Consider the following 70,942-nt stretch of genomic DNA (forward strand, 5'->3'; position numbering starts at 1 on the left):
GCTCAACATCAAGTCCATGTCATCATTAGATTCCTTCTTTACTCAGTGTAGCATAGCGATCAAGCAGTCTCAAACTGTGAGAGGCAAACGAATCGATTCGAGTTCCTTAACCATGCATGGCGAACCTAACCTCACGACATCCGCGCACCACCAAGGGTCGCTTCCTGTGTCGGCCGTCCCCATTAATTCCCTGACCCGTGTCGGGCCCACTTCCCTTGGTGCAAGGTTCCACAGACCCGGCCTCTACCGTTCCGTGATCACACTTGCCACCACATGCGGCCGCAGGGGAACTCCGTTTCAGAGACAGTGGATCGAACCGCTCACGTCCAGGTTCAATCAGGTACTAGGCTTCCCCATCCCATAATGGGTATGAGATTAGTACTTTCAAGTAAACAGACGGGGCGATCAGCTGACCACCAAAAGAGTTCGCCAAACCCTGCCCCATCCATCGTCCTTATAGTTGTAACCAGAAGGAGAACAACCAACTCCTATAACTCGCGTGTGACAGGAAATCACTCGACTTTTACCGAGTCCTATTAAGCATTGCAACTACTCGGACTCAACAAACTAGTGTTCAGATCAAGGGAACTAGTTCATGCATCTATGGTTTCAAACAACTCCTATAACGTAAATGCACATTCATAAGAAGGAAGGCATTGTGGCGGAACCGCCCAAATTAACCTGACTAAAATGCATTGAAGTCGCCTGACACGCGATTATGCACTTTAAGCAAGTCAACCTGGTCGACCGTCGAATTTCATCCGATTAACCACATAAACAGGATCGAGAAGCATCACTCACACGAAGGTGAGTAGCACAGAGATTACAACATTCCATCACATTAACTTAGTCTCACAAATTATTACATCAGAGTTTCTAAAATTCAAACAAGTTGCAAGGTTCGAAAAGTCAGATAAAACAAGCGGAAGCTAAACGTCGATTCATGACATCACGACGGAGCCGATCATGACATCAAAAATCCCTTCCCTCGCCGTCCGAGGAGGGATCCCACTCGACTGTCCAGCCCGGAGGGAGCTGGGTAGGCCAAGTGGTACCAGCAACCAAACTATTGACATCACCTGAAAAGATTAAGCCACAACAAGGCTGAGCAACTAATACTCAGCAAGACTGACCCGTTGAGTGAAAAGCTTTACCAAGACCTAGACATGCAAGGCTTTCTGGCTCTGGGATTTCTTTGCCAAAAGCATCTAAAGTCGGTCCTTACTTTCAATATTTTAGCTCAAGTTCTATGTTCTTTATCCAGTCTAGATTAGCAACGTATACTAAACAAGCATGATTTCCCAAGCAGTTAAAAACAAGCATCAACTTAATCTCGTAATCCTATTTCATCGTTACTCAGTGCAGAATAGCGATCAAGTAGTCCCAAACTGTGAGAGGCAGACGAATCAATTCGAATTTATTAACCATGCATGGCGAACCTAATCTCACGACATCCGCGCACCACGAAGGGTCGCCTCATTTGTCAGCCGTCCCCATCGATCCCTTAGGCATGTGTCAGGGCCAACTGCCTTTGGCATGCAATGCTCCATAATCCCGGCCTCTGCCGTACTATGACCGCACTTGCACCCACATGATGCACCATGGGAACGACATTCCAAGGATAGCCGGAGGGTATGCCACGCCCCATTTCAATCAGGTACTAGGCTTCCCATCCAATACTAGGTATGAGATTAGTACTTTCAAACACTTGATCACGAACGCCGACACGTTTCGACCTTAGATCAATTTCATTTAGACAGACGGGGAAAACCACCAAGTATCGAGCATAAGCCCGACCCCGTCCGTCGTCCTTATAGTTGCAACATAAATAAACATTCAACTGCTATAACTCGCGAGTGACAGGAAATCACTCGAATTTTACCGAAGCCTATTAAGCATTGCAACTACTCGACTTTAGCAACTAGTATTCAAATAAGGCACTAAGTTCATGCATCTAAGGTTTCATTACAACTCCTAGAAACGTAAATGCGCAATCAAAGTATTCAATAGCTTTGCAAGTATTCAAGATAGGAATTTATGCTCCGGGGCTTGCCTTCAGGAAAAGTTAGCGGGTCCTCGGGGTCTTGCTCCGGTTCGGGCTCGCCTTCCAAGGGGTGAAGCTCCGCAGCGGGGTATTCCTTCGGTGCCGGGTGGAGCTCGTAGGTTCCGTCGGCGAGATTTGCTTCTATATGACATGCACATGCAAAAGTTTAGTTGGACTCGCGCGTTTATTCAACGACACAAGGCACAGCTTAAGACAAGGAATTACACTAGCCACATTCACTTCGACGAGGTTAAACTTTCATGCAATTTCAACGAATGCGGTTGGTTTAAACTTGAGTTCGAGTTGGATGGCGATTGTGTACATATATAGTTTTCTTGCACTTAGAGTTGCATAAAGAGAGTGAAAGGTCGTGTTTGGGTGGTTTGGGTGCATTAGAATAATTACTTACTTCTGAATGTTTTTATGTACCTCTTTCAATTTCCACTTATTTATCGAATTAGAATTTGTGCTTTCCTTTTATTCCTTTAGGTAGATTAATTAACCAAAATGACTTCATATCCAAACAGTGGCTAAAGGTACTGATAAAATCACAGCACCTCACTTAAGCCATCACTAAGTTACTGCAAAAGTTTGGGGGCCAAAGGATGACTTAAAAAAAAGGAGTCACATGCATTTTATTATTAAAGGTAAAATGAACTTAACTTTTTCTATCTTCAAAGTTATTGTGCAACAGGGGGTGAAACTTAACCAGTGTATTAAGGGTAGGTTACAGGAGCTTTGGTGAATTTTTCATAATTTTTGGAGAAGGTTAACTATTTACTCTATTTCCGTTTTTAATTAAACATACTTAGCAAGGAAGGTGTTTTTGTTTCTGATTTGCACACCAATTTATATTTTTCCTGCAAACTTCACAGCAAAACAAAATTAACCCAGCTAGTTTCACATTTTTCTAAGCTCTGAAACAAAACTTATGCAAAAAGGAAGATTTATGTATAGATTACCAAATTTAAAGTCAAAACAGTGACTTAAAGTGTTAGACCAGAGCCCTAACCATTTTTCTGAGCTTCTATACATAGAAACAAGCATCACAGAGTTGGTCTCACATTTTTCCCACCTTTCTTCTATTTATTAGGATTTAAAAGGCCTAAACCAAGATTAAAAGCATAGGATATTATTTACAATAGTAACATGAGCAAACTTATTTTTCATAGGAACCAGACAGAGCAAGGATTCTAACAATAGTGGTTTGGTATTTTTATGATTTTTCTACAATTTACTGGGCATTTCCAAATTTCAACCATATTTCTGCCTATTATTAAAAGAAAAGTCGTGGCAAACTTGCAAGCTAGCCCCTGGGTTTAAGGTTTAACTACGCAGGGGTCCCTAAGTTTTGCGCCCAGGCCCCTGGAAAGAACGGCGACGATGCAATGTAGTCCCCGGGGGCGCGCGGCGGCGGCGAGGAAATCCCCGGCGGTTCGCCGGCGGGGATGGGGCAACAAGTTGCCGGAGGGGTGCGGGGGCTCACCTAAGCTTGGTTTGGCGTGGTTGGGGCGACGGAGATGGCCGGTGGGGATCGGAACGCGGCGGCGGTGGCAGAGCTTGGCTGGCGGCGGTGCAGGCAGCATTCCGGCGCACCGGCGGCGTCGGGGAGGCCACGGGCTGCTCAGAGACGTGCGTGGAGGGGTGGCGAAGCGAGCGGCGAAGTCGCCGGAGTGCGGGGTGGCGCGGAGGGGTGAGCTCCATAGAAGCTTAGCGGTGGCGCAGAGGAGGAAGCGATGGCGCGACTGTGGGCGGTGGCAAAAGGGTGGTGTTGCCCACGAGGGGGACCTTTTTATAGGGCAGCGGTGGAGCGAAGGGTCGAGGCGGGTCTCCGGTGGGGGAAGGATAAGGCCGAGAGCGGTGGGTGCGCGGGTGAGGCGGCCATTGGCCAGCAGCGCCATTGGGCAGAGGAAGTGGAGCTCCGGGTGGTCTCCGGCATCGATTGGCCTTGGGCGGTGCGCGTCTGGGGCTTCCGGTCTGTCGGGCGGGCGAAGCAGAGGCCTACCGTGGGGGTTGGGCGAGCGGGCGGAGGCGCGGGACGTCGTCGGCATGGCGGCTTCTCCGGCAGACGGGTGGAGCGCGGTTGGCGGAGCAGAGCCGCGGCAGGGGGGAAAAGGACACGCGCGCGGCCGGCGGTTGGCCAGCCCGGCGTTCGCCCCGTCCTGTCGAAGGCGCGGGTTGGGCGCTGTGGCCCTTGCCCTATTGCTGTCTCGCCGGGGATAGGGTGCCGGCGAGCTGCCGGTGGCCGGCGGCCATGTGGCGCGCGGCGCGCGGGCGAATGTGCTCTGGCACGCGGGCGTCGAGGCCCCCTTCGGGCAGCAAGCCCGACCAGCTTTGGGAGATCCTCTCTCAAGATTTGCAACACAACTTCCAAAACTCTCTTAAACAAACTTGTTCAACTCTGGACGTATTTCAAACTTGGTTTAAGGCACTGGTTTAGATTGTGAAAGGATTTGGAGATATCTCTTGCCAAAGTTTGCCAAAAATCTGGAAATCCAGACTTAGCCAAATTAGGCTGGAGAGGTGGAATTCAGAGGTTTAGCCATCTTTGGCTCGATTTATGGGTAGCTTCCGAGTTGAATTAGACTAAGGTGTTATTTGAGGAGTTGCTCTCCAACCTGAGGACTTCAACTTCTGTTTAGGGTATTTCTTGAGTTTAGTTCAAAAATTTGGAGGAACGCCCTCGCCAAGAGGTGCACTCTGAGCAGTTTTTTAGACTTAGCGTTGTGGGGCTCAGGAGCTGAGTTGACTGTTTTACCTTACTTTGACCAAGATTTTGAACAGTTTGTGGCCCGATTTGGACCTGGGTTAGTGTAACAAAGTTGGAACACACTCGAGGGATGACAACTTTTATTAAGAGCCTGACTTGAGTTTAGATAGGAAATCGTGAGATAACAGCTTGCAAAGTTGGAGGAAAACTTGAATTCCAGGACTTTGGAGGTTTATAGGGTTCTTTAGTACTCCGGTTTTGATTGCTGTTTTTGACTTCCTTCCACTCTGAATTAGTCAAAGTGCCTTTAACAAAAGTTGTTTGAAATTAAAAGTGTTACAACTCTTATTTGGGCAGAATTTTATGTTTGCATATAAAATTCCAAGTTTTATTTCAAACTCCAAAAAGAGCTTCTTAGGGTTAAAATGGTCATTTCACCTCTTTAATTAGGGATTAACCACTGGTTTACTTTTAAAAGTACTTAATTTAGGTAGAGTCGTTATAGCCTACCCCCCTTAAAGGAATCTCGCCCCGAGATTCAAGTGCAGAAAGAACTAGTGTGGCCGGTGCAACGTACGTCCCTGGTCGAAAAGAAAACCGCGAAAGTTAGCGTTGAGATACTCTTCCGTCTCCCATGTCGCTTCATCTTCCGTATGGTTACTCACTGAATTTTGTACATTTTTACTATTTGCCTACGAGTATGTCTTTCTTTCCGATCGAGGATCTTAACAGGATACTCTTTGTATGATAAATCGGGTTCGATCTCCAATTCTTCTGGGGCAACGATTTTAGTTGGAACCCGAATGCACTTCTTGAGTTGTGAGACATGGAAAACATTGTGTATCGCTGCAATCTTCTCTGGAAGTTTAACTCGATACGCTACGGGTCCACAAACTTCTAAAATCTCATAGGGACCAATATAGCGCGGAGCCAACTTTCCTTTTACTCCAAAACGTTGTACGCCCTTGGTCGGTGAAACCCGCAGGTATACAAAATCCCCAACCTCAAATTGGATAGGTCTTCTTCTTTGATCAGAATAGCTCTTTTGTCGAGATTGGGCGGCCTTGAGATTTTCGTGGATAACTCTCACTTTTTCTTCGGCCTCCATGACTAGGTCAGGTCCATACACTGTTCGCTCTCCGGGTTGCGACTAGCTTAGCGGGGTTCGGCATTTACAACCATACAAGGCTTCAAAAGGTGCCATTTTCAGGCTAGCTTGGTAACTATTGTTGTATGAGAATTCCGCTAATGGCAAACATTTATCCCAGTTTGTCCATCGGTTTGAGGATTATATGTGGAACTATGAATCAATTTAGTGCCAAGTGAAAACTGCAACTGCTCCCAAAAGCGTGCTACAAACTGACTACCTCGATCAGAGATGATCGTTTTAGGTACCCCATGCAAGGAAACAATCCGGTCAAGGTACAGTTCTGCATATTTCTGTATGGCGTGGGTGGTGTGTACTAGAAGAAAATGCGCTGTTTTGGTAAGTCAGTCTACTATAACCCATATGGAATCATGCTTGCGGGAGGTATTGGGTAGTCCGACTATAAAGTCCATGCTTATGTCCTCCCACTTCCACGAGGGAATAGGCAGCGGCTGCAAGGGGCCAGCTACCCTCAAGTGGCTTGCTTTGACTCGCTGACAGGTATCACACTCTGAAACATATCGTGCAATGTCGGGTTTCATCCCACTCCACCAGAAATTTTGTCGGAGGTCGTGGTACATCTTGGTACTACCAAGGTGGATCGAGAACTTGGAAATGTGTGCTTCGTCCAGAATTTGTTTCTTAAAATCGGGATCATTTGGAACTACAAGTTGAGATTCATAATGTACCACTCCCTTCCAATCCTGTCGGAAATGCTTATATTCCTCATCCTCCTGTGCGAGTTTCTCTTTGATAAGGTTTATCTCTTCATCCTCTAGTTGTGCTAGAATTATTTGGTCAAGCAGGGTAGGTTCCAGAGAAATATGACTTAAGGTACCGTGGGGAACAATTTCCAAGTTGAGTTTAGCCATTTCATGACATAGGGTCTCGGCATAATTAATCGCCGATAAGCAGTTACAATGGACCTTGCGACTGAGAGCATCTGCAACTACGTTGGCCTTGCCTGGGTGATAATGTACTTCTAGGTCATAATCTTTGATTAATTCTAACCATCTTCTCTGGCGCATGTTGAGGTCTGCTTGAGTGAAGATATACTTAAGGCTCTTGTGATCTATATAGATGTTGCATCGAGTTCCCATAAGATAATGCCTCCAGATTTTCAGTGCATGAACAACTGCTGCTAACTCGAGATCATGGGTAGGGTAATTCAACTCATGTGGCCGTAGCGCTCGTGAGGCATAGGCAAGGACTTGGTTGTCTTGCATAAGAACACAACCAAGTCCAGTGCCAAAGGCATCGCAATATACGTCAAACGGCCTAGTGGTGTTGGGCTGAGCTAAAACTGGCGTAGAGGTCAGCAATTGTCTCAGGGTGTGGAAGGCTTCTTCACATTTGTCGCTCCACACAAACTTAATTCCCTTCTTTAGCAGTTCCGTCATTGTCTTAGCTATTTTGAGAAGTCAGGAATGAAGCGATGGTAGTAACCTGCTAAACTGAGAAAACTTTGAATCTGATGACCTGAAGTGGGTGGCTTCCAGTCCATTACTTCTTGCACTTTGCTTGGGTCTACTGCTATACCGTCTCTAGATATGGTGTGCCCCAAGAATTTAACACTGTCCAGCCAGAAGTCACACTTAGCGAATTTGGCATAGAGTTGGTGATCTCTTAAGCATTGGAGTATAGTATGAAGGTGCTCTGCATGTTCTTCCTCATTCTTCGAGTACACCAAGATATCATCAATGAATACCACCACGAATTTGTCGAGTTCGGGCATAAACATCGAATTCATGAGGTACATGAAATAAGCCGGTGCATTAGTAAGCCCAAATGACATGACTAAGTACTTATAGAGTCCATACCGTGTAGAGAAGGCAGTCTTAGGAATGTCACACGGGTGAATCTTGATTTGATGGTAGCTATAACGGAGGTCAATTTTGGAAAACACTCTAGCTCCAGCTAACTGATCGAACAGAACATCAATGCGGGGTAGTGGGTACTTGTTCTTTATCGTCACCGCATTGAGAGGTCGGTAGTCCACACACATACGCAGACTATCATCCTTCTTTTTCACAAACAAGGCGGAGCAACCCCAAGGTGATGTACTTGGACGAATAAAACCCTTTTCCAACAAATCATGCAACTGAGTTTTCATTTCTGCCAGCTCGGCTGGTGGCATCCGGTACAGAGTTGTAGCCTTGTAGCACCCTTGGATGGTCTCTTTGAAATTGGGGTAGTACCTGGTTGCAATTTAATAGCAAACTCGATATCTCTATCAGGCGGCATACCCGGCAAATGATCTGGAAACACATTGGGATACTCGCACACCACTGAGATGTCTTCCAAACGGGCTTCAGTCACGGGATAGGCACAACAAGTTTGGTACTCTCGGTGAGGTAAGTGTATAGTTGAGCTACATACTTGGGTGAATTTATATGGATTGCTCTGGCAGGGATATCTAGGGTCACTCGATGTCGGGTCATCCAATCCATACCCAAGATAATATCTATTCCTTCTATCCCAAGGATAAGCAGGTCTTCCTTAAGAGTGGTTCTCCCCAACTGGATAGGCACTCTGCGGCTCAGTTGGTGTGAAGCTACTTTCCCACCCGGGGTAGAGATTATGTATGTACCTTTTGTGTGACAGAAATCTAACCCACACTTAGCACTGGTTCTAGTCCTAATGAAACTATGAGATGCTCCCGAATCAAACAGAATAAGGACGGGTTGGTTATAGATAGAAAAGGTACCCGTCATCACTGGTGCGCCCTCTGGAAGTTCAGCAAGGGTGGTGAAGTTCAGTCGGCCTTGTCGGACCTGAACCCTCGGCTTCTTCCCCTTGTTGCCCAGTGCATTGCTCCGACCGAGTCGTTGATTCTTGTTGCAGGGGCAGTCCTTGGCAAAGTGTCCTGGGTTCCCACAGGTGAAGCAGCGGTTTCCAGTGACTGGGCGCGGCGGCATAGGGAGAGCAGGTCGGGGCCCTTGCGGCTGGAATCCAGGGAAACGAGGTGCTGCCTGCGGTGGAGGTCGAGCAACCCATCTCCCAGGATGTGCGGGCCTGCGACACGCCTGTGGGGGAACCATTCTGTATTTCTGGGCAGGTGGGCCGGGTGCCAGCATTGGAGCCTTCTGCTTCAGGTCGGCCTTGAGAGCCCTTATGCAATCTTCTTGGGAAATTGCTAGGTTCACCAGTTCATTGTAGGAATCCACCTTGATGGGATTCAGCCTTTCCTTGAGCTCCAAACTCAAGCCTCTGCGGAAGCGGTCCCTCTTCTTCTCATTGGAGTCCGCATGATAGCTTGCATAGCGACACAGGTCATTGAAAGCCTGCGCACAGTGCAGGACATCGCGGCCTCCCTGGGTGAGAGCCAGGAACTCATTGAGCTTGTGCTCCGGAAGACCCTCAGGGATGTGATGGCCCCTGAACGCTGTCTTGAATTCCTTCCAGCCGACAACGTGGTCGGCCGGCTGCATGGCGTGGTAGTGATCCCACCACAGGAGAGCAGAACCATGCAACTACTACACGGCGAACCGAACCTTGTTCTCCTTCGGGCAATGGGTGGTGAGGAGGGAAAACTTGGACTCAATAGCATGAATCCAGGCATCGGCGTCAAGCGGGTCCTCCGTCTTGTGGAACAGAGGAGGCTGGGTCCCCAGAAAGTCTTCATAACGAGCAACATGAGGTTGCTGATGGGCTCTTCCTCCCTGGGGCTACTGTTGTTGCCCCTGAGCGATGTGCCTCAGCAGCTCGGTTTGAGCCGCCAAGATCGCCTCGAGGGTGGTTGGAGGCGGAGGTGGGGGAGGCACCTCGCTGCCACTGGGAACAGAGCCGGAGCATGTGCGATGCACCATCTGCAAGATTCACCTTTCCGTTAGTCACATAACCCCAAGAACTTGTTTAACCATAAAGAAACCTCATGTGCGGAAATGATAAACGCTAGTCTTGCCGATGGTGCAAAAGCAACAATCAAAACTTTTATTGACTAGGTGCATATCTCCTCTTCGAAGTGCCTAAGGTTCTCATCCTTAAGAGAGGGTTAGAATATTTCGTACACAACCACTTTCATGTTACGCTTGATGACCGAAAAGGAAGGGAGAGGGGTCGTTTAGACGTTCTACCAAGTTGCTGTCCGGCTGATTTTGTCAGCAAGCTGAGCAGTGGGGTTTTGGCTCTAGCGGGCGTTTGACAGATCTGAAGGAGCTGAAAATTTATGAGTAGTTAGAACATAAGTTTTCGCACAACTTTGGTATTCAAACTTTGGCTCAAAAATGAGTGGAGACAGGGGTAAAACAGAGGAGAAACAGTCACTGTAGTTCTGCCATAATTTTCAAACATTACACTAAAGATAGCAACGGCAACCCTACATAGAATCAGTTTTTCAATACCCAAATACTCAACTCAAGCTAACCTATTACATCACTGGCCAAAATATAGGTCGCCGAGGAGCAAAAACAAAAGAGAACCGCTCAACAACAAGTCCACACAACTAGAAATCGTCAAGGTTGCCCACGGAGGCAAAGCTAAGGACAGGAGAGTGAGCATCGCCAACTGGAGGCTGCGGAGAGGCCTCCTCATAGTCCATGCTCGAAAAGCCCTTGATCTCCTGGGCTCTTCCTCCTGGGCCATCGGCTCATCCGGCTGCATCTCTAAAGCGTGAATGGCATTAAGCTCATCGTGATGCTCCTGCAGGTGCTCATTGGCGTTCGCCAGATCCATGTTCACATCATAGAACTGGTCAGCCAAGATCTCCATATCGTGCTCCATATCCACGATCTCCTCCTCCAAACGAGTGATCTTATCCTGCATCTCAGAAATTTGGACATCCTTCTGTACTAGCTCAAGCGACTGGTCCACCATGCCACTCTGCACGGCAGATAAAGCGACCTGGTTGGCCACTGCCATCCCGATCACTGTAGCCATCGCTCGGCTCTGCATCTCGACCATCTTGTAGAACACGTTCAGGCAATGAGCCGAAACAAAAATCGTGCGCTGTGGATCCATAACCCCGAGCAAGTCCATATGCTCCATACGATCCAACCAGTCCGGGTCCTTCGTATCCCGAGCAGGGAACAACCCAATCGGGTCCAGCACAATCTCAAGAGGGTGTGCCCGGCAGAACTGTGTCAGGGTCTGCAAGGCTGTGAACTCGCAGGTGTCCTGTAGCATGTGTCCCTCGGCCACCACCTCCAACAGCGGCCACTGTGGCTGGTCCGGAGGCAGGGGCACCCGCACGTGCACGCGACTCCGCAGAATCCCGTGGTCCTGGTACGCACGTCCCGCGTAAACTGGCGGTGACGGGTACCCAAAATAGCGCAGGGTGTCCCACAGTACGGCTGGGAAACCCTCATAGTGAAGGCACCGTGAGTAGGTTGTGCCATCCGTACCGACTGCAATGTGCATGGGCTGAGCCATCTGTAACCAAGGACAAGTGAGAAACGGAGTTAACACTCGGAAATCAAAACAGATTTCTGGCAGTTAGAGAAAAGCTCATAACTCAGCAAGTATTCATCCAAAATTTCTCAAATTTTACCATCACGTTATTTAGATTATGTGTAAAAATTTTTGTACTCAAAGGTAGGGCTAGAACAGGACCTAACAAGGTGATAATCTCAGATTCCCATTAAGTGTTTATGCTGGAATTTTTCAGACTTGAGCCAAAGTAAACTGAACATAACTTCAAATCCAGAGACCTAATGAAGCTGAAATTTTACCAGTAAGTCCTTTATTAAATTCTGAGAAACTTTTCGTAAGGGACTCCTAGCAGAAAAAGTCCTTAAGGTGGTCGAAACAGTAGAATTCCAACTGGTGTGCATTCAGGGCTAACAGCCAACAGGGGGTCACAAAACTGATCACAACTCTCAACCCAAGTGGTAGTACTTTGTGAAAAAATTTCAGCAGTTTACTTGGGAGATTTAACACAAATTTCTTATATACAGTTTCTGGAGTTATCATGTGGAACAACCCGAAAGATTTTATTAAACGTGCGTGGCGGAAAAAGACAGCCAGACAATCCTTATCGCGGTGCATTTCTTTTTACGGCGCACTCGAGCTTGGTTTTTATTTCCTTAGGTTGCGATTTTTATTTCTTAATGCATACACATCCTAGTCGTCCTCTCAACCAAAAATAATCGCCAAAAATCTTTGGACTTACGTGCTTAGTGCCGGTGGTAAGGCAACAATACGACTCTCACTATAATAACTAGTCAATTTACTAGGCATCGTTTCGTATGCAACGTTGTTAGTGTACCTGCAGAAAAACACATCACAGCTTGAACCTTCCGTGCCAGCACTCACAAAAGCGTCCACAATCATTACCATTCACTATAGAAACGGCACCCATGCGTTTAACGCTACATGGACAGCGCAACAACCGTGGAAATAGGTTCCTTTGAATAGAACCATATAACCCTTCGCATTCTCGTGATGCGGAATCATGCACATGTATAATAGACATGGGTGAACAATCGTGATGGTAGGCTTGTTGGAATCGAACCATACCATCCTTTGCATGCATTAACATACGAAACCTGCGCACGTATAATAGACGTGGGTGAAACAACCGTGATGATAGGCTCATTGGAATCGAATTCCTATCACCCTTCGCATACTCGCGATGCGGATCTCGGCACACGTATGATAGATGTGGCAACAAGTGCTGGAAGTCAGAAGATAACCAATAATTATTAGCCACCTTAAAAGACCTAAAATTCCCCTAGGGCTCCTCGTACTAAACTCATCCTTAACGAACTTACGAATTTCTTGACTCGTTTCTTGCAAATTTTAGTTAGAAAAAGTGTTTTAAGGTTTGTTGTTCTCCGTACCGTGCTTCGAGCTCTAATACCACCTGTGGCGGAACCGCCCAAATTAACCTGACTAAAATGCATTGAAGTCGCTTGACACGCGATTATGCACTTTAAGCAAGTCAACCTGGTCGACCGTCGGATTTCATCCGATTAACCACATAAGCAGGATCGAGAAGCATCGCTCACACGAAGGTGAGTAGCACAGAGATTACAACATTCCATCACATTAACTTAGTCTCACAAATTATTACATCAGAGTTTCTAAAATTCAAACAAGTTGCAAGGTTCGAAAAGTCGGATAAAACAAGTGGAAGCTAAACGTGGATTCATGACATCACGACGGAGCCGATCATGACATCAAAAATCCCTTCCCTCGCCGTCCGAGGAGGGATCCCACTCGACTGTCCAGCCCGGAGGGAGCTGGGTAGGCCAAGTGGTACCAGCAACCAAACTATTGACATCACCTGAAAAGATTAAGCCACAACAAGGCTGAGCAACTAATACTCAGCAAGACTGACCCGTCGAGTGAAAAGCTTTACCAAGACCTAGACATGCAAGGCTTTCTGGCTCTGGGATTTCTTTGCTAAAAGCGTCTAAAGTCGGTCCTTACTTTCAATATTTTAGCTCAAGTTCTACGTTCTTTATCCAGTCTAGATTAGCAACTTATACTAAACAAGCATGATTTCCAAGCAGTTAAAAACAAGCATCAACTTAATCTCGTAATCCTGTTTCATCGTTACTCAGTGCAGAATAGCGATCAAGTAGTCCCAAACTGTGAGAGGCAGACGAATCAATTCGAATTTATTAACCATGCATGGCGAACCTAATCTCACGACATCCGCGCACCACGAAGGGTCGCTTCATTTGTCAGCCGTCCCCAAAGATCCCTTAGGCACGTGTCAGGGCCAACTGCCTTTGGCATGCAATGCTCCATAATCCTGGCCTCTGCCGTACTATGACCGCACTTGCACCCACATGATGCACCATGGGAACGACATTCCAAGGATAGCCGGAGGGTACGCCACGCCCCAGTTCAATCAGGTACTAGGCTTCCCCATCCCATACTAGGTATGAGATTAGTACTTTCAAACACTTGATCACGAACGCCGACACGTTTCAACCTTAGATCAATTTCATTTAGACAGACGGGGAAAACCACCAAGTATCGAGCATAAGCCCGACCCCGTCCGTCGTCCTTATAGTTGCAACATAAATAAACATTCAACTCCTATAACTCGCGAGTGACAGGAAATCACTCGACTTTTACCAAAGCCTATTAAGCATTGCAACTACTCAACTTTTGCAACTAGTATTCAAACAAGGCACTAAGTTCATGCATCTAAGGTTTCATTACAACTCCTAGAAACGTAAATGCGCAATCAAAGTGTTCAATAGCATTGCAAGTATTCAAGATAGGAATTTATGCTCCGGGGCTTGCCTTCAGGAAAAGTTAGCGGGTCCTCGGGGTCTTGCTCCGGTTCGGGCTCGCCTTCCAAGGGGTGAAGCTCCGCAGCGGGGTCTTCCTCCGGTGCCGGGTGGAACTCGTAGGTTCCGTCGGCGAGATTTGCTTCTATACGACATGCACATGCAAAAGTTTAGTTGGACTCACGCGTTTATTCAACGACACAAGGCACGGCTTAAGACAAGGAATTACACCAGCCACATTCACTTCGACGAGGTTAAACTTTCATGCAATTTCAACGAATGCGGTTGGTTTAAACTTGAGTTCGAGTTGGATGGCGATTGCGTACATATATAGTTTTATTGCACTTAGAGTTGCATAAAGAGAGTGAAAGGTCGTGTTTGGGTGGTTTGGGTGCATTAGAATAATTACTTACTTCTGAATGTTTTTATGTACCTCTTTCAATTTCCACTTATTTATCGAATTAGAATTTGTGATTTCCTTTTATTCCTTTAGGTTGATTAACTAACCAAAATGACTTCATATCCAAATAGTGGCTAAAGGTACTGATAAAATCACAGCACCTCACTTAAGCCATCACTAAGTTACTGCAAAAGTTTGGGGGCCAAAGGATGACTTAAAAAACAGGAGTCACATGCATTTTATTATTAAAGGTAAACTGAACTTAACTTTTTCTATCTTCAAAGTTATTATGCAACAGGGGGTGAAACTTAACCAGTGTATTAAGGGTAGGTTACAGGATATTTGGTGAATTTTTCATAATTTTTGGAGAAGGTTAACTATTTACTCTATTTCCCTTTTTAATTAAATATACTTAGCAAGGAAGGTGTTTTTCTTTCTGATTTGCACAGCAATTTATATTTTTCCTGCAAACTTCACAGCAAAACAAAATTAACCCAACTAGTTTCATATTTTTCTGAGCTCTGAAACAAAACTTATGCAAAAAGGAAGATTTATGTATAGATTACCAAATTTAAAGTCAAAACAGTGACTTAAAGTGTTAGACCAGAGCCCTAACTATTTTTCTGAGCTTCTATACATAGAAACAAGCATCACAGAGGTAGTCTCACATTTTTCCCACCTTTCGTCTATTTATTAGGATTTAAAAGGCCTAAACCAAGATTAAAAGCATAGGATATTATTTACAACAGTAACATGAGTAAACTTATTTTTCATAGGAACTAGATAGAGCAAGGATTCAAACGAAAGTGGTTTGGCATTTTTATGATTTTTCTACGATTTACTAGGCATTTCCAAAGTTCAACTATATTTCTTCCTATTATTAAAAGAAAAGCCGTGGCAAACTTGCAATCTAGCCCCTGGGTTTAAGGTTTAACTATGCAGAGGTCCCTGAGTTTTGCGCCCAGGCCCCTGGAAAGAACGGGGACGATGCAATGTAGTCCCCGGGGCACGCGCGGCGGCGGCGAGGAAATCCCCGGCGGTTCGCCGGCGGGGATGGGGCAACAAGTTGTCGGAGGGGTGCGGGGGCTCACCTGAGCTCGGTTTGGCGTGGTTGGGGCGACGAAGATGGCCGGCGGGGATCGGAACGCGGCGGCGGCGACAGAGCTTGGCTAGCGGCGGTGCAAGCGGCGTTCCGGCGCACCGGCGGCGTCGGGGAGGCCACGGGCTGCTTGGAGACGTGCGCGGAGGGGTAGCGAAGCGGGCGGCGAAGTCACCGGAGTGCGGGGTGGCGCGGAGGGGTGAGCTCCACGGAAGCTTAGCGACTATGGGCGGTGGCAAAAGGGTGGTGTTGCCGGCGAGGGGGACCTTTTTATAGGGCAGCGGTGGAGCGAAGGGTCGAGGCGGGGCTTCGATGGGGGAAGGATAAGGCCGGGAGTGGCGGGTGCGCACGCAAGGTAGCCATTGGCCAGTGGCGCCATTGGGCAGAGGAGGCGCGGGTTAGGCGCCGTGGCCCTTGCCCTATCGCTGTCTCACCGGGGATAGGGCGCCGGCGAGCTGCCGGTGGCTGGCGGCCACGCGGCATGCATCGTCCGGGTGAACGTGCTCTAGCGCGCGGATGTCGAGGCCCCCTTCGTGCAGCAAGCCCGACCAGCTTTGGGAGATCCTCTCTCAAGATTTGCAATACAACTTCCAAAACTCTCTTAAACAAACTTGTTCAACTCTGGACGTATTTCAAACTTGGTTTAAGGCGTTGGTTTAGATTGTGAAAGGATTTGGAGATATCTCTTGCCAAAGTTTGCCAAAAATCGGGAAATCCAGACTTAGCCAAATTTGGCCGGAGAGGTGGAATTCAGAGTTTAGCCATCTTTGGCTCGATTTTTGGGTAGCTTCCGTGTTGAATTAGACTAAGGTGTTATTTGAGGAGTTGCTCTCCAACCTGAGGACTTCAACTTCTGTTTAGGGTATTTCTTGAGTTTAGTTCAAAAATTTGGAGGAACGCCCTCGCCAAGAGGTGCACTCTGAGCAGTTTTTTAGACTTAGCGTTGTGGGGCTCAGGAGCTGAGTTGACTGTTTTACCTCACTTTGACCAAGACTTTGGAGGTTTATAGGGTTCTTTAGTACTCCGGTTTTGATTGCTGTTTTTGACTTCCTTCCACTCCGAATTAGTCAAAGTGCCTTTAACAAAAGTTGTTTGAAATTAAAAGTGTTACAACTCTTATTTGGGCAGAATTTTATGTTTGCATATCAAATTCCAAGTTTTATTTCAAACTCCAAAAAAGAGCTTTCTTTGGGTTAAAATGGTCATTTCACCTCTTTAATTAGGGATTAACCACTGGTTTACTTTTAAAAGCACTTAATTTAGATAGAGTTGTTACAGGCATGTGCAAGTTTAGAAAGTTGGGTTCATGCTCCGGGGCTTGCCTTCAAGCGGGGTGGAGGCAAACTGGTCCTCGGTGGGTTCTGCTTCAGCTCCTGCGATCAGCGGCTCAGCTACTGCTCCGTCTTCTAGCGCGGATGCAATTCGTAGGTGCCGTCGGCGAGATGTAGCTCTACACGAATGCAAATGCAGGAGTTAGCACTCAGACGGTTATTTCAACAACACTTGCAAGCTTTAGCCCAAGACTTGTAGCAGAGCTACAGGAATGGTGGGGGAGTCCAACTTCAGTTGGTGGAGAACAGGATAAAAGGGTCGGATGGGGGGAAAAACTTATGATCTGACCCTTAAACTTAAGGAATAACTGTACCGGGATCCTCAGACTTAATACAGAGAAGTCCCCAAAATTTTACACAGATACCCTCGAGTCAAAGAATAGATACAGCCGAGCCCTCGGGCGAGGCGGATAAGGGTCGTCGAAATAGACAGGGTCGGGCGAGATGGAAAAAGAGGTCAGGCGAACCGGAAAAAGGGTCAGCAGCTTACCTTCTGGTCTACTGGTGAAGTTTTGGGGTCGGGAAGGAACAAACTTGGGCGGAAGGACTAAGGCGCTAAGGCTTGGGTGGCGGCGAGGTTCAACGGTGCTCCGGCGGCGGCGGTGCTTCTTGTCGACAACAAGCAAGCTCTAGCACCGTGTGGAGGAACAGGCGGCTGGTGGGTTGGGGAGAAGCGGGTTTGAGCGGAGAGGGGAACTTCTCAAAAGCTCAAGCGGCAGTGCTCAAGTGCGAGCAGAGTATGGTGCGGCAAAACAGCGATGGTGAAGGAAACTCCGGTAGGGGCTCTGGTACTCCTTTTTATAGCTGCGCGGAAGAGAGAGAGAGAGAGAGAGAGAGAGAGAGAGAGAGAGAGAGTTTGAGCAGCGTGAAGATCGGGAAGAAAATGATGGAGTGCTCTGCCTTGGCGGCGATTAAGCGGCGATGGGCGGCGGAGCAGAGCTTTAGGGATAGGGTCTTTGGTCATTGGGCACTGGAGACAAAGCCGGCGCAGGTGCGGTTTTGCCGGGATTTAGAGTTGGCAGAGGCGAGCAGGGTCTGGTCGCGTCAAGCAGCGGATCGTGGGCGGCGACTTGACTGGCGTGTGACAGGAAGGAAGGCACTGCAAGCGAGGTCGCAACAGGCGAGGTGACAGGGCGAGCGGCGGCACGAGCGAGCGCAAAACAGCGGCTTGCCGGGGCACATCACTAGCGAGGCGGACAAAGGAGCTGTCTCTGCCGGAGTCGTGGTTGGCGAGGGCGGCATCGTCGTGGAGCGCGCTCGTGGGCGGCGCGACTTTGGAGAGGCGGGAAAGCCGGAAGACAACGGGGCGCGCGGCCGGGGATCCGGGCGAGGTGATGGGTGCAGGATGCGAGGCGGTCTGGCGCGGCAGCGGCAAAACCTCTGCCATGGTGGTGACAGGGCGCCTTGGCGCGGCCAGCGAGGGTGCGAGTGAGACAAGGCAAGACAGAAAGGGTTGCAGGGGCTTCCGCGCGCGATTGGGAGGGAGGCGCGCTGATCTATCCTGTCGCGGCCGGCGACTGGGCGAGGCGGCACGCGTCGGAGAAATTGAGCCATGTGGCGGGGAAGCTCTGAAGCGGGGCGCACGCTACTCTGGCGCGTTTGACTCGAGAGAATCGGGGGATCTGGTTGTGGGTCCACCACTCAGTCTCTAGTTCTCCCACAGCTCCAAGATTTGGAGGAACACCGGTTTTTGAGACTTAGAGGGGAACCGGCGGTTAAGCTGGGTGTCAGGGTCGGCTGATGGAGACGGCAGATTAGGAAACTTGTCTTAGGATTATCTCGGCTGATGAACCTGAGTCGTTACAGCCTACCCCCCTTAAAAAGAATCTCGTCCCGAGATTCGGGTGTAAGGGCAACTAGTGGGGGTGTGCGGTCCTTACCTTCTTGGTTGAAAAGAAAACCTCAGAAGTGCTTGTTCGGATACTCCTCTGTTTCCCAGGTTGCTTCTTCCTCCATGTGGTTGCTCCATTGTATCTTGTACATTTTCACAACTTGCCGTCGAGTGTGTCTTTCTTTACGGTCGAGGACCTTGGCCGGGTACTCGGTGTAAGTCAGGTTGGGCTCGATTTGAAGTTGCTCCTGTTCCAAGACCTCAGTTGGGACTTGGACACATTTCTTCAGTTGGGATACATGGAAAACATCATGAATGGCCAAAAGTTGTTCTGGTAGTTGGATCCAGTAAGCAACGGGTCCACAAATTTCCACAATCTCATAAGGACCAACGTATCGGGGAGCCAATTTCCCCTTTACTCCAAACCGTTGCACTCCTTTGGTCGGGGAGACGCGAAGATACACGTAATCACCAATGTCAAACTGCAGGGGTCTCCTCCTCTTGTCGGAGTAACTCTTCTATCGAGATTATGCGGCCTTGAGATTTGCTTTAATTATCTTAACTTGCTCTTCTGCTTCTACTACTAAATCAGGACCATAGGTCTGTCTCTCTCCAACTTGTGACCAACTCAACAGCGTCCGACATCTCCGACCATATAGGGCTTCAAACGGTGCCATCTTCAAGCTAGTCTGGTAGCTATTGTTATAGGAAAACTCTGCCAAGGGTAAGCACTTATCCCAATTCTTGTCATAATGGATGACACAAGCTCGTAGCATGTCTTCAAGGATCTGATTTACTTTTTCAGTCTGACCATCGGTTTGAGGGTGATAGGTAGAGCTACGAATCACTGCTACCAACTCAAGATCATAGGTCGGATAGTTCAGATAGTGTCTCCATATCTTTAAGGCATGAATCAGATAGTGTCTCCATATCTTTAAGGCATGAATCACTGCTGCCAACTCAAGATCATAGGTCGGATAGTTCAGCTCATGCGGTCGCAACGCCCGCGAGGCATAGGCAATGACTCGGTTGTCTTGCATAAGAACACACCCAAGTCCAGTGCCAGAGGCATCGCAGTATACGTCAAACGGCCTGGAAGGGTTGGGTTGAGATAAAACTGGGGTTGAAGTCAGCAGGTGTTTCAAGGTGTGGAAAGCTTCTTCGCACTTGTGGCTCCACACAAACTTGACTTCCTTTCTCAGTAGCTCAGTCATCGGCTTAGCTATCTTTGAGAAATCCGGAATAAAATGCCGATAATAGTCTGCTAGTCCAAGAAAACTACGGATTTGCTGAACCGAAGTGGGTGGCTTCCAGTCCATGACCTCCTATTCCTTGCTGGGGTCCACCGCTATGCCGTTCCGAGAGATGGTGTGTCCCAAGAACTTGACACTCTCCAACCAGAATTCACACTTGGAGAACTTGGCATAAAGCTGATGATCTCTCAACCGTTGAAGAACCACATGAAGATGCTCGGCATGTTCTTCTTTGCTCTTCGAGTATACCAGAATATCATCAATGAACACCACCACGAACTTGTCCAGCTCGAGCATGAACACTGAATTCATGAGGTACATGAAATAAGCGGGTGCATTAATGAGTCCAAAGGACATAACCAGGTACTCGTAGAGTCCATATCTTGTGGAGAAAGTAGTTTTGGGAATGTCACAGGGTCTGATCTTGATTTGGTGATAACTGGAACGAAGATCGATCTTGGAGAACACTCTAGCTCCAGCTAATTGGTCAAACAGAACATCAATGTGGGGAAGTAAATACTTGTTCTTGATAGTCACCGCATTGAGGGGTCGGTAGTCCACACACATGCGTAGACTTTCATCCTTCTTCTTCACAAACAGGGCTAGGCAACCCCAGCGTGAAGTACTGGGTCGGATAAAGCCTTTCTCCAACAGATCATGCAATTGGGTTTTCAACTCGGCCAGCTCGGCGGGTGGCATCCGATAGGGTCTCTTCGATATCAGGGCGGTGCCTAGCTGTAGTTCAATGGCGAACTCGATATCTCTATCTGGCGGCATGCCGGGCAAGTCATCTGGAAACACATCGGGGTACTCGTGGACAACAGGAAAGTCTTCTATCCGGGCTTCTGTTACAGGGTACGCACAAGGATTTGCGTACTCAGGGTAGGTCAAGTGTAGGGTAGAGTTGCCATGCAAGGGTGAGTTAATGTGGAGAGCTCGGGCAGCTACGACCAGAACCACCTGGTGTCGGGTCATCCAATCCATCCCCAAGATGATATCTATTCCTTCTAGGTCAAGGATGATGAGATTCTCCCTAAAAAGAGTCTAGCCTAACTGGATAGGCACAAGGTTAACTATCTTGTCTGAGGCTATTTTCCCTCCCGGGGTGGAGATCACATACGACCCTTTTGTGTGACCAACGATCAGCTTACATATCTCACCAGTCTTATTCCCGAAGAAGCTATGGGATGCTCCCGAGTCAAACAAAACAACAACAGTTTGATTATGGAATAGGAAGGTACCCGTCATTACTAGCGCACCTTCGGGGAGCTCGGTTAGGCTGGTGTAGTTGAGCCGACCCTGGCGAACCTGCACCTTGGGCCTTCTTCCCCTGTTGGCTATGGGGTTTTGGCCGGGCCGCTGATTCTTGTTTCTGGGGCAATCCTTGGCAAAGTGCCCTTCATTGCCGCAGGTGAAACAGCAGTTACCATTCACAGGGCACAGCGGCGGCGATAAGGTCGGCCGGGGCGCCTGCGGGTGGAAACCGGGGAAACGAGGTGCCGCTGGTGGTGGAGGGCGAGCAATCCATCGCCCTGATTGTGGTGGCCTGTGGGGCACCTGAGAGGGAACCATTCTGAATCTTCGAGCGGGCAGGCTCGGCAATGCCACTGAGGCCTTCCGCTTCTGGTCGGCTTTGAGGGCCTGCATGCAGTCTTCTTGGGAGATGGCCAGATTCACCAACTCATTATAGGTATCCACCTTGATAGGGTTCAACCTCTCCTTGAGCTCCAGGCTTAAACCTCTGCAGAACCTATCCCTCTTCTTCTCGTCGGTATCCGCGTGGTAGCCTGCGTAGCGGCACAGGTTGTTGAAAGCTTGCGTGTAGTGTAGAACGTCGCGGCTTCCCTGGGTAAGAGCCAGGAACTCGTTGAGTTTACGCTCTAGGAGGACTTCTAGAATGTGGTGCCCTCTGAAAGTGGTCTTGAACTCATTCCAGCTGACAACATGGTCGGCCAGCAACATGGCGTGGTAGGGGTCCCACCAAAGCCGGGCGGAACCACGCAGTTGTTGAGCTGCGAACCGGGCCTTGTTCTGGTCGGGGCACGGGGCGGTGAGGGGTTTGAATTTTGATTCGATCATGCGAACCCATGCATCGGCGTCAAGAGGATCCTCTATCTTGTGGAAGGTCGGGGGCTGCGTGCCCAAAAAGTCTTCATAGCGAGCAACTTGAGGTTGTTGATGAGCCCTCCCTCCATGGGGCTGTTGCTGTTGCCCGTGGGCAATGTGCCTCAGCAGCTCAGTTTGAGCCGCCAAGATGGCTTCTAGCGAAGGTGGGGGCGGAGGCGGGGGAAGGTCCTGCCTTTGCTCACTACCACTGGGCACAGAGCCAGATCACGTGCGATGTGCCATCTGCAAGAGTCAACGTTCCATTAATTCCATAATCTCGGAAGTATTCCAAGCATGCGGGAACGTATATGTTAAATCCTTAAATGCGACTCTTGCCGATAGTGCAACACAACAACATTTCTCATTAAGGAGGTGTACACCTCTTCTTGCCATCCTAGTTAGCAACTAGCTCGGTTCTGCACACAACCTCGGGTGAGCCAAAACTGTATCATGGGCTCCACTATGTCCGACCTTAAGTGCTCGGGTCGGCGAAATGAAACCGTGCAACAAGAGGTCGGGCGAGGTGGAGACCTGCCGCGAGGGGTCGGGCGCATCCGACCTTGCGACCCGGGGTCGGCCACACTTTGGATAGACCCAAAGGAACGGAAACCTACGTGCGGTCACAGCACAAAAACTCACACAACTTTGGCATCCAAAGCGAGTCCCAAAAGGAACAGATTTTACCAAGATCATTATATGGCTGGTTCTTTAACACAGAAGGAACACTCAACTCAAGGCTAACCTATTACATCGCTATCCAAAATTCAGGTTGCCGAGGAGTACAACAAAAGATTAGCTCCCTACAGTCTTCAACCTAAAATTTATCTAGGTTGCCCACTGAGGGAACACTATGCGTCAGAGAAGGGGTGTCGCCATCTTCAATGTCCATACTGGAGACTCCCACTACCTCCGCAAGGTCTTCTTGCTTGTCCAGCTGCATTTCCAAGGCATGGATAGCATCGAGCTCGGCATGGTGCTCGTCCAAGTGTGCATTAGCAACCGCGAGCTCCATCTCAGCCTCCATCTTTTCTTCGGCAAGCTGAATCATGTCATGCTCCATATCTGTCACTTGTTCTCCAAGCTTGGAAATCCTGGCCTGCATGTCATTGACCTGTATGCTCCTCTGGATAAGCTGATACGACCGTTCCACCAAGTCTCTCTTGGCGGCGTTGAAATGCTCCTAGGTGTCTACGGCTATCCGAGCCAAGACAGCCATAGCCCGTCCTTGAAGCTCAATCAGCCGGTACAAAGCTGACATGCACCTAGTTGTGGTAGAGAGGGTGACCAACGAGTGGGAGGCTGCTAGCACCTCCATGTTGTTGACGCGGTCAAGCCAAGCCGAGTCCAGCCGATCCCTGGCGGAAACAAACCGATCGGGTCCAAAAGAACCTCAAGCGGGTGTAGTTGGCAAAACTGGGTGAGAGCCTGCAGGGCAGCTGACTCCCAGGTGTCCTCAAGGGTGTGACCGCAGGTCGAGACCTCGAGCTGGGGCCACTCGGGCTGTATAGGGGGTGGAGGTACAACCACTTGCACATTGCACCGCTGCACTCCGTGCTCCTAGTACTCCCGTCCCGCGTAAAGAGGCGGTGACTGGTACCCAAACCACCTCAAGGTATCCCACAAAATAGCAGGAAAGCCCTCGAAGTGTAGGCATGTGGAGTCGGAAGTGCCATCAGCACCGCGAAACACATGTCTGGGAGTAGCCATCTGGAACCAAGAACCGAAACAAGCGTGAGATAGATACCCCAAGAAGAACAGATCGGGCAGAGTGCGATACTCGGATTTCTGACCAGAGCGCAAGCTGAGAGGGTAGCTAGAAATCCTTAAGGCGAAGAAAGCTTTTACCAAGGCAAGGTTGTTGTAGGGAGGTGGTTTCACATATTTTAGTTCATGACGCATGCACAACCTACCTCGTCCTCTCAACCAAAACAACTGCAAAAAGCTTTGGTCTTACGCGGTCAATGCCGGTGGCAAGGCAACTAGTACGTCGCTCCCTATAGTAGCTAGTCGGTTTCTAGCATTGTTTCCCTAGCAAACGCAGTTAGTGTACCTGCAGAAAACACGACCACATAAACCTTTCGTGCCAGCACTCACGAAAGCGTCCCCAAGCATTACCGTTCACTATAGAAACGGTACCCATGCGTTTAACGCTGCATGGACAGCACAACAACCGTGGAAATAGGTCCCCTTTGAATGGAACCATATAACCCTTCGCATACTCGAGATGCGGAATCTGCGCACGTATAATAGACGTGGGCGAACAACCGTGATGATAGGCTCATTGGAATTGAACCATACCACCCTTCGCACGAATTAACATACGGAACCTGCGCACGTATGATAAACATGGGCGAAACAACCGCGATGATAGGGTCCTTTGAATAGAACTCCCTATCAACCCTCGCATACCCGTGATGCGGAACTTGGCACACGTATGATACACGTGGCGAAGTGCTGGAGGTTAGCAAAATAACCAATAAGTAATAGCCACCTAAAATAACCCCAAAATCCCCTAGGGCCTCTCATACTAAGGTCATCCCTAACGATCGTACGAAATTTTTCAACATATTTCTTGCAAATTGTATTCAAAAGTAAGTGTTTTAAGACCCGTTGTGTTCTCTGTCCTGCTAAACCAGCTCTGGTACCAGCTGTGGCGGAACACCTCGGATTAACTTAGCTAAAGCACGGTTAAGTCGCCAAACACACGAATCCCATGCTTTAACCAAGTTAACTCGACGATCCGTCGAATTTCATCCGATTTAACCACTTAAACAGGACCGAGTTAGCATAACTCACACAAAGGTGAGCGGTTCCAGAGAATACAACAGATCAATAATTAGTTCAACAATTCATTACACACTGGTTTGAAATCAGAGTTTTACAAGGTTCAAGAACAAGGAAGACAAAAACATAGCGGAAGCTAGCGCCGGGGTCGGATGTCCCTAGTGAGGCCAAACAGGACATCAGTGATCCCACTCCCCGCCGTCCGAGGAAGGATCCCACTCGACCGTCCACCCAGGAGGAAGCTGGGGTGGCCAAGTGCCAACAGCAGCAAGCACGGAAGTTTCAACTTCACCTGAAAAGAGATGCCACAAACAAGGCTGAGCTTCTAAGCTCAACAAGACTTAACCGATCAGTGGGAAAAACTACTCCACCACTTCTAGACATGCGAGGCTCTTTGGCTGAGGGGTTTTGTTTGCTAAAAGCAACTATGTTAGGTCCTTACTTTCAAGGTTTTAGTTCAGATTCTAAGTTCATTAACCAGTCTACATTGGCAACTTATACTAAACAAGCATAGATCCAAAACATTATGTGTATAAGCTCAACATCAAGTCCATGTCATCATCAGATTCCTTCTTTACTCAGTGTAGCATAGCGATCAAGCAGTCTCAAATTGTGAGAGGCAGATGAATCGATTCGAGTTCCTTAACCATGCATGGCGAACCTAACCTCACGACATCCGCACACCACCGAGGGTCGCTTCCTGTGTCGGTCGTCCCCATTAATTCCCTGACCCATGTCAGGCCCACTTCCCTTGGTGCAAGGTTCCACAGACCCGGCCTCTGCCGTTCCGTGATCACACTTGCCACCACATGCGGCCGCAGGGGAACTCCATTCCAGAGACAGTGGATCGAACCGCTCACGTCCAGGTTCAATCAGGTACTAGGCTTCCCCATCCCATAATGGGTATGAGATTAGTACTTTCAAACACTTGATCACAAACACCACCACTGTCGGACCTTAAACAGATTCAAGTAAACAGACGGGGCGATCAGCCGACCACCAAAAGAGTTCACCAAACCCTGCCCCGTCCATCGTCCTTATAGTTGTAACCAGAAGGAGAACAACCAACTCCTATAACTCGCGAGTGACAGGAAATCACTCAAGTTTTACCGAGTCCTATTAAGCATTGCAACTACTCGGACTCAACAAACTAGTGTTCAGATCAAGGGAACTAGTTCATGCATCTATGGTTTCAAACAACTCCTATAACGTAAATGCACATTCATAAGAAGGAAGGCATGTGCAAGTTTAGAAAGTTGGGTTCATGCTCCGGGGCTTGCCTTCAAGCGAGGTGGAGGCAAACTGTTCCTCGGCAGGTTCTGCTTCATCTCCTGCGATCGGCGGCTCAGCTACTGCTCCGTCTTCTGACGCTGGATGCAATTCGTAGGTGCCGTCGGCGAGACGTAGCTCTACACGAATACAAATGCAGGAGTTAGCACTCAGACGGTTATTTCAACAACACTTGCAAGCTTTAGCCCAGGACTTGTAGCAGAGCTACAGGAAGGGTGAGGGAGTCCAACTTCAGTTGGTGGAGAACAGGATAAAAGGGTCGGATGGGGGCAAAAACTTATGATCTGACCCTTATACTTAAGGAATAACTGTACCGGGGTCCTCAGACTTAACACAGAGAAGTCCTCGAAATTTTACACAGATACCCTCAGGTCAAAGAATAGATACAGCCGAGCCTTCATGCAAGGCGGATAAGGGTCGGCGAAACAGACAGGATCGGGTGAGACGGAAAAAGGGGTCGGGCGAACCGGAAAAAGGGTCAGCAGCTTACCTTCAGGTCTACTGGTGAAGTTTTAGGGTCGGGAAGGAACAAACTTGGGCGAAAGGACTAAGGCGCTAAGGCTTGGGCGGTGGCGAGGTTCGACGGTGCTCCGGCGGTGGCGGTGCTTCTTGTGGACAACAAGCAAGCTCTAGCACCGTGCGGAGGAACAGGCGGCTGGTGGGTTGGGGAGAAGCGGGTTTGAGCGGAGAGGGGAACTTCTCAAGAGCTCAAGCGGCAGTGCTCAAGTGCAAGTAGAGTATGGTGCGGCGAAGCAGCGATGGCGAAGGAAACTCCAGTAGGGGCTCCGGTACTCCTTTTTATAGTTGCACGGCAGAGAGAGAGAGAGAGAGAGAGAGAGAGAGAGAGTTTGAGCAGCGCAAAGATCGGGAAGAAAAGGATGGAGTGCTCTGCCTTAGCGGCAATTGAGCGGCGATGGGCAGTGGAGCAGAGCTTCGGGGACAGGGTCTTTGGTCATTGGGCACTGGAGACAAAGCCGGCGCAGGCGCGGTTTTGCCGGGATTTAGAGTTGGCGGAGGCAAGCAGGTTCTGGTCGCATCAAGCGGCGGATTGTGGGCGGCGACTTGACTAGCGTGTGATAGGAAGGAAGGCACTGCAAGCGAGGTCGCAATAGGCGAGGTGACAGGGCGAGCGGCGGCATCAGCGAGCGCTAAACAACGGCTTGCCGGGGCACATCACTGGTGAGGCGGAAAAGGGAACTGTCTCTGCCGGAGTCGTGGTTGGCGAGAGCGGCATCGTCGTGGAGCGCGCTCGTGGGCGGCGCGACTGTGGAGAGGCGGGAAAGCTGGAAGATATCGGGGCGCGCGGCCGGGGATCCGGGCGAGGTGATGGGTGTGGGATGCGAGGCGGTCTGGCGCGGCAGTGGCAAAACCTCTGCCACGGCGGTGACAGGGCGCCTTGGTGCGGCCAGCGAGGGTGCGAGCGAGACAGAAAGGTTTGCAGGGGCTTCCGCATGCGATTGGGAGGGAGGCGCGCTGATCTATCCTGTCGCGTCCGGCGACTGGGCGAGGCGACGCGCGTCGGAGAAATTGAGCCACGCGGCGGGGAAGCTCTGAAGCGTGGCGCACGCTGCTCTAGCGCGTTTGACTCGAGAGAACCGGGGGATCTGGTTGTGGGTCCACCACTCAGTTTCTGGTTCTCCCACAGCTCTAAGATTTGGAGGAACACCAGTTTTTGAGACTTAGAGGGGAACCGGCGGTTAAGCTGGGTGTCAGGGGTCGGCTGATGGAGACAGCAGATTAGGAAACTTGTCTTAGGATTATCTCGGCTGATGAACCTGAGTCATTACAGCTGCTATCCTTCTAGCATCTCCTTCTAGTAAATGACGAAGGCGGCGATCAACAACACTTGAAGATGAGTTTCCTTTTCTTTTTTTTCCCTATATTCATCGCCTCCTTGTTTGAATGTGACATCTTCTAAAAAAAATTGTAATTTAGTTGGATCAATTGTTGGTTGTGGCTCCATCTCCCTTGCTTTTTTTTTCAGCCCTTTTTCTGAACAAATCCTTGCATTCTGCTTGGATTTCGGACCAGTGTTCCTCTTGTGTCATTGCATTCCAGCGTTCCTCAGTAGTCAATTCAGGCTCCTTATTTATTTTCCTCTTTTTATGTGCTGGCTTGGGAGCCGTTGGTCGCGACTTCATAATTGGGTCTCCAGCAGGTTCTTTCTCAGGGCTACAGGTACCTTGCTCGCGACTGCTCTTATTCCCGGCGTCGTCGGTGAGCGGGGAGGAGTGTTGTTGTCGTCGTCGTTGCCAGCTGGATGTGGAGATGGAGACTTTGCTCGAGCATGCATCGACGACGGTCCTGGTGATGATGGTCCTAGAATTGACCGTGGTGGAGAAGTCCGTCCTAGGAGATAGTTGTGGCTCGGTTTCTTCCGGGAGGGGTGCTGCCTCCATGCTCGGGATGATGATGTAGCGTTTGCACCATAGAATGATGCCTCCTTGAACCGCATCACCTAATGTCCTCTCCCCAACACCTCCCGAAAGCTGGAGCTCATAGCCTTCATATTGCCGATCAACGAGCTGCTCTACCGAGACACTAGCATAGCCAGGTGGAATCTCCATGCCATGGCTCGCCTGCGTTGCCCAGCTTGGTAAGGCACTCGCGTACGCTACCTATACATATAGCAGAAATAAAGATGTTATTAAACTCCAATCCTAAGGTGTGGTGGATTAATGGATTAGATGCACCCGAGATAAAAGTGCAACCCTTTATCTCGGTTCGTAAGTAGAACCGGGATAAAAGGTCACGTCCAGGCGGGAACTGAAATTTACCCTTTTGTCCCGGTTCTAATTGCGAACCGAGATAAAGGGCCTTACCAACCGGGATAAAATGTCCCTCTAACATTTCTCATCTCCCTCTTCTTTTTTGGAAATAAATTTTTTTATGTTTTCGCTGGATTTCATGTAGCAAAAATTAAAACTTTACATATTTCGAACATATAAAAATATATTTAATTAGCAATTATATTTATAATAAGTTTGAATGACTCATTAATTCTACACTAGTTATATTACCTTCTTAAATAATTATTTTACGGCATCACTATCATCAAGAAATTATCAATTAAATAATTTATACGCACGAAAACAACTAAAATAAGCACACATGAAATTGTATCAAGTAGTACATGAAATTAATCATAAATGTGAAGCAAATTTAACGCATTACAATGTAACATTAAAAAACTTCTTCTTCACGAATGTTCCTTGGTCATGATCGTGGCGCAAGTACGGAGCCTCTTCTTTGGATAGCAGGATGCTAGTGTCAACTTCAACAGCGAATGGAGGCATGCCTGCAAATTGATCATAATCATCTAATTGGTCTGTTTTGTCCTCGACTCCTACAATTTTTCTTTTACTTGGAAGGACTATGTGGCGCTTTGGCTCCCATGGATCTTCTAGATTTCTCTTGGGTTTGCTAGACATGTCCTTCACATAGAAAACTTGATGCACATCATTGGCGAGTACGAATGGTTCATCACTGTATCCAGTCTTGCTAAGGTCCACTATTGTCATTCCATACTGATCATTGGTTACACCATTTAGCTTCACCCATTGGCAATAAAATAGAGGGATGCACAGCGGTCCGTATTCGATTTCCCATATCTCCTCTATGAAACCATAATAAGATTTCATGCTACTATTTATGCCTATGGCATATATGCGAACACCACTATTCTGGTTCGTGCTTTTCTGGTCTTGGACTCTCGTGTAAAATGTATAACCATTTATCTCGTAGCCTTGGAATTTCACGATTATGCTAGAAGGTCCCCTGGCTAACCAAGTAAGCTGTGGATAAATCTCAGAGTTACCCATAAGTTGTTTGCGCAACCAGGAGGGAAAAGTTTCGACGTGGCTTCTTGTAAGCCAGGCATCAGATCTCGCCGGGTTTTCGAAAACTAAGATCTGCTTGTGCTGATCGATATACGGAGCCACAAAGGTTCACTGCTGTAGAATAGTGTAGTATGCCTTGTTGAACAAATCAGCATCATTGCTCAAACATACTTTCCTTCCAAGGGTGCCCATTCCCCGCAGCCTCCCCTCGTGGCGTGAAGTTGGAACCCAATCGGGTCAATTGAGTCAATAAAATCAACACAAAACTCAATCACCTCCTCTGTTCCATATCCCTTGGCGATGCTTCCTTTTGGACGGGCACGATTAAGAACATAGTTTTTTAGGACTGATAAGAACCTCTCGAAAGGCCACATATTGAGCAGGTATAATGGTCCGAGAATATTAATCTCTTTTACTAGGTGAACCAGAAGGTGAGTCATAATATTGAAGAAAGATGGGGGAAATACCAACTCAAAGCTGACAAGACATTACACCACATTGTTCTGTAGCTTTGTTAGCTTCGATGGATCGATTGCCTTCTGTGAAATCGCATTGAGAAACGCGCATAGCTTTACGAGCGGCAATCAAACATTCTCTGTTAGAACACCCCTCAGTACAACTGGAAGCAACTGGGTCATCAACATGTGGCAATCATGGGCTTTGAGATTTGTGAATTTCTTTTCTTTCATATTTATTATTCTCTTTATATTCGAGGAGTACCCATACGGGATCTTCAGACTATTCAAGCATTCAAACATGCTATCCTTCTCTTCCTTGCTGAGAGTGTAACTAGCAGGACATAAGTAGTGATGTCCGTTATCTCTCTTTTCTGGATGTAGGTCATCCTGTTGCCCCATTTCTTTAAGGTCTCATCGTGCTTCCAGTGTATCTTTTGAGGGCCCATAAACACCCCTGAAGCCTAGCAAGTTCATACAAAGGTTTTTCGTCAGGTGCATCACGGCTATTGCATTGCGGACATCTAGGGTTTCCTAATAAGGTAGCTCTCAAAATATTGACTTCTTCTTCCACATGGTTGCACGTCCATCATCGTCGTTCGGAACAGGTTGGCTACCAAGACTTTTTCCAAATACTACCCTTACATCATTTATCATCTCAAAGACACATTTTCCATTACGATGTAAAGGTTTTTTACGAGTTTCTGGTGCCCCTTTGAAATGCATCCCACTTTCTCGCAGCTGGTGGTGACCATGGAGAAATCGATGATGACCCATATAGACTACCTTCTTACAGTGCTTCAAATACATGCTATCTGTGTCGTCTAAGAAGTGGGTGCAGGCTTGATATCCCTTGTTTGTCTGTCCCGAAAGGTTACTTAGTGCAGGCCAATCATTGATGGTTACGAACAACAGTGCTCGCAGGTTAAACATCTCTTGTTTATCCTCATCCCACACATGTACACCTTTTTCCTTCCAGAGCTGTAAAAGTTCATCAACCAACGATCTTAGGTACACATCAATGTCATTGCCGGGTTGCTTTGGGCCTTGGATAAGCGCCGGTATCATAATGAACTTCCGTTTCATGCACATCCAAGGAGGAAGGTTAAACATACATAAGGTCACAGGCCAAGTACTATGACCACTACTCAACTCACCGAATGGATTGAATCCATCAGTACTTAAAACAAACCTTATGTTCCTTGGATCACCTTCAAACTCTGGGAATGCTCTATCAATTGATCTCCACTGAGCCCTATCAGTGGGGTGTCTCAGCATCTTATCTTCCTTACGTTCTTCTTTGTGCCATTGCATCAACTTAGCATTCGTCTTGTTCCTGAACAAGCGCTTCAAGCGTGGTATTATAAGGAAATATCACATCACTTTCGCGGGAACTCTCTTCCTAGGAGGTTGCCCCTCGACATCACCAGGATCATCTTGCCTAATCTTATACCGCAGCGCTTCGCACACGGGACACGCATCCAGATCCTCGTATTCAACACCGCGATAGAGGATACAATCATTAGGGCATGCGTGTATCTTCTGAACCTTCAATCCCAGAGGGCACAATCTGTTTAGCTTCATATTTTGTGGATGGCAATTCATTATTCTTGGAAAGAATCTTCTTGACAATTTTCAACATCCCCTAAAATACCTTATCGGACACACCATTTTTGACCTTCCATTCCATAAATTCTAGTGTGGTACCCAGCTTTTTATAGCCTCCCTAGCAATCTGGATATAGCAATTTCCTGTGATCATCTATCATGCGCTGCAACTTTGATGCTTCCTTTTGAGTTTCACAATCTCTATGTGCATCCCTAAGCACCTGACCGAGGTCATCAGTATGGCCATCTTCTGCAAACTCATCTTCATCAGCCCCACCCATTGTAGTATCTGCAAAAGATTGGCCTATAGCGCAGTCCAGAATGTTGTCATCATCCTCCTCCTCTTCATCATCTTCCATTACAACCCCTCTTTCACCGTGACGGGTCCAAACCAAATAGTTAGGCTTGAAATCGTATCTAAACAAGTGGCTGTGAATAGTCCCCTAGGAAGCCTTTGAGTAGCACTTCTGGTTACTGCATTGGGCACATGGATAAGATATGAACCCGTTCTCTGGCTTGTTCGCTTTGGCCACTTCAAGAAAATTATTCATGCCAACAATAAACACCTTGCTCCGCCTGTCCGCGTTATACATCCATTGCCAGTCCATCTGCATCGTATTACGCAAGCCATCAATAAAATGAATTACAATAAAACTATCCATCACATTGCTACAATTTTAGATAGAAATACACAAATTAAAATTTCAGAAGCAAACAACATCATACAGTACAACAAACTCAAATATTGCTGAAAATTTACATAGAAATACACAAATTATTTAGCTCATATTTAATTTACAAATAACTAAACTATTAAAAAATTCAATATTTCCCACATAATGTATTTATTCTAAAAATGGCTAATTGCATACCTCTATCTCAAAAGTACTAAAGTATCAAATTACACCTACAATTTATATGGCTAATTTATAAGTATTAAAAACATATTTACTCTAATTTTTCCCTAATACATAAAATTGAAATAATCTCAATTCTACCTCACATTTACTATCCATTCTCCATTCAAACTATCCATCACATTGTAGCTCAAAAACATGTATAAATACAAATCCTCTACATGCTTAAAAACAAACAAACTAATTTTTCTCCCCCTCTCTAAAGTATAAAACAAAGCTTAACAACAATAAATGAATGGAGCATGAAGTAACTAACCTTCACAACACTTTGGATGGGTGAAATCCCCACAGAAATGAGGAAAAAAAATTCAGCAGCACCTCCCCTAGGCTTGCTTCGGCGCTATGGAGAGGATGAGCTTCTCTGTCTTTGTGGAGTGGAGTGGCTCGGGCTGGAGGAGTGGAGGAGGAAGAAAGGGTACTTGTAGATAAGATTTTATCCCGGTTGGTAAATCCAACCGGGACAAAAGATTAGAGCTTTTGTCCTGGTTGGTGGTTACTCCCGGTTGGTAACGCCAACCGGGACAAAAGCTCCAACCTTTTGTCTTCCAACCGGGAGTAAAACGTTTATCCCGATTAGTAACTCCAACCGAGATAAAAGGTTGGATCTTTTGTCCCGGTTAGTGGTTCTAACCAGGGGTAAAGGGTGGCGCCGTCGGTGCTCGGAAACTAGCCGTTTTAACCGAGACTAAAGGGTGGCCTGTAGTCCCGGTTGCAAAAAAAAAACCGAGAGTAAAGGTGCGCCCCATTCCAGCCTACCGTGGCGCACCCCCTTTTCTCCCGGGCTGAAATTAAACTGAGACTAAAGGAGATGGGAAAGTCAGTTCTCTAGTAGTGATTTTCTTTTCCCGCGTTCATCTAACAGCTATGTAACTCGGATGTGACAGTAATGGCATAGGAGGGAAATGGATGATCTAAATTTGGATGGCATAAAGAGATGAGCTAAATTTTCAATAGCATATAGGGAATTTTCTCTACATTTTATATGTTTTCTTCCCACCATTGCAAACATGCACGATGCATACCGAAGTCCCTACTCATGCATGACACCCATCAGGCCATCAGTCACTCACGTACAATTGCGCGTGGATACCGGAGGTAGGAAGAGCCGAAGAGGTCTGTACGTAGGTAGAAGCTGCCCTTAGGTACAGCAAGCCTGCAGGCCTCCCCAAATTAAAGTCAGCACAGCAGCTCAACCCCCCGGCCGCTGCGCGGTGCCATCACCATCAACGACGCTGCCAAATTGGAAAAATCAAACGCCATCCCCGCCCACAGAGAAGAAGGGGATGCCCACCGTTTAGATGACATTGTTCGTCTTCACCGCCAAGAGGCCTCCGATCACGGCATGCATGTCTATCGTAGAAATTAAAACCCAGAAAAAGTGTTAGGACGACAGAGATTGACGTGGACATGCGGAAATGCAATGCTCATCTCCTCTATCTACAAGACCGGTCACGATCAAGCGCTGGGCTTTTGGCTGACTGGCATCCAGGTGTTGCCGCCTCGCTGGCCGGTCAAGATATGGTGATGATAAGTACTGGTACTAAATACTACTCCAGTCAAAAATAAAAATTCACATGTACAGAATGTTGCCAAAAGCGCAATGAAACAACTTTTTGTGCCAACGTGGCCAGTTCCATTCCATTTTATTTCATTTCTTTTCTTATCCCTACTCCGTACGAGATATACCAGCCAGCGGCTAATCTTAGCCATCGTTGTCCAATCATCATATGTGCTCATGCATTCTCTATGGCCGACAGAAATAATGTGTACAATCATCTTAAGCCCTCTGCAAAAGTATCTCCGCCAGGGGGTCTTTTGGGGCATACATTATCTTTTTATTGTATCATTTATCTTTCATGGTGAATGCCAACATACATTATCCTTGAAATGTATTTATAATATTTTAAACATTACCCTTAAAATGTATTTATAATATTTAAACATTACCCTTGAAATGTATTTATAATAGTTTAATGTTGGTGGTTTAATAAATATGCACATTGCAGGATAAATTGCTTAAATTTAGTCCATATCTTTCTTGACTATTTTAAGGCAGCACATACATAGACACACCACTACACGACTAACACACTGAGTGTGCTATATATATGCCCTAGAAATTTAACCATCAACAAATTAAAACTCACATATGTGCATGTGCGTAAAACGAGAGCAGAGCACTAGCTATGATTTGCATCCCATTCGGTGGGGTTCTACCTCAGATGTCAGGAATGCTACTAAAACATCACATACGGTACGGTATCTTTGGCGAAAATCAATAAGATTTTCAATATTTTGGGAGGTATATGTACCAGTAGTTATAGGGCACCCCCCAAAGGTGGAAGGCTAACATGTTTGCATGTGTCGTATAGAATATGTTGAACGTGAAGAAATTGACCGCAGCGGAACATTCTCATGGATCGATCTTTATCCTTGGCTATCTAATCCACCGAGGCACCGGGACAGGCAGATAGACTCGTCGCTAAACCTGTGCAGTGACAGCCACGATCGAGATGTCTGTGTCGTGCACGTGCGGTAGCATGCTTATCTCGAAAGAGACGTGGTAAGGTAACTTTATCCGCTCCTTAATTAATTACCACCGTTTATTACCATCCGTATTCACTCCCGTGCGTTTCAGATATACGGAATAAATGTTGGAACAAATAAATATACCAAGCTGGCGTGCATGCGGGGAATCCACGTGGAAATGTGATTTAATCGCTGTACCGCAATGTACGGCAAGACGCTGACACCGACCAAGCGAAATTAAGGAAGAGAATAATTCGAGAAACAGGGAGAATATTTTTGCGAGAAAATATCTCTCATCTTTATCCTGACACGCCCCACGTACGTACAACCAGTACGAAACGAGAATCCTTCAATAGAAAAAGCAAAACAATAATGATCATAATGACGAGTCCATGTAAAGGGATGGACAAAAATGAGAAGAACAGTTTACACACATGAGGAAGCAGGAAAGGGACCCACCCTCGATCGGTCAAACAGTCCACGCAGTAAGAAACCACGGTAAACCAACAGAAAAATTTAAACGCAATTTTTAAAGTCATGAATCTTCTCTATAGGTTGGCCGGCGTCAGTTGGTGTGTTGGGCCTGGCCCCTGCAGTCCCTAATCGGCTATTTGATTGATTGTTTATATTTTCATGTAATCTCTCATTTGTAACAATTTAAAAAAGTGCGTGTTAGCTCGCGTGGTATGTTAAACTATTTTTTTAAAATATAAAGATACGTAGCTCTTCCATATTTTTAGAAATAAAAAAAATAAATCGTGCATGGTCACGATCGATCCGTTTCCGGAGGGAGCGGAGGCGGTGGACGTGGATGATCGAGCTGGCGCCTGCCGGGCGAGAGATGGGTCAGCCTCCATTTTTCACTTTTCGCCGACCCATCCATCCAGCCCCTCCCGTTGATCAGGCCGCCGGGCGCCGAGCCCTATCCGGATACGAGAGAGAGAGGAAGACACAGATAGAGAGAGACCGCGCTGCGATCGGGGAGGATACCCGCCCGCCCACTTGAAACGTACCCATGCAATGCATATCCACTCCCTCTCTCTTCCTTGCCTTATGTGAGCCGAGCCAATCCAGTTCCATCCCATGATCTCCTCCTCCCCCGGCCGGCCTCCTCGCGTATATAAACGGGGCGCACGCACGGAACCCTGATCGGGGCCCCATGCGTTGCAAGCTGCTCGATCGTGCCGCCGCTGCTTCAGTTCGGTAGATCGTGATGGGAGGAGATGCTGCTTGCAAGGCGGTGGTGACGCTCCATGGCCGACGGCGGCGAGGGGAGGTTGTAGAAGGAGACCGATGTGACGGCGGCTGGGTGGCGGCCGGGACCGAGACGATGTCTAGCGGATCGTCGACGTCGAGCCTCACCGACGAAGAGGAGGACGGCGACGGCGCGACGTCGTCCTCCCGGCCGGATCGTGACGTCTCGTCCTCGTCGTTGTCCTCCTTGACGTCGTCGGGGTCGGAAACGACGACGCAGATCGGCGAGGCCGCCGGCGGGCCGCCCGGCCCGCTCTACGCGCTCTCGACGATGATGGAGGATCTTCCGGCTCTCAGGTACATACACACCTCAATCCTACGATCAGGGTCATTGCATAATTAAGGATCTGTTTTTCATGTGCAACCGCGGTACTAGGAAAGATGAGCTCTAGGTTGTGCTTTAATACTTTAAGGTCTTCAACAGTAAGCTTTAATTTTTTTTGGGCGAGGATTGAACAGCAAACTTAGTGCAAAAATGGCTAACAAAAGGGAACCTGATCTATGTTTATCAGTCTCTGAATCTCCTTCAGAGCTCATGTCATTCTCTATCAAGACGTAAATATTGTAGTCCAAATTCGACCTCACCAATTTAGATAAACAATACCATTGTGGAAACTAGTCCAACTGAAACCATTTCTACAAGGACCGCTGCTATTTTATTTACCCAACCATGAATTCCATTATTGAACCTTGAATTACAGTCTCAGCAAACCGTAACTAGTCTGAATATAGCGTCAATCACACCAGCAACACGATCTCTGACATCTAAATTCACTCACTGCAGAACAGGGCTGTCCAAGCACTACAAGGGGAGGTCCCAGTCCTTCACATCGCTGGTCGATGTCAGCTGTGTGGAAGACCTCGCCAAGAAGACCACCCCTTACACCAGAAGAAAGAAGGCGCCCGGGCGCTGTGCTGAAGTGCTGGGCGCCAAGAACCGGCTGTCGAAGACGATATCCAAAAAGGCGCCGAGGGGCAAACCACCTGCATACCAGGGCAAGAGAGAGATGTACAGATGCTAGGCCATGGCAAGAAATGTAGTGTCATGCCCAATGAAATGAGATAAGTACAGCACTGAGATTGAACACGTTCAGTCGGCGGCCTCATCTTCCCTCGTCACTAGAGCTTTTTGAAATCGTTTTATTTACTTCTCTCATGTGTCTGCATCCTTGATTGCTATATAGTGGACCATGCAAAGGTTAACAACTGAAATGGCTGAACTAAAAAACAGAGTACATTCTTGTACGTATGAATGTACTCTGCCATTTGATTTGAGAGTAATGTTACTAAAAACCACCACAAATTGACAAAAGAACCACCATGTGCATCTGAACATACCCAAATTAAAAAACATGAATGAAAATTCCATCCACTTCACCTTTGAACGTGGATGCTTTACAAATGAAAGCAGTTTGACTAGTTTCACAATTTGCATAAGCAGCATATGCAGTATGGAAAGTGATGCATCAGTTACAAACCATCATTGAACAGATTAAATGGCCTCACCCCCAGTGCGATCTCCGAGTGCTTGAAGATAAATGCAAATTTATGGGCACAATTGATGACTAATGAAATCTTTGAAATGAAAGCAGTTACAGAATGGGACGATAAAGATGCTATGAATGCCCTACAAAAGGAACAGCTATTTCCTCCACCGTTCCACCAATAAAATCAACTGATAAAGTACATTGGATTTGGAAGCTTGAAGGATCTCGTTGCCATTGGAGGTCCTATCAAATCACTCCACTGATCCCCTGAATTTCCAAGTATCTTGAATCCTTCAGCCTCCATCGCTGCTCGTCTCTCTGATTTGTACAGCACAGCAGTCTTGCCAATATCAGAAGGCTGCCTGCAGGAAAAAAAAACCATTGAATCAATAAACACTAAAAATAATGATTCACATAACAATAGTAATAACTTCCACATTTTGAAGTGTTTGCCCTAAAACACTAATCTCCGGATGCATGTGAGAAGTCTGCAGTATCATAATTGCAAAATGGTGATGTAAATCGGATGTTTTTTTATATAGTTGCACTGGTACAATCTGATTCTACATCTAACCGGTACAACAGCACAATTAATTTGTGGATAACTAAGACAACAATGGATAAACTAATAAATCACATTATACGCAACTGTTTGAGAGACATGGCAAACAGTCTTAACTAGTGTAATACACAACCGTCACAAGATGGAAATATAGCAGAGCATATAATGTATTATCTGATAATGACCTATTATAATCACCACAGCATCAGGTTTAATGTAAATCTGGCACCAACCCTAATAAAGAACTTTTCTTGCTTTTATAGTAGTGAAACTTTGAAACCTTACATTAGAATTTCTCAGGGTAAGGCATATATCAGGTACTTCTCATAAAAGCTTCTGAACATAATTCTGTACTAATATATTTCGAACTGTCAACACTGCAGAATCATTTCGATACAGGAGTTTTAAGAAATACCTTAGTATTAGTTTTTCCCATGATTGGTATCCAGCAAACAAAAGATTTGCTTCTGTTGAATTACGCTGGAATTCAGTCCGGCCAGTCAAGAGGATAATGTGGAAACCAAGTCCCTGAAGCTCCTTGTACAGTTTCAGGCTAGATGGTAATGCAGGCGCCTTTGCTGCATCTACCCATTCATCAAAGGAGGTCTCATTGAATTCCTGAGATCTAAAGAATCAGGGAAAATGTAAATACAAAGTAGCATTCTAACAGAACATTAAACATTATCATGCAATCCATTGAAAAGCTAGATCAAACAACCAATCCAGGGGTACCTGATCTTTTCAAAATAAGTATGTCCAATATCAATTGAGTTGCCTTGGAAAGATCTAACACCCTTCTTTTATTCTACAGAGAACATTATGGGCTATCCTACAAGTTACTTGCAGAAATCCAAGGGTTATGCTAAATAGGATTTTAGGAGTAGCCTGTAGACAGCTTTACTTTCTCCTCAATTTGAATTGCTAGCGCCAGTAATATTATCTGAAAGCAGAAAGCCCCTGAGAGTTTTGAATCACACAATGCGTTTAGCAAAAACATAACTAAACTATGTCATGAAACAGCATTTGAAAATTGGAAAACTCCGTTTCATGACATAATTCAATTTGGAATTCAGGTGACAATTAAATTTTATTACAAACGGTGAAATGATATGTTTATGCAGCAATGTGCTTAGCAAACCAGAAATCCCACCATACCTTAATGCATTAGGCGAGGTCGACACTAAAGGGCAAAGGCATTCCCTAGCTGAACAACCAATGCCAAACCCCATAGTGAAGAGCTAGAGTATTACCCAGTGAAATGCTTAAAAGTTCTAAGATTATACACCAATTTGCATCAAAATCGACGTTTCCGAATCACCAATTGGCAAACGCAGGAATACTCAATGTATCAAGCAACTAAGGCCAAGCAAGAAACAGAGCCATCAGCCATCGTTCCAGGAAGTCAACGTACCCCCATCCGTTGACCGCGTAGTAGGGCGCGTTGGTGAGCAGCGTCTCGTCGACGTCGAACACCCACGCGGGCTTCGCAGCGCCCGCCTCGGCGGCGGCCAGGGCGCCGGAGGCGAATGCGAGGGAGTCGGCGGCGGCGACGGCGGAGTCGGACGCGTAGCGGGGACCCTCCATGTACGCCTGCACGAACGCCACGCAGCGCACGGGGATGGCGCCCCAGGGCCCCGCGTTGGCCGTCTCCACGGACAGCCTCCAGCTGTCGCAGAAGAGCGCGTCGGCGTCGTCGGAGGAAGCCGCCGTCGGGGCGTCCGTGACCGTGCGGAGGACGGACCAGGCGCCGCTCGCGGTCGCGGAGGCGGACGACGCCGCAGCGAGCGAGAGGGCGAGGACGAGGGGAAGGAGACGCATGGCACCGCCGCGGGGGACGCGGATACTCACTGGATTGGGCGGGGCGGGATATTCCGGCGGCCGGCGGGGGCGTGGTGGGGCTGTGGGGTGGGGGTAGCAAGCGACAGGGTCCTGGCTGGACAGTGGGACCCAGCTAATAGAGCTTCACGGACAGACCCGGAGAGGCTTCTTGGCAGGGATGAAAACGGGACGGGATTTAATCCCGTCCCGACCGGCACCGAATGCCGTAATATCCCGACCGGATACCAGATTATCGGTAACCGAATAAATCCGGCAAAAAACAGGAAATTTAGCAGGAACTGGGACCGGAATCAGTTGGGCTCGTTTCCCGACCGAATTCACGGATCCTGTTTTTTAACAGGAAAATTCCCGCTTTTCCCGTTTTAATTCCCGTATATTAAATTTTATTTTGTATTATTACTTCAGTCAGAGACCAAGGAGCGCTCGATAAAAGCTTGTGGCCCTCTGGAGGCCGGGAGTGCAATTATTAAAAGCGCCGGCTCCCCCCTCCCCAGCTGCCTCCGCGAGGTGCCTTCAGTGTGCGCCTGGTGTACTGGTGTAGTGGTGCTTGCTGCTGCTGTGCGCGCTGGGCCGTAATGGGCCGTTACCAAGGTAAAGCGAGCTGAGCGCCTGCTGAGCGCTGCGCACGCCGCTAAGGCCATGCGTATGCATGTGCATTTTCCTTTTTTATTTTTTATTTTTTGCTGTGCCTACAACATATGCTAAATGATTTGATGCTGCAAGAATCCCTATTGGATGTGGACGCAACCAGCCACTTCTGCTTTTTCGTTGAACTTGTTCATCGTAGATAAGCTGAAGTATGCATGTGCGCTTTCCTTTTTTCTTTACAGGTTTCTCATTTAGTTTTTTGAAGTATTTCATGACAATTAAAAAGTTAACTCACTGCTGTAGTTTTATTAGCATATGCCAAGTAAAAAATCATAGGTCACTTACTCATGCATGAATATGTGCAACACAAACATAACAAGTCACTGGTGTTCTATAAATTGCTGGACTTATTTGTAGTGTTATATACTTGCTAACGGTGCGATTTGCCTATGTATTATACATGGTTGTAATCTTGGTGTTAAGTTGAATGGTTGAAGTGGTTACGTACGTTGACGTTCCCGATTTGGATTACCGATTCCTGATCGTTATCGACTTTTCCCCGATCGAAATGTATCGTTTCCAACATCCCGTATTTTCGATTTTGCTTTCCCGACCAGCCTTCCCGTTCCCGTTCCCGCATAAAAAATATAGTAGCGGAAATGGTTAGCGTGTTTTTCGGACCGTTCCTGACCGCTTTCATCCCTGCTTCTTGCTCAACTGCCCATAGCATGGGAACCTTGGCCCGCTATACGTGGGCTCAGTGTGGCCACGTGGGACAAGATACCGGTTTAATGGATCTGCACGTTACCGTTGGGAAACCGCAGGAATGGTAAGTGGGCTCGTGGGTCCCGTTGGATTTTCGCCTGATCCAATTGGTTGGGTGCCACGATTCGGATCATGGATTAATTTTTAGTCGGGTCATATCAGATGATTGGATACTAATTAAAAATTAGAAGTACTAAATATGAACTAATTCGCAAGACGAATCTATTTTAAACCTAATTAATCCATGATTAGCACATACTACTGTAGCATCACATGGTCAAATCACGAATTAATTAGACTTAATAGATTCATCTCGCAAATTAGCTTTCATTTATGCAATTGGTTTTATAATTAACCTATATTTAATAGTCTCGTTAGCTCCAAACGTGACCTAAGGCTACTCCTAAATAATATTTAATAATGTAGATGCTTTTTCCCTCTACACTCCTCCTCGGGTACCTTCAAACTCACTGTTCGATCATGAGCTGTCGCCACATGCTACTTGTTGGGGGGAAATATTAACGATCCCCTAAATACCGCTTAAAGGAGCGGACGCGAAGGCCCGGGCCCACCTAAGCATAATCAGAGCTCCGTCTCGCCCGACCGCGGCCTCAGGGTCGGGAACGCCCGACCTCCCTCCACGAGGCTTCCGCCTCGTCCGACTGCGGCCTCGGGGTCGGAGGCGCCCGACCCCTCGCCACAAGGTTCCACCTCGTCCGACCCCAAGTGCAGGGGTCGGGCTCGCTGGGGCCCCCAGGGCGGGCTTCCCCCTCGGATGCGGACCAGGTGGGCAAGATAAACAAAAACCTATGGGTCTGCCCCCGTCGGCTTCACCATAAATGCGCCGCAGGCCTGGCAGAGGGAAGGATGACCGCGCTCCTCACGCAACCCGTCGCAAGTACCCATGCACGACCAAACTGTACAAGCTACAGTGCTGGCGGCTCGCTTCCATTCGCCACAGGGTACTCATGGCCTGCGCCGACCAGGGCGGAGGAGAGACTGGCCTGTCCTCGGGCCCCGCGCGCCCTCGGGTCCCGGGCGCCCGGCAGCAAGGATGTGACGCCCTCTCTCCAGGAGCCATCATCAAGACGGTAGCATCCACCGTCCTCCCCAACGGACACCGGAATAACGATGAAACGCCTTCATCATAACCCGACGCCTACGAATGCCGAAGAAGCTATCTGTAGGGAGCGACGACAGTTGGCACACGGCCGCCTCCCCCTCCGGCATGCACGTCGGCGCTCGCCAGAGGCCGACGGAGGCGTCGGGCATCTAGGAACTTGTTCCTCCTTCCTGCCATATTTTTTACCGTACTACGTTTACACTTTACGGTCCTCTTCGCCCGATCCCAGCTGTAACTCCGGCCACCCCCCTTGCGATATAAAAGGAGGAACCCAGGGCCGGAGGAAGGATCGGATTCTTCTCCCACAAGCCACAGCTCACTAGTACGCTCCCTGAGAGCACAAGCACAAAGAGACTTGGGACCAGTCCCTCTCTCGTCGATCTGTAACCCCTACTACAGAACCCCGCGTGGGCTATACGAGCATCCTCGATACTGGACGTAGGGCTTCCTTTGCCCGAACTAGTCTAATCTGTGTCTCCCACGCCACCACCTGAGGCTTTACGCGCATAAAAGAAATTTACTAGTCTAAGTCTTGATCCGCCAATCTTGACAACGACAGTTGGTGCGCCAGGTAGGGGACCTTTGCGCGTACATTCCCAGCCCCAGATGGCCAATTACGATAGTAGCTTTGCTTCGGGCTCCCTGATCCGATTCGGGAGCCTGGACTTCCTCGCCACCAGGGAAGGGATCAAGCTGATCCCTGTCCTCGTCCTACCCGCTCACCCAACTGCCCCCGGCCCCGCCGCCGGGATGGTGGCGAGCGGCCGCTCGCTTGCCGGAAGGACCTCACCAGGGGGACGGCCCTTCGGGCTACGCAACGCCACGGGGGCTTACGGACGCCTCCTAGCGCGGTCCATGACCGCGTCGCCCACGAGCAACGAGCTCGTAGGCGCGACGAGGACGATCTCTGACGTTGGCTCCAGCAGCGGGAGTCCCCACCCCTCGCGCGAGTGCCTCGTGGTCGACGCGCACTCCGAGGGATCCAACGGCAACGATGCCGAGGGGAAACAAAGGGCTCCCCCCTCGCGCGCCGCGGCTACAACCGGAGCCTTGCCAAGGGCCCCGGAGTGCTCTCAGCAACCAGAGGCGCGCGCGGGCGCCCCCCAAGAAGTTGAGCACCCCCACCACTGGGGAGGAGCGCGACAACGGGCGCGCGACGTCCAGCAACGCATCTGCGCGGATGAAGAGCGGCCGCAGCTCTTCGCCCGCGCTAGCCAAAACGTCGCAGCCGCGACGGTGTTGCTCCGACAGCTCCCCGAACCAGCGACACCCGAGGAGCGGCGGGCACGCCAAGAGATGCGCAACCTGCTAGAATGCGCTGCCGTCCAGCAGGCGGAAAGTTCCGCGTCCCGGCGACGCGGGCAGAACACCAGCCGGGCGACGCCCGACGCGCCCCCGGAAAGGCGGGGGGAAATCTGTCCATCAACCCCCTCCCGGGGCGAATCAGGCCGCGTCCGCCCGACGGACTCCACCACCCGCGGGAGGCGAGGCTCGATCCGTCCACCAGCGCGTCGGCCTCGTCCGCGACGCCCGCGACACCCTGAACGCGTGGAGACGCTCCCGCGCGGACAGGGGGAACGGGGTAGATCGAGGCTACCACGTCCACCGTGGCGGGCGCTACGATAGCGGGGAAGACCGCAGCCCGAGCCCCGGTCCGGCTGGGCCCCGGGCCTTCTCTACGCGCATCCTGAACGCGCCTTTTCCGTCGTGCTTCAGGCAACCCACGAGTATAGCCAAATACTCAGGGGAGACGAATCCTGGAGTGTGGCTCAGCGATTACCGGCTTGCATGTCAAGCCGGCGGGGCGGATGATGACCTGTTTATCATCCGCAACCTACCCCTCTTCCTGGCCGACTCAACGCGAGCTTGGCTAGAACATATCCCTTCGGGACGCGTTCGCAGCTGGAATGACCTGAAGGAGGTTTTCATATGAAACTTCCAGGGCACGTACACGCGCCCCGGCAACTCCTGGGATCTCCGGAGCTGTCGCCAGGGGGCGGACGAGTCCCTCCGGGATTACATCCGGCGCTTCTCCAAAAAGCGCACCGAGCTCTCCAACGTCGCGGACGCCGACGTCATAGGAGCCTTCCTAGCAGGAACCTCCTGCCGGCCCCTCGTCCACGAGCTGGGGCGCCGAGGCCCACGAACCACGGAGGAGCTCCTCAATATCGCCACCAGCTACGCCTCGGGCGAAGAGGCCGTCGGAGCGATCTTCGACCGCTCCAAAGGCAAGGCGAAACGGGAGGAGGATGCCGACGAGGGCACCTCCAACCGCCAGCAGAAGAAGAAGGGCAAACAACGGCGCGAGGTCCCCCTCGTGGCCACGGCCGAGCGCAAGCGGGGGCAGCTGCCCCCCGAGGGCGCTCCCGGCTTCTTCGACAAATTGCTTGAGGGACCGTGCCCGAACCACGAGTTCCCCGTGAAGCACGCCTACGAAGATTGCAACCTCATGAAGAGATACTTTGTGGGCAATCCGGTGAAAGGCGATCGGAAGCGGAAGCCCGATGAGGAAAGGAAGGGCGACGAAGAGAAAGAAGACGGCTTCCCCAAGGTGGACGGCTGCTTCATGATCTTCGGCGGCTCCGCGGCATACGACACCAAGCGCCAGCAAAAGCTGGAGCGCCGGGAGGTCTACGCGGCTGAGCCTGCGACTCCGGCCTTCCTTGACTGGTCGGGGCCGGCCATCACCTTCGATAGGTCCGACCACCCTGGTCGCGTCTGGCATCCGGGGCGCTACCCTCTCGTCGTCGACCCCATCGTCGGCACGACGCGCCTCACCAAGGTACTCATGGATGGGGGCAACGGCCTCAACCTCCTCTACGCCGAGACTCTCGACGCTATGGGGATCGACCGTTCCCGCCTCCGTCCCAGCAAGGCGCCTTTCCATGGCGTCGTGCCAGGGAAGCAGGCCACGCCCCTCGGGCAAATCGACCTGCCCGTTACGTTCGGGACCCCTTCCAACTACAGGAAGGAGGTCCTCACCTTCGAGGTGGTGGGGTTCCGCGGAACCTACCATGCCATCTTGGGATGGCCGTGCTACGCGAAGTTCATGGCTATCCCCAACTACACCTACCTCAAGCTCAAGCTGCCGGGGCCCAATGGGGTCATCACCGTCGGCACGACCTTTCAGAAGGCATACGAGTGTGACGTAGAGTGCTGCAAATACGCCGCGGCCATCACCGCCACGAGCGGCTTGGCGGTCCAGCTTGCGGAGGCCACCGAGGATCGGCCCGACTCCAAGCAGCCGAACATCTCCTTTGAGCCCGCAGAAGGTATCAAGGAAGTCCCTCTCGATCCCGGCTGTTCCGACGGAGGGGTTGTGCGGATCAGCGCGGCCCTATCCCCCAAATAGGAAAGCGCGCTCGTCGACTTCCTCCGCGCGAACAGCGACGTCTTCGCGTGGAAGCTCTCGGACATGCCTGGCATCCCGAGAGAAGTCGCCGAGCACTCCTTGAACATCAGGGCCGGCTCCAAGCCAGTGAAGCAAGGATTGCGCCGTTTCGACGAGGAAAGGCGCAAGGCCATCGGCGAAGAGCTCTGGAAGCTTCTGACGGCCGGATTCATCAAGGAAGTGCGCCACCCCGAGTGGCTGGCTAATCCTGTCCTTGTACCAAAAAAGAACGGGAAATGGAGGATGTGTGTCGATTATACCGGTCTCAACAAAGCGTGTCCAAAGGACCCGTTTCCTTTGCCACGCATAGATCAAATAGTCGACTCAACCGCCGGGTGCGAGACCCTCAGCTTCCTCGACGCATATTCCGGCTACCATCAGATCGCGATGAAAGAGGCCGACCAGCTCGCTACCTCCTTCATCACCCCCTTTGGTCCCTACTACTACGTTAAGATGCCGTTCGGCCTCAAAAACGCAGGGGCTACCTTCCAGCGGTGCATGCTGAAGTGCTTCGAAGACCTCATTGGGCGGACCGTTGAGGCCTACGTTGACGACATCGTGGTTAAATCCAGGACGGGCGACCAGCTCATTCCCGACCTAGAACTAGCCTTCGAAAGGCTGAGGGATAAGCGTATTAAGCTCAATCCCGAGAAATGTGTGTTCGGAGTCCCAAGGGGCATGCTATTAGGCTTCATCGTCTCCGTGCGCGGCATCGAAGAAAATCCGGAGAAGATAGCGGCCATCAGCGACATAGGGCCGATCCGGAACATAAAGGGAGTACAGCGCGTCATGGGATGCTTAGCAGCTCTAAGCTGCTTCATCTCGCGCCTCGGCGAGCGAGGGCTTCCTCTCTATCAGCTCCTGAAGAAGACTGATCGTTTCGAATGGACCGGCGAGGCCCAGGAGGCACTTGACCGACTCAAGGACCTCCTGACGAAGGCCCCGATCCTAGTCCCGCCCACCGACGGCGAGTCCCTCCTGCTCTACATCGCGGCGACCACCCAGGTGGTTAGCGCGGTCCTGGTGGTGGAACGGGAAGAGGAGGGACACGCTCTCAAGGTGCAACGCCCGGTGTACTTCATCAGCGAAGTCTTGTCCGAATCCAAGACACGTTATCCACAGATCCAGAAGCTCGTCTACGCCATCCTTATCACGAAGAGGAAGCCGCGTCACTACTTCACCTCCCACCCGGTAACGGTCGTTTCATCATTCCCGTTAGGTGAAGTAATCCGGAACCCAAATGCTACAGGGAGAATCGCGAAGTGGGCGCTTGAGCTCATGGACCAGGGTATCACCTACGTCCCCCGCACCGCCATCAAGTCCTAGGCACTTGCCGACTTCGTGGCTGAGTGGACGGAGGTTCAAACCCCATCGGCGCTAGAGAAGCAGGAGTACTGGACAATGTACTTCGACGGGTCACTGATGAGGACCCGCGCCGGAGCGGGTCTCGTCTTCGTCTCTCCATTGGGCGTGCGCATCAGGTACATGATCCGCCTCCATTTTCCTGCATCCAATAATGTCGCCGAGTACGAAGCCCTCCTCAACGGACTCCGCATCGCCATCGAGCTGGGTATCCGTCGGCTAGACGTCCGGGGCGATTCCCAGTTAGTCGTCGAACAAGTCATGAAGGAGTGGAGCTGCCACGACTCCAAAATGGTAGCCTACTGCAACGAGGTCCGTAACCTCGAAGACAAGTTCGACGGGTTAGAGCTCAACCACGTCGCAAGGCGCTTCAACGAAGCCGCCGACAAGCTGGCGAAGGCGGCATCCGGCCGAATGCCCGTCCCCGACGGCGTTTTCGTTAGCGACCAGTTGAAGCCTTCAATCCGTTATCCAGAGCCAGCAGGGGTCGGTGAAGCACCCCAGCCCTAGGATCGGGACCTGAGCCAGGGGAGGTCGGCAACGCGCCACCTGTCCCGGACCGAAACACCAGTCCCGAGGAAATCGACGCTGCTTTGCCCGACTCGGCCCCGGGAGCCGATCCGTCCGACCCCGAGGTCATGGAAATCACGGCGGACCCCGCGGTGGGGGCCGACCCCCCGATCGACTGGAGAGCCCCATACCTCAACTACCTCGTCCGCGACACGCTCCCGGCTGACAAAACCGAGGCCCGTAGGATCGCGCGTCGCGCCAAATCCTTCACCATCATCGACCGGGAGCTCTACAAGAAAAGCCACACTAGGATCCTCCAGCGCTGCATCCCGATCGAACAGGGAAAGGCGCTGATCCAGGATATCCACGCCGGAGCTCGTGGTCACCACGCCGCGCCAAGGACCCTCGTTGGCAACGCCTTCCGACAAGGTTTTTACTGGCCGACCGCGGTCGCGGATGCTACCCAGGTAGTCCGCACCTGTGAAGGATGCCAGTTCTTTGCCCGCCAGACTCACCTGCCCGCGCAAGCGTTGCAGACCATCCCCATCACGTGGTCGTTTGCGGTCTGGGGGCTGGATCTCGTCGGACCCTTCAAGAAGGCACCCGGGGGCTTCACCCATCTGCTCGTCGCCGTCGACAAGTTCTCCAAATGGATCGAAGCAAGACCAGTGGCGCAAATCAGATCCGAGCAGGCGGTACAGTTCTTCACCGACATCATCCACCGCTTCGGGATCCCAAATTCCATCATCACCGACAATGGCACGCAGTTCACCGGGAAGAGATTCCTCCAGTTCTGCGACGACCACCACATCCGAGTGGATTGGGCGGCCGTAGCGCACCCCCGCACAAACGGGCAAGTCGAGCGAGCCAATGGCATGATACTCCAGGGTCTCAAGCCACGGATCTTCGACCGCCTTAAGAAGTTCGGTGGACGATGGGTTGCGGAGCTTCCCGCAGTCCTTTGGAGCCTGAGGACGACCCCCAGCCGGGCGACGGGGTTCACCCCATTCTTCATGATCTACGGGTCAGAGGCCATTTTGCCCACCGATCTAGAGTACGGGTCACCGAGGGTCAAGGCATACGACGAACAGGGAAACCAGGCATCACTCCAGGACGCACAAGATCAACTCGATGAAGCGCGAGACGTGGCCCTACTACACTCGGCTAAATACCAGCAGGCCCTACGGCGTTACCACAGCCGCAAGGTACAAGGCCGAGCCTTCAACGTCGGTGATTTGGCGCACCGCCTCGTCCAGGACAGCAGGGGTCGGCACAAGTTGACTCCCCCATGGGAAGGCTCGTTCATCATCGTACAAGTTCTACGGCCGGGCACCTACAAGCTGGCGACTCCCGACGGGCAGGTCTTCAGCAACGCCTGGAACATAGAACAGCTAAGGCGCTTTTACCCATAGCTTTTATTTCCAAGTTCTGCATAAACTTGTCTTCAATTTCGGTAATCTCGTTAAGCTTAGGGGCATCCGACCCTGGCTTCGTTCCAGGGCCGCATACCCCTCGGGGGCTACCAGTTTTGTTCTTCTGCGAAAAAAGAAACCCCGAGCCGCCTCGGTTCGGGCTTTTTCCTTTAAGCTCAGGGGTATCCGACCCTGGCCTTGCTCCAGGACCGCATACCCCTCGGGGGCTATCAGGGGTTCCGACCCCAGCCGCTTGGCGCCATCATCTAAAAGAAATGTTTTTTCTTTTTCAAACCGAACACTCCCTTTCTAGACTTTTGGGCGCAAGAAAGAGAAGAATGCGCGAACGGTGTTCAGGCAAGTTTGATCGGACTGCGAAAAAACCTACGTCCCAGCGGCTACGGCACCTTCGCTCATCGAAACTTACCGACGCACCCGACAACGCATTCGAAGCTTTCAAACCCAAAGGAACAGCAAAGGGGATCGGGATCTTTCGCACGACGAAGTCATAAACAGGCCCGTATGGCCATCGCAAAATAAGTTCGAAACTGACATAATTACATTTCGGGCACAAGCCCGGTACAGTTAACTTGACGAGGGATCGGCAGGAGGGACGGCCTCATCTTCCAGGAGCTTCGCGAGGGCCTCCGCCGGCGCGGACACCGTTGCATCAATCTCGTCCAGCTCAGCTTCGGTATAACCGGCGGCGTACCCTTCACTCATCCCAGCAAAGTTGATACCAGAATAATGGGAGCCGAAGACCCCGAAGGCTCGCCGCACGCCGATGTGAAGCGCGTCCACGGCGATCTCGCGACGCCGACGGCGTACCCCGAGGACACGAGCCGGCAGAGAGCTCGACCCCTCCTCTGGAACCACGCCAAAGTCGTCGCAGACGACGCGGACCGCATCTCGCAGGACGCCGTGCTCGCCGCGCTCCGCGTCGAGCAAACCCTGCAGCTTGGCGATTTCACCTGCAGGAACCATCCAGAAAAACCCCATCAAGTCAAGAACAGAACACAAACGACACGGGAACACGGGAACGGAAGAAACCTCACCGTCGGCCCAGGCCTTCAACTCGCGCTCCCGGTCAGCTCCTTGAGACACGGCGGACTGGAGTCCCTGCACTTGCGAGCGAAGGTGACCGGTCTCCAAGGTAAGGTCAGCCGCCGCCTTCTCGGCCTCCTCTTTCTTGGCCTTCTCGGCGTCCCGATCCTGGAAGGCCTGGTGCCGCTCGCGCCGGATGCGCTCGACGGTCTTCTGGAGAGCTTCACGCTCCCCCCTCAGCCGTGCAAGCTCCTCGGCGTCGTGGTGGGCCCTCTCGGCGGCAGCTTGAAGCTCCTCGGCGTCGCGGCGGGCCCTCTCAGCAACAGCCTGGAACTCCTCGTAGTCGAGGCGGGCTTTCTCGACGACGGCTTGGAGCTTGGCCTCCGCTCGCTGCGCCTCCTCCAACGCCGCCCCCTCACGCCTTTGCAGGTCGCGAATGACCCCCTGGGCGGCGTTGACCTGCAAGGACAGGTCCCCGGTGCGTTCCCTCTCAGTGTTGAAGCGCTCCCAGAGACCCTGCTGCCGCCAGAGGAAATCAGATTTCCCCCGACTGCCCTCTTGGAGAGCTTGCGAAGCAACGTGCCGTTAGGGAAAAAAGCAAAAGGGAGGTGCTGATCACCAACAGTAGGAGCAACATACCTGGCTGCCAGGGAGGACGATGTTACCCAGAACCCCCAACGCCGAAGATAGAGCCGCCTGGACGTGGGCAAGGCCGCCCTCCACCGCCTGCCACTTGTGCCACTCAGCGGCGTCGTCCAGCGCGAAGAGATGCCTCGGCGGGTCATCGCGGGATGACCAGCGAAGGACGGACCCCCTCCACGCCCTGGGAACGGAGGGAGCCGAGGCTGAGGCAGGGGCCGACCCTGACGCAGCCGTCAAGGTCGGCACCATTGCACTAGAAGCCGCCGGGTCTGCCGACGGCCCCGACACCTGCACACTCATCGCCGCCGAGGCCACCAGCGGTATCCCAGTGGGCCCCTCCGCCTCCGTCACCGGAGCCACTCCCACAGGGGTGATTGGGGCGGAGGTCCCCGCCTCCGTCACCACTGCCCCCGCCGCCGCCGCGCTTTCGGGGGCAGGCATTCCCTCCGCCTCTGATCCCGCCACGGCTGCGGGGGCTTCCACCCTACCTCCCGTCGCCGCCGTCCCCTCTGCCTCGTCGGCGTCGAGGTCGATCACCTCCCCGGCCTGAGAACCCGGGAGGATCGCGCCCTGCACTGTAGGGGCGACCGGGGGGCCCGAAGGCGGAGTGGGGTCCGCTCCCCCTCCCGCGACCGGCGCCGCCGTCACTCCGCCAGCCGCCATCACAGGGGCCACCTCTGCGGAGGGGTCCGCGGCCTCACCAGGGAGCCCGCCGCTCGCCACGGGCGGGACCGCGGTCCGCCCCCCGGAGGAGGACGACACTCGCAACACCTTCTTAGGCGCCAGCTGCAGGACAAGGCCACGAGGGGCGACGCTGCGCATCAACAAGAAAACGTCAACCGGAACAAACGTGAGAAGGGGAGAGGAACAAGACGCTAGGAAAACCAACTTACGTTCTTGAAGCACAAGGGCGGCGTGCGCGCTTCGCCTTGAAGCCCGACGTCGACCCCGGGGCATCTGGCAGCGGCCGCTTGTCGCCACCTCGCTGCCCTCCAGTCTCGGGCGCAATGTTGGAGGCGGTCGCCGCGGACCCCTGCGGAACGCCCTGGGCGGACCCCAGGGGGGCTCCCCGCGCTGGCTCCAGAGCGGCGGCGGGGGCAGGCTCCGAAGACCCCCGAGGGGCGCTCCGTGCCGACCCCTGGGGGGCACTCCTCGCCGACCCCTGGGGAGCGTCTTGCGCTGGCTCCTGGGAGACGCCCTGCGCCGACCCCTGGGGGGCGTCCCGCGCCAACTCCTGGGGGGCGCTCCGTGCCGGCCCCTGGGGCGCAGCCCCAGGGCCTTGCGAAGCCAAGGCTCGGGCGGGCGCCTCCTCCGCTTCGTCCCCCGCAGCCGTCTGCGAGCGCACCTCCCGAATGGCGAGGGTGCCCGATCGGAGGGAGGAAATCAGCTCCTCCTCTTCATCATCTTCATCATCTTCCTCATCTTCATCCTCTTCATCATCGTCGTCGTCGTCGTCGTCGTCGTCGTCATCGTCATCGGACACGACCGGCCCCCTCCGCCGCCGTTGGAACTCCTTAGCGGCCTTCTTCCGCTTCTTGGCCGTCTCCTTGTCCTTACGGCGCTTCTGCGCCTCGGCAAGGAGACGGTTGCGCGTCCGCCGCTCAGCATCTTCCGGCATCAGCGGAAGCGAGTCCACGACCCGGGTTAACGGGCCCTACGAACGCAAAACAGCTCCGCGTCAGAATGACAATCGCAAGACACAAAGAAAGGAGGACGACGCCTCGACTCCTTACCAGGTCTATGAAGCCCGCGTCCGGACGCATCGGCGGGTGCCCGGGAATCGGGTACTCGACGTCCTTATCCTCCAGCGCCTCCCGAATCCGTTGCCGGATCTCAGAAGTGGCGAGCGCGCCCGTCGCCAAGGCGGTGCCCTCGGTCGGCGCGTCGGGGGTCATGGCGGCAAGCGGCCGGATCCGGAGCATCAGCGGCGCCACCCGTCGGGCGTGGTACGCTCCGATAACCCCGGCGCCGGTGAGGCCGTTCCTCTTTAGCCGCTCGATGGCCTGCAGTAGGTTGGAGAACCGCTTCTTCTCCTTCTCTACTGGCCCGTACGCCCACACCTCCGGCGCCGCGTCGATGGTACGGCCGGTGAAAGCCGGCAGGGGGGAGTCCGGGTAGTTCTTCACGTAGAACCACTGGTTGTGCCACCCCTTGTGGGACGCCAAGGTTTTCATCGCCATGTACTCCTTGGAGCGGGTATGGCGAAGATGGATCCCGGCGCACCCGATCGGCACCGGAGGCGACCGCTGCTGACTCCCCCTCTTCTCCGTCTTCTGGTACAAACTCACTGTGAAGAAATATTTCCACAGCGAGAAGTGAGGCTCGATGCCCAGGAATCCCTTGCACAGGGCAACGAACGCCGCAATGTGCTGGATCCCGTTGGGGTTGAGGTGCTGGAGCTCGAGCCCATAGTAGTGGAGGAGCCCGCGGAAGAAGCAGCTTGGGGGAGAGGCGAACCCTCGCTCATGGAAGTGAGCGAAGGAGACGATGTAGCCGGAAGGAGGCGTCGGCACTTGCTCCGTCCCCGGCAGCTCCCACTCGCCCGCCGCCGTCCTCTCGCAGAGGAGGCCTTTCCGCACCAGGCCCTCAGCGCGCGAGGAAGTGAAATGGGAGATCCCCCAGGAACCCATCGCCGGAGGAGGAGGGAGATCGACGGAGACGGGAAGAAAGGGCGCGGCTTGGAGCAGAGGAAACGAAGCAGGCGCGGATGAACTAAACGCAAGGCTGGAGGGCAGAAAGGCATTAATGCAGAAGGCGGGCGGAACCGGCACGGCGGGCTCCCGTTTTTATGAGAAAGGTACGGGAGAAGCCAAATCGACGCCCCTGCCGCCATAAATGCAGCGCCAGGTACGCCCCTGCCACGCCCGTTTCCTTTTCGAAAACCGCGCGCACGATCGGCCGTGAAAACATCCTATCCTCCTCGATTCGCGAGACGACGCTCCCCATAACTCCGCTTCCCGGATGGCACGCCCATGACGTCCCCCACGTTCGGCCCAGACGTGACGACCACTCCGTTCCGGCCCAAGGCCCACCAAGAGGTAAGAAAGGGATACGGGGCTGAAAACGCCCCTACGGCCCATTACGGTCCAGAGGTTCGAAGGCTGGCCCGACACGGGTTCGACAGCTGCCTCAGGACATCCCCCGAGCAAGGGGTGAGAAGGGACGGGTCCGCTAGCGGCCAACACCCAGGCGAGCGAAAGCCAAGGGCGTCCCGACCTCACGTTCGAGTCCCGTCCGGTATAAAATTCATGGTTTTTCCACGGGGAAAGGCAACGAGCCCCTAGATCCGGCCGAACGGATCCGGGAACTATATGAACTGGCCAGCGGGAAATTGGAGTACGCCACCAGCTTGGCCCGAGCCGGACCTCCCCGAACGGGGACCGGGACTCCACTCGAATCTACCCGTTTGTAGCTCAAACGAGCACCACGGTTCGTCCAACGAGGATAACGTGGCCCGGCTCAACCCCTCCGTCCTAGCGAACGGACGCTTGAGGGGCAACGATCAAAAGTCGACCTGGCCTCTCGACCGGTCTCCTGCAACGCGCGGGGGCTCGGGGGCCAGCATCGCAACCGACGGCCACGCGTGTGGTCACAATTCGCAGGTTCCCCGGCCAAGCTGGGATAAAACAAGCGCGCCATAAAACAGAATCTGCGGCGAAACGGCGAAAGAAGCCTCCGGAGGAGCACTTTTGCTCCACCACAGGCTCGGGGGCTACTGTTGGGGGGAAATATTAACGATCCCCTAAATACCGCTTAAAGGAGCGGACGCGAAGGCCCGGGCCCACCTAAGCATTATCAGAGCTCCGCCTCGCCCGACCGCGGCCTCAGGGTCGGGAACGCCCGACCTCCCTCCACGAGGCTTCCGCCTCGTCCGACTGCGGCCTCGGGGTTGGAGGCGCCCAACCCCTCGCCACAAGGTTCCGCCTCGTCCGACCCCAAGTGCAGGGGTCGGGCTCGCTGGGGCCCCCAGGGCGGGCTTCCCCCTCGGATGCGGACCAGGTGGGCAAGATAAACAAAAACCTATGGGTCCCCCCCCCGTCGGCTTCACCATAAATGCGCCGCAGGCCTGGCAGAGGGAAGGATGACCGCGCTCCTCACGCAACCCGCCGCAAGTACCGATGCACGACCAAACTGTACAAGCTACAGTGCTGGCGGCTCGCTTCCATTCGCCACAGGGTACTCATGGCCTGCGCCGACCAGGGCGGAGGAGAGACTGGCCTATCCTCGGGCCCCACGCGCCCTCGGGTCCTGGGCGCCCGGCAGCAAGGATGTGACACCCTCTCTCCAGGAGCCATCATCAAGACGGTAGCATCCACCGTCCTCCCCAACGGACACCGGAATAACGACGAAACGCCTTCATCATAACCCGACGCCTACGAATGCCGAAGAAGCTATCTGTAGGGAGCGACGACAGTTGGCACACGGCCGCCTCCCCTTCCGGCATGCACGCTGGCGCTCGCCAGAGGCCGACGGAGGCGTCGGGCGTCTAGGAACTTGTTCCTCCTTCCTGCCATATTTTTTACCGTACTACGTTTACACTTTACGGTCCTCTTCGCCCGATCCCAGCTGTAACTCCGGCCACCCCCCTTGCGATATAAAAGGAGGAACCCAGGGCCGGAGGAAGGATCGGATTCTTCTCCCACAAGCCACAGCTCACTAGTACGCTCCCTGAGAGCACAAGCACAAAGAGACTTGGGACCAGTCCCTCTCTCGTCGATCTGTAACCCCTACTACAGAATCCCGCGTGGGCTATACGAGCATCCTCGATACTGGACGTAGGGCTTCCTTTGCCCGAACTAGTCTAATCTGTGTCTCCCACGCCACCACCTGAGGCTTTACGCGCATAAAAGAAATTTACTAGTCTAAGTCTTGATCCGCCAATCTTGACAACGACACTACTCCATTTTGCTATGGCCTAGCAGTAGCAGCTAGGGTCCCGTTTGGAGCCACGTTGGCGGCGGCGCGGCAGCGCGTTGCCAGAATCGTGCCGAACGGGCCACGGTGACCGCGCGGTAGCACCCCGCGACGCCGCATCCCCCACCGCAGCTTGCCTTCCGTCAAAACACGCTTGTTCCCTCGCGGTACGAGAATAATCGACTCATTTACCAACGATACCCCCTCCTCCCGTTCCTCCTCCACCGAGCCCCTGCTCCGCCCGTTCCTCCTCTCGCGCTAGGGTTCGGAGGCTGCCGACGCCGCCATTTCCCCAGGATCCCGACGCTTCAAACTCTGGTGCCTCCCCCAGTAGATCCGGTGCCTCCTGCTCTAGCGCCGGTGAAGAATAGAGGCTTCAGGGCGGGCAGCGCGGCCACTAGGGAAGAAAGTTTGGCGCATCTTGTGGGCGGGCGGCGGCTGGCGTCGGGCAGCAGGGAGGGAAGCGCGGCAAGGAGAGAGCGCCGTAGGCAGCAGGGAGGGAGCGCGATGGGCAGCAAGCAGAGCAGGAGGGAGGGACGGCGCACGCAGAAGGCTCGGCAGCAGGATTAGAGGCAGCAGGATCACATGCATCTCCTTCTCAAGGCGGACTGCGTCATCCACATCCACTAGGAAGAGGAGCTGTACTAGAGTGCTCGTGCGTTAGTGCTTCAATGGCGGCGCAGTCACTGAGATCATGCCATGCCATGGTAGTGATTGTTGTGGGGAAAGGGCTAGCTGTTGATGTCTACTGATGAACATCTGTTTCAGATCATAGATGCAGGACATGGACTGCGATATGTTATTTACCCAGCTGTGCATGTTCAGCTGTTTATCTGACACCCTTCGTTCAGGCTACACTGGCCATATGCATTATCCATACAACTTGGAATTGCTCTGGTATGAATGGTTCATATGAGTTGTGAATAATTATCAAAATTTGCCCTCTGCTTGTTGAACGTGAAACAAGAATTTTCACACTATATTGGTATAATTATTTTATTAAAGTTTGTGTTTCACAAACTTAAAAATATTGACAAAACCATCTCCTGCTCAAACTCATGAATCAAATAAGCTATCATGAGACACAGGGGCATACATGTGATTTTTCACTCAGAATAGATAATCAGCTACAAATAATCAGGATTGCCAAACTCCTAGCTTATCCAGCAAGCAGATTCTCTCGACAGCAGATTCTCAGAAAATCCAGATTCTCGATAATCGATTCTCAGATAAGGTCAAACAAACAAGGTCTCGGATGCCTCATTCTGTTAGGATTAAAACAAAAAATATTTTTTTATAATTTTCATAGTCTTTATGAACAATTGTAACTATTATTTTTAAAAAGAATATATAAAGTTCGATCTCCAATAAGCGCATAATATTATGAAATCACTCTTTAAGGTAAATATACATATTATGAAATTACTCTTCAAGGTAAATACAAATAAGGCTTGTTTGTTTGAGCTGCACCTTTTGAGCCTTTTTGAAAAGCTGCGAGCTTCTGGCTTTCATGTTTGTTTGAGCTTCTGACTTTTCACGCTGAGAAGTTGCTAGGAAGTTCAAACAAACAGGGCCATAGATGTGTATGTTTTTAAACTAAATATTTAAAAGTAGCCAAAGTTTTAGAAGTTTGGCGTACCGCTCCTTCCGTCCCAAATTACTATTCATTTTGACATTTCTAGATACATAGCTCTTGCTATGCACCTATATATATATATATATAGTAATGCTAAGCTCCCGACGTCCGACGCCAGCAAAATATCGGACGCGACGTGGCTCTTTACCGTCCACGTGAATCTTATCCCTTCATATATTTATCCCCATGACCTCATTCACCGAACAATATAGTCCTCCAACAGCTCTCTCTCTCTCTCCACACATAGCAAGTTCTCGCCTAAGCTCAGGCATGACCCCTCCGCCCTCCGCGCGCAACCCTTCTCCGAGTGAGGTCGTCGGCACTGGCGCCCTTCTTCGCACGAATTTGACGGTGGTAGTCACTCCTTCACGCTCAAGGTTCTAGAGCTCATCCATGGTGGCAACAGCTTTTCCATGGTGGTGGTGGTTGCCTCCTCCTTATGAGGGAGCTTTTCCATGGAGACAAAGAACTCATCCAGCATGATGGAGGCCTCTCAGCAGTGACTCCTAGCTTCTCTATGATGGCTATGGAGTATTGCACGCGAGGTCAATCAGATCTACACATGGGGATTTTTTTTCATGTCTCAGTAGCTCATCTATGATGTTGCAATAGATGATTTTTGGTGTTACATGGCTTATTTGAGATGTTTCATCGCATGATTTTTTTTAGTCACGCGCAGGGTCTTTTTCTGTTGTAGTAGTTTACTCAAGATGTTGTAATAGATGATATTTGATGGTACATAGCTTATTTCGAGATGTTTCATTGCTTTAATTTTCTGTGTTGCACTTATGAGTTTTTTCATGTTGCAGTAGGTGATCCAAGATGTTGCAATATGTAATCTTTGATGTTGCATTGCTTATTCGAGATGTTTAATCGTTTCAGTTTATTATGTTGCATGATTTGTTTTCAGACGTTGAAGTAATTGTCTCTTGATGTTTCACTTGTCCCTACAATTGAATTATTGCAACATAATAAACTTGTCCCTTTTCTTCTTCAACCTTCCATCCTGACGTATTCCTCATCCATCCCGACGGCGGCATGCTCCCCAACCCCGGTAGGCTCGTTCCGCACCCCGGTGGCCTCGTCCCCCACCCTGACGGCGGCGCGCTCCCCCACCACGGCGTCCTCCTCGTCCACCCCGGCGGCAGCGCGCTCCTCCACTCCGGGAACCTCGTCCCCCACCCTTGCGGCGCCCATCCCCCCACTTCGGCGTCCTCAACCAACCGGGAGCGCCCAACGCCCTCGGATCCGGTGGCCCTCTCCCCAACCCCGGCGAGATCCGAGCGGGGAAGGATCGGGCAGTGGCCATGTTGCAATAGGTATCTCACGATGTTGCAGTAGGGATTCTTGGATGTTGCAAGCGCTGTAGATGCGCACGGGTGTTGCGGATGAACGTATCGTCTGATGTTGCACGATTGATTTTCTGAGATGTTTCAATGTTGCAATAGTTGGCTTTTGTTGTTTCATCTGTAAATTTTTCATGTTGCAATATTTCTTCCCGTACGAGCTCAACCCCAACTCAACATATGATGTTTTTTTGGAAATGTTGCATGAAACATGTGTTCAATGTTGCAGTGGGAATTTTTCCTCACGAATATTATGTTTACATTGAGCTATTTTTTTTCATCTTGTTCATGTTGCAACCAGAGATTTTTGATGTTGCAGCTATTTTGTTTTGATGTTGCAACGGAATGTCGGATAATTAGTGGTATTTATTATGGTACTACTGTAGTCGTCAGATTTAAAACGGATGGTGATGCATGCGTCCGACGGGAGTTGCTCCCGCCGGACGTCCGGGCGCTAGCAAGCCCGATATATATATATATATATATATATATATATATATATATATATATATATATATATATATATATATATTATGTCTAGATACATAAAAAAATTATGTACCTAGAAAAGGCAAAACGAATAGTAATTTAGAACGGAGGGAGTAGTTAAGAACTTGATGGTTACCGTCTTACTAAGCTACATGTTGCCATAGATATGGAAAAACTATAGCATATTATCAAAGTGTTTCTTGTATCATTCTGATTCTATTCTTCTCTCCACCGAATCTTTGAGCTGTGATCCAAAAATTATATGCCTAGAAAAGTTAAAATGAATAGTAATTTGGAACGGAGGGAGTGGTTAAGAACTTGATGGTTACCGTCTTACTAAGCTACATTTTGCACCGCGCTGCAACCATAGATATGGAAAAACTATAGCATATTATCAAAGCATTTCTTGCATCATTCCGATTCTATTTTTCTCTCCACCGAATCTTTGAGCTGTGATCCATGCTCACGAAATTAGTCTTCTGTGTCTCTTATCAAGCTCTAGTGAAGTTTTTCTATGGTTATGCTTGAGATTTCGAGGTTGAGGTTTATGTTTGTGGAGTAGAGACTTACAAGAAAAAAAATGTGAGTGGTGGGGGCAAGAGAGATTTCAGATTTTTTGATTTTAGTACGTGAGCTTTTAAAGATTTAACATCCATATCACACTGACATGTGAGGTCACACACTAACATGTGGGTCACGATTTCTAATCCTGAAAGATTTGCGGATTAAAACATGAGTTCTGAAAAGACTCGCGGTCGTGACAGCATACTAGTTTTGCAAGGGTGACATTTCGAGACCCGAGCGACATGGGGTTGTTGATGATGGGCTTGATAATGGACAACTCATCACATGTTGGGTACTGTGGCGGTGGGAGGTGACTGCGGATCTTGCAATTGAGCTGTTAGCATGTGTTTGGTTTTGGGACCACGTGAAATGGGGGTTGGGTTCATCCTACTTTTCTTAGTTAGGTTCAACCCATCTTGCGTTTGGTTAGGAGGGATGGGTCCATTCTAGTTTTTTTGTTGGAGGGGTTGAGAGGGTTAGGATGGATGCCATTCTAACACGTTAGCCACGCTTATTAGTGGGTCCCACCTGTCATCTATGGGTCCCATGTGTCATCCTCCTTTCCCTTCTCTTTTCTTTTTTTTTTCCTTCTGGTCGGCCTTATCTTCTATACGCGGCTCGTCCTCCTCTCGGCGGCGCCGACCTCCCCCGCGTCGCCCCGACACAACAGCAGCACCCGCTACAGTGCCGCCACCGCCATTGGTGACCGCGCTCATCGTCCTCATCCTCCCTTCCGCCGCCGCCGCCACCCATCCCTCCACACTTCTTCCTCGACCCCAAGCATCTCCGATCCCCGAAGCGCGGCGATGTCCCCGCGGAGCTCGCCAGCGCGCACCTCCTCAAGTTGCAGCTGTCGTACGTGCACGTCCGCCTCAGGAGCCACGCCAACATGGATGCCCGCGCCGCCGAGCTCCGGCGCAGCGTGGACGCCGTCCAGCCCCAGCGTGGCGGTAGGCTCCAGCGTGGACACCGTGCGCGACCTCCCCCGCTGGACCCCTCTTCTTTGGCCTCGACATCAGCGGTTAGATTTTTATTAATTTAGATAATTTTGATTTTGATGCATTAAAGTGAAGTTTTTTTATATTTTTGTGAATTATGATGTTTTAAGGCGTAATTATTATTGAAGTTGATGTTTGTGAAATAATCTATCTTATGATAATTTTATTTGGATAGTTTGGACTAACTATAGCAAGTTGTCGTTCTTTTGGCTGTGGTGGTGGCGGCCGTGGAGGGAGTTTCGAATCCAATCAAAAAATGGATTTTGGTCTTAGTATGGATAAGGGATCTTCCTATGCTATGTTATATTATTCCACTATCAACCAAGCCAATAGCCATAAGAATTACTACTTATTACTGAGTTTCATAAGCTGAAGTCGAAGCATTAGCATACTCAACGTACCAGACGGATGCCGAGGCAAGAAGCCCCTTTTAATACCACATCAAGGTGACAGGATTCGAACCTATAGCCCTCTGTACCTAAAAATTGGTTCGTCCTCTAGAAATTTACTTTCCTAATAGGATCTTTGACTGGCTATCGGGGATCGAAGCTAAGGAGCAAAACCCAACATAGTAATATTCTTTCCTTCTTGTAATTGATTTTTTTACTACACATGAATAATTTCTAAATTTACTTTCATGCAATGTAGCTTATCGACCCAATGTAGCTTATCGACCCTATTAGATAGCTAAAAAATATTGTGGAAGATCTAGTTGGTACCACTCTTTTAGTGTAATCCAAGGTTGTTGGTTCAATGAATTTTTTAAGAGCAAAGATCTCTTGTGAAGTGACAGGCCATCTCGATGTGATGATCAGGATAGGCCATCCCGATGCTATCAATTGCCGCATGGGATAAAGAAGCACCAACTAGGTTCACTTTTGAAATGTCCGCCGTGAAGGCCTGCCTCAACAGGTTAAGAATTATGGATACTTTGCGCCAAACTTCTCATATTTTCGAATAAAAGTGCTCGAGGGAGAAAGCAACGTGACTATGAGTACTGAAAGGCTTTGTCAACTGAACCATCATAACATGGTACGGTACATATCTAATCATTCTTTTACCTTTAGTTAGCAAATGAGCATCAATAAAAAACAAACACATTTATTGGGAGGGTCATAATTAAACTGATACCGTACGGAGACGTGCCGATGTGCCACGGATCATACTTAGATTTAGTTAGGGAGCGTTTGGTTCCCTTTGCTTATTTTTAGCACGTGTCACATCGAATGTTTAGATACTAATTAGAAGTATTAAACGTAGACTATCTACAAAACCCATTACATAAGTGGAGGCTAAACGGCGAGACGGATCTATTAAGCCTAATTAATCTATCATTAGCAAATGTTTACAGTAACAACACATTGTCAAATCATGGACTAATTAGGTTTAATAGATTCGTCTCGCCATTTAGCCTCTACTTATGTAATGAGTTTTGTAAATAGTCTACGTTTAATACTCTAATTAGTATCTTAAACAACGCGACGGGTGCTAATTAGCACCGGACCAAACCAGTTGCTGACATGACGCGGCACGAGGCACGAGAGGGCCAGGCACGGCACGTCTCGAGTCCCAGCTCTACTGGGCAGACGACGCGCGTGCGGCGCGCCCGCATGCCCGCGCATGGGCGCCAGGGGCCCACGGCGCCGACTGCAGTACTGTACCTTTCAGTGTCATTTTCCTCTTCCTCGGTTGTCACTCTCGGCGTGCACTAGGCACTAGTACAACTGCTAGGCTCCTACCTAGCTTGGCCTGTCACCGTCCCCACTAGCTCAACCATTTCGCCGGTTGCCGACAAGCTTCTCCTTCCTCGACATTCCACCAAATGCCGAATACGGTTGAGTTCTCGTATGCCGCTGTGACGCACTCCGCACACTCGTCCCCTGCCGCTCTTCTTATCTTCAGCCAGCGCAACGGCACTGGCTGCGCTTGCAGAACCATGGCTAACAATGGCAGTCGTCCTCGTCCAGGAGGCCATCGTGGCGGCGGCGTGCAACGTTGCGTACTCGCGTTGCTGCTTCTGCTTTCCGTAAGCTGCCGGAGCCTCCGGTGACAGTGGCAACGGTGGTGGCGTGGAGGCAGGGGATGAGGCTGCAGGATGGACGGGCGGGCTGAGCCGGCGGAGTTTCCCAAAGGGGTTCGTGTTCGGGACGGCGGCGTCGGCGTACCAGGTGGAAGGCATGGCGCTCAAAGACGACCGCGGGCCCAGCATATGGGACGCCTTCGTTAAGATCCCTGGTGGCATTCAGCTGATTTCTGAAATACTTTGACATCTATTTTGGTATCAATTGGTTTCTGATAGCGCAATGACCGGGCGCAATGCTACTCTGCTTGCAGGTGAGATTGCAAACAACGCCACGGCGGATGTTACTGTTGACGAGTACCATCGCTACAAGGTGACCCTCCATAACACCACGGAGTCATGTGATTGCGAAACCCTTCTAAAATATTGCTTCAGCAAGAATCCAAACGCGATGTGGTACAATTATCCTATTCTGGTGCTAGTTCTAAGTTTAAACGTTCATAAACCTTAGCCATCAATTGCTAAATCTTTTCAGCTGTTTATTTAAAGAAAAAGCACTTGTGTCGTTCTGCTCCTTTCCCCTTGCTACAGTAACCGAGAGAGGCGAACAGAAGCGACCTTCGTTTCCGGCGTCGATCCGGTCGATTCCCTCCTCCGGCGGCCTCTTCGGCGGCGGAGCGGGGAGGGAATCGAGCGGATCGACGTCCGGCGTAGTTATAGCTACTAGTATTACGTTAGGTTCTTGCTAGTAGGCTAGGGTTTGCCGGTGGAGTTGGGCGCTGTCGAGTCGGTTCGTCTGCGGGCGGCGGCCGCGGCGGCGATGTTGGCTCCATGGCGGCTTCTTTTCCTCCCGATGATCTCTGGTGATGGCGCCGGTGCCGTGCGGTCCGAGGGCCCGTCGGTGAGGTATGTTTACCTCAACCTGATGCGATTGGGTTGGTGGTGTTGCATCCCGTTTTGGGTTTTGCTTCTTCCACGTCGATGGATTTCGGTCTCCAGACGGCGGAGCTCTTCTTCTTCTTCACCGGTGAGGACGTCGCCGATGGACTTTCAGCGGCTTCATGTGCGTCGATCGTGGATTCGTCGTGCTGTCTATTGCGGCATATCCAAGGGTTGGGGCCTCTTCATGGTTGCGACGGAGTCTTTTCTCTCCGTTTTCTGCGCTCTATTCTTCATGCCTCCGATGCGGCGTGGGAGGATCGGGAGCTTCAGGTGACGGCGGAGAAGAAGAACAGGAGCATCCTGCAGTGGACTTGGTTGTAATTTCTTATGTTTGCAGGGGTCTCTTTGTAATTCTGGGATGTAATATCCTGTTATGTTAATATAAGCCAACCCGTTTCGAAAAAAAAGAAAAGAATGAAAAAGCACTAACCCTCTGGATTAGAAAATAAAATTAAAGTTGTTCTCTTTCATGTAGGAGGACGTGAATATCATGAAAACGATGGGGTTTGATGCTTACCGATTTTCATTCTCTTGGTCAAGAATATTCCCAAGTATTATTGTCCATTATTTCTCATTTTGGGTTATATTTTTCTTAATTTAGATTTGTTTCTTTACTGCTGTGCTAATAAACTGATTTCTGGCCATGGGAAATACTATAGCTGGAGCTGGAAAAGTGAACTGGAAAGGAGTGACATACTATAACAGGTTGATAAACTACATGTTGAAGATAGGTAAATGTACAGATAATAGTTTTAGAAATGTTTGTTATTTAAACTTTGACAGCTGTTTCGAGCTTCATGCTGAAATTTACTCTGCTTCACAGGCATTAGCTAGCTCCAATTCTGACTGTTTGGATGTTTAGGAATTCGGAATTGGAATTTGACTCCAGTACCAACCAGTATTCCCTCACTTGCGCCCCCTCATCCACAAGGCTGACCCTGCCCCTCCATTTTGCGCCGAATCACTCCACGCCCATGACAAAAGAAGAATCTGCTCTCTTTCTCCGACACTGCTCAAATCTTGATCTGGCGGCGCCCGAATCCAGCAGTAGGTGTTGACCTCGCTGGCACCAGCCGCGTCGACGACTGTTAGCACCGGCCGCTCCATCGCCCCTGCGCTGCCATGCCGCCCCTTCGCAAGCACGCCACACCCCTCTCCCTCACCCCTGCACCACTCCCTCACCATGTGTCGCTCTTGTGCCCATTCGCACGAGGTGTGGATGACGCGAGGGACTTCTTTCCCGATGAAGACGGCGGCCTTCTCTGGTGAGGCGTGGGTGGCGCGAGTGAGTGTCGCCACCAGCATGGTCGGGGTAGAGAGGAGGAGAAGAAGATGGTCAATTCTCAAATGACTTGGTATGGATATCCAAACACGAATGGATATTCCCTAGCTCTTTCGAGTCCATCTAGCAATTTCTTTTACATCCAAACAATGTTTTGGTATTGTAACCCAATACCAATACTACTCTAATTTGGTATTGAACCCAATTCAATGCCAAGGCCTCCAATAACAACAGCCAAATGGAGCCTTAGGTAAACTTATTATGGTAAGGAATTTCCTTTTGAAATTTTGAGTCACTGTTTTGAACAGAGTTCCTTATCACCCAACAAATAAGCTCTTCATATCGAGTTGTCTAGTGCCCTCTCATAATGTATGCATGAGTATTTGCTTTGTTCCTTAAATAAACCTCTTCTAAGGATGATTTTTTTAATAACTAGTATGTTGTTTCTAATTTCATAACACTTCTGCTTGTTTCCATACCTAAACCACGTCTATATGCAATCTGTAGAAAAAAAACACTACTAGTACTAGTTGCCATGCTCAAAAAACAAAATTCTGATTTTTGCAATGCTCCTGAAACTATTTCCTTCATGATCCTCCATAAAATGTCTCCCTTTTGCAATGCTTCTGAAACTGAAATCATACTTGATTCTGCAGGCAGCAGTACTTCTACTCCAGAGAAGAGTTACGCAGAGGTACTCTGTTTCCTTCACCTACCTTGCATGAGGAAGCGTTGTGCACTTTTGGCCTTGTATTTTCTTTTGGCCTTGTATTTTCTTTTGTTCTAGCATTAACCCAGTGTTTCAGTGAAGACGATGCCCTTGATTCATGCCAACGTGATGACTCGAGTTTTGGATGTTGAGCTTAGGAAAATTTGTCTAGAACTCCAGGTGTTTTGAATGGAGTAAAAACAAAGACGGCCTCAGTTTGTGCTCACCCCGTGGGCTTTTCTTTAGTTGTGCAAATTTCCCGTCGTGCTAGGGAGAGTTAGCAGAGGACATGCTTTGTGGGCTGGAGAACGTGGTGGTGGTCTGATTGGGCTTGAGACTTGTCAGAATCGTGCATGGACCTTTGGGGCCATTAAGGGGAACAAGGGAGTGGAAGAAACGGTTCCCCGGTTTTTAAAATTTCTGATTTGCATTTTGCGATGGTGTTTCAGTTTTCTCTGAAAGTTGTATTAGCCTATCCATGGGTTGTAGACAGATACAACTGACAATAGGACGCGTTCCAGCGCTTACACGTCCATACTGGTAGCCCGGACTACCCTGTCTGCGGGTGATTCGGGGTGAATCATATGGTTACGAGTTGTGAGCAGCGCTCACTCTTTGCTCTACTAGTCTATCAACCATTAGAAAGTCATTTTAAAATTAGACTCCTACCTAATAATCAAAATTATTTACCTACGTATCTTATTAATTTAATATTCTACACACACATATATGTAAGATACGAAAGATAGGTTATTTCGCGGGCGGGTGCGATATCTGCCCAACTCGCAGCGAACCCCAGCCGCAACCTGCGCTCACAAACCCGCTCGTCTTCTCCGCCTACCGTGCCGCAATGTCGCGCCCCTCCTCGCGTTGGCCGCTGCCCTGCGCCGTCCCGGCATCTCCCTCCGCGGATAATTATCTGCCGCCCGCGGACCCTCCTGGGCATTTTTGGGCTGCAACCTTTTCTTTTTTTTTTTGCAGCGGTGGGAGGGAGGGACGGGCCTCGTGTAGCAGCTCATGTGGCGGTTTCCCCTTTCCTTTTCTTTTCTTTTTTTGCCTTTTCTTTCATTTCTTTTTATTCTTTTAGTTATTTCTGTTTTGTTTATTTTTTAGTTATTTTTTCTTTTCTTTATTTTTCCTTTTTCCAGCTTTATTTATATATATTTATATACTTATTAATTGACGTGTGTATATTTTTCATTCGTGATGTGGTTATATTTGTTCCAATAAATTTTGTATATACATTTGTTGCTTTCTTTTATTTTATTATTTTTCCATTTTATTCTTTTTTATAGTTTTTATACTAATAAGTATATAAAACAATTGTTTTGTTCAGTAATTTAATATAATTTGTTTTAAGTTTATAGATTTTTTTCTCCTGAATTTTTATAATTTATTCTACCATTTATATTTTTTTCTATATCTTTGTATAATTTGTTCGATGCGTATAGTTGTTTAATTTCATGAGTTCATATAATTTGTTCAACAGTGTGTAAGTATTTGTTTGTGATATTCAGCTTCTATTGTTTGTACTGTATACAATAACAACAAATAGTTCATGATTTCAAATATTTTGTTCGTCATGTTTAATTATTTATTCATAGAAAATAATCATTTTTTCATGACATTCAAGTATTTGTTTGCAGTAGCCAAAATTAATTATTCTATATTAAAAAATATTTTTTTATAATTATATTCGAAATACATTTGTGTGGTGTCTTCTATCGAAGATCTTGTTATAAGAAATCTATTGGTCGAATCATAATTTAATTTAGATGCACGGTTTAAGATATATAAATTTTTTCGGATTGAAATTTTCTTTGTAGGTAAGTGATGTCATCAATTTCGTCCTCTATTGCATGTATGCACTTGTTAGCCTTTCTCAACGCGGATGCGCTACCCATATAAAAAATCCAAGCTGGATCTAAAAGTGGTCCAATCACCACGTGTTGTTGCAACACGTCCGACTCCTTCATGTGACGAGCACGAATTTATCACCTCTAGCGATGTATAACCGCACTCCCTCCCTCCTCCCCCGCTCCCGATTCCCAAACCCATCTCTCCGCGTGTCATTGCCCTGCCCATCTCCACCTGATCTGGCAACCGGTGCTCGTGGAAAGCCCATGCTGCGCTGGATCGAGGAGCCCCGATAGCGGGGTGGAGGCGGCTGGTGGTCACGCGGGCGTTGTGGCGGCGGGGTGTGTGCGAGTGGAAAGGTGAGGTGTCAATGGAACCTTTATGCCCTGATTCAGCGCCAGCTGACGGCTGCACGGGCAGCGGGGCGGTTTTCACCTTGGTGATGCCGCTGCTCGCGCTAGCTTGCATATCGTTGTTTTGGGAAATGGTGCTACGGTGGCCCGCACCACGGCTTAGCCTCCAACGCGCGGCGGCGCTCGCCGGACTTGCAGTAACTGCAACCATCCCATACAAGTCAAAAGCACAGCACATGAACGGGTTCCCTCACTCCTCACTTCCTCAGTGCTGCGCGCCCACCGCGGAGACCACCCGCGCTGCCACTGCCTCCTGCAGTAGCAAGTAAATGTTGCCTTCATTTCTTTGAATGCCTGTCTCTAGGCCAAATTAATTTCAAGCTCCCATGATTATACTACCACTTGAGTTAGGGCCTCTTTGAGGGCTAAAATTTAGCTTCAAAATTTTAGCTATTTGTCACTTTTAGCCCTCCTGTTTGGATCCCAAGAGCTAAATTTTGAGCTAAAAGTGCAAGACTAAAATTTAGTCCATAGATCTAAACAGGCCCTTAATCATTGTAGCAAGTCCTCCGAATTCGGTTTCTTTACTCCTGTGCTTGGCTTCATGACCTCCCTACGAGTTTGCATTCCATGTGTCTGAAGAAATGACTAGGCCATGACCTGTTCTATGAGTGCTCATTTTTATTTTAGACATGTATAAGGTTTACTTGATGCTTCCTTGGCAAATCATTATATTTCACGATTTTGTTTTTCCCTTTGGACTGCAGACACTAGTTGTGGTAGCCTCTGCCTTAATTTGATCACCTGCTAATGGTTCGTTCTAGTGAGTTTATGTGCTTTCAGCCGAAAATGGACATTCTTACCATGTGGACTTGGTCATCATTGTTATGCACTGCGAGCATTATCGGTAATATGTGTTTTTTTGTCATGAGCAGGTGGAGCTATGGCTAAGGGAAATGGACGTGGAGTACTAGGTGCGGATCTAGGCCCTATTATCGGGGTCAGACCCCGACGAAATCCTACAAATCCTTAGTAAATCACTGTTCATATAAAGGCTTAATCACATCATGTTAATGGAGCTGACCCCGGTGATGTTTCTGGCTAGCTTCGCCAGTCGTGGACTTAAGCGGCTGGCAGAGGCATTATCGCAGCACAAGCGAGCATGGACACGCGCTGCTCAGCGGCAAACTGTCCGTTCTGCCCCCTTCTCATCAGCTTGGCTCATCAACTGCTTGTTAAACCACGGCCGATCCACTTTGACTAGGTAATGAGAGGAAAGCACCAAGGTATAACCGAAAATTGCCATTTGATCATTGAACTCGGGCACATTCTTGGCCCCCCTTCTTATAGGCAGATTCATGGCACCATATATAATTGCTTGCCTCACTTTCCATGACTTTCTCTGACCACTTACTTGTTCAACGAGATGCCTTTCATACTTACTGACGTACATGCTCTTTTTCTTATTTTCTTCTTTTTGAATCTGTTTCCTCCGAGTTCCTTCTATAGATTAGTTTTAATACAAAATAAGGTAATTGTGACAATGTACAGGAGCATATCTGCAACCAATCTCTTCAACTGAAACCAGGGATCGACACCGTCTGCCTCCGGTCATGAAGGCCAAGCAAATTGGTGAAGTCTACTTTGGTAAGAAATTAATCACTATTATGTACTAAAATCGACTGGATATCAATTACATGGCATCAAATCTAATCAAGTAAAACTGGAGGATTTCATTCAACAATGCAATTCAATTTGATTCTAACTCACGTATTACCCTCTTTGTGTAAAGACAACATACGAGGAATATACTAATCACACCTTGGGGTATTAGACATGAACAGATGTATAGAACATGTGTTCTCAAAAGCATGCCATCCTTTGAGTGAGAAATTTACAAAGCACATTTGAAGCATTAATACACAACCCATCAGTCTGGATATGGTTTTCTCACGCATGTTATGACTTGCATAAGGCTCATGAGCTTTGATAGTAATACAATTGAATTGCTCAATTTATTGTTAAACCATGACTATTAAAATATACTCATTGTAAAAAAACAATTTAAATTAACTATTTACTTATACCTTGTATGTAACATGTTTGAGTTTCCAGATATCAGAGATCAACAAGTTGACTAGGTATAAAGCAGAAAGAAAAAAAGAAGAAGGAAAGGTAAAACACATTTCTTTTAAAATGCTTAGTTCAATTACATATACACCTTAGTGCTACTTACATTACATATATGCCTTTGTTATGCTGGCTATGTTGCATTCTAGAAAAAAGAACTTTATTAGAATGTTGAAAGTCCAAGTATGTCATTGG

The 70,942-nt window shown here is 49.8% G+C and overlaps 4 protein-coding genes and 1 pseudogene across 25 annotated transcripts in view; 3 read left to right on the forward strand and 2 right to left on the reverse strand.

Moving 5' to 3' along the window:
- Positions 1 to 30,390: 30,390 nt before the first annotated feature.
- LOC140222423 (uncharacterized) lies at positions 30,391 to 31,855 on the reverse strand (annotated as a pseudogene).
- A 4,598-nt stretch (positions 31,856 to 36,453) lies between these two features.
- Positions 36,454 to 37,933, forward strand: LOC117854047 (uncharacterized). The gene is made up of 2 exons (XM_034736328.2): positions 36,454 to 37,079; positions 37,567 to 37,933. Exons 1-2 carry the CDS (start codon positions 36,742 to 36,744, stop codon positions 37,802 to 37,804), a joined length of 576 nt encoding a protein of 191 aa, XP_034592219.1. The 5' UTR covers positions 36,454 to 36,741; the 3' UTR covers positions 37,805 to 37,933.
- Positions 37,934 to 38,105: 172 nt separating this feature from the next.
- On the reverse strand, positions 38,106 to 40,846 carry LOC117854046 (acid phosphatase 1). The gene is made up of 3 exons (XM_034736327.2): positions 40,243 to 40,846; positions 39,247 to 39,456; positions 38,106 to 38,631 (listed from the first exon to the last, which is right to left on the reverse strand). Exons 1-3 carry the CDS (start codon positions 40,647 to 40,649, stop codon positions 38,454 to 38,456), a joined length of 795 nt encoding a protein of 264 aa, XP_034592218.1. The 5' UTR covers positions 40,650 to 40,846; the 3' UTR covers positions 38,106 to 38,453.
- A 4,883-nt stretch (positions 40,847 to 45,729) lies between these two features.
- On the forward strand, positions 45,730 to 46,498 carry LOC117852403 (uncharacterized). Its single transcript, XM_034734506.2, has one exon. It carries the CDS (start codon positions 45,935 to 45,937, stop codon positions 46,496 to 46,498), a length of 564 nt encoding a protein of 187 aa, XP_034590397.1. The 5' UTR covers positions 45,730 to 45,934.
- Positions 46,499 to 63,305: 16,807 nt separating this feature from the next.
- LOC117853165 (beta-glucosidase 1) overlaps positions 63,306 to 70,942 on the forward strand; it is an 8,903-nt gene continuing 1,266 nt past the window's right edge. The window contains exons 1-9 of one of the 22 annotated variants that reach the window (XM_072293229.1): positions 63,306 to 63,689; positions 63,789 to 63,847; positions 64,892 to 64,967; positions 65,076 to 65,147; positions 66,355 to 66,392; positions 69,553 to 69,591; positions 69,723 to 69,881; positions 70,169 to 70,264; positions 70,733 to 70,792. In XM_072293229.1, the coding sequence (XP_072149330.1) occupies positions 63,632 to 63,689; positions 63,789 to 63,847; positions 64,892 to 64,967; positions 65,076 to 65,147; positions 66,355 to 66,392; positions 69,553 to 69,591 (342 nt within the window). In that variant the 5' untranslated portion in view covers positions 63,306 to 63,631 and the 3' untranslated portion in view covers positions 69,723 to 69,881; positions 70,169 to 70,264; positions 70,733 to 70,792. The other 21 variants (XM_072293228.1, XM_072293227.1, XM_072293226.1 and 18 more) reach the window with 21 other exon arrangements.

The sequence above is a fragment of the Setaria viridis genome, chromosome 4 (genome assembly GCF_005286985.2).
Source record: "Setaria viridis chromosome 4, Setaria_viridis_v4.0, whole genome shotgun sequence".
Lineage (NCBI taxonomy): Eukaryota > Viridiplantae > Streptophyta > Magnoliopsida > Poales > Poaceae > Setaria > Setaria viridis.

Coding starts and splice junctions, on each gene's coding strand:
- LOC117854047 (XM_034736328.2), top strand. CDS start 36,742: ATGGGAGGAGATGCTGCTTGCAAGGCGGTGGTGACGCTCCATGGCCGA. Junction 37,080..37,566: donor GAGGATCTTCCGGCTCTCAG/GTACATACACAC, acceptor CACTCACTGCAG/AACAGGGCTGTCCAAGCACT.
- LOC117854046 (XM_034736327.2), bottom strand. CDS start 40,649: ATGCGTCTCCTTCCCCTCGTCCTCGCCCTCTCGCTCGCTGCGGCGTCG. Junction 39,457..40,242: donor TACGCGGTCAACGGATGGGG/GTACGTTGACTT, acceptor CTGATTCTTTAG/ATCTCAGGAATTCAATGAGA. Junction 38,632..39,246: donor TGGGAAAAACTAATACTAAG/GTATTTCTTAAA, acceptor TTTTTCCTGCAG/GCAGCCTTCTGATATTGGCA.
- LOC117852403 (XM_034734506.2), top strand. CDS start 45,935: ATGGATGGGGGCAACGGCCTCAACCTCCTCTACGCCGAGACTCTCGAC.